The 72,089-nt window shown below is 44.9% G+C and overlaps 1 protein-coding gene across 1 annotated transcript; it reads right to left on the minus strand.

Annotated features, from left to right (window-relative positions):
• Window positions 1-36,622: 36,622 nt before the first annotated feature.
• On the minus strand, window positions 36,623-54,258 carry DMRT2 (doublesex and mab-3 related transcription factor 2). Its single transcript, XM_033173675.1, has 4 exons — window positions 53,976-54,258; window positions 44,389-44,914; window positions 42,768-42,870; window positions 36,623-38,188 (listed from the first exon to the last, which is right to left on the minus strand). Exons 2-4 carry the CDS (start codon window positions 44,869-44,871, stop codon window positions 37,140-37,142), a joined length of 1,635 nt encoding a protein of 544 aa, XP_033029566.1. The 5' UTR covers window positions 44,872-44,914; window positions 53,976-54,258; the 3' UTR covers window positions 36,623-37,139.
• Window positions 54,259-72,089: the final 17,831 nt, after the last annotated feature.

The raw sequence follows: 72,089 nt of genomic DNA on the forward strand, positions 1-72,089 counted from the left end.
GTTTTCATTTAAAGCCAAATTCAGCAAATTTTCACAATCCGTGAAACGAAACAGAGCTATCCTTTGAAATTTGCAATTATACAAATTTTGCAAAGCAATTCTTTAGCCAAACAAGGTTTACAAACATCCTTGTATTTGGGGGAAATGTGTGTAAAAGTGAATATAGAAGTAAGAATAGCATATATACATGCACTGTATAGTGGAAAATGGAAAATTGTGTAGGTCAATCAAAACTGCATACAAAAATGTGTTCAGGAGGAGAAATATGCAGTAAAATACTGTTGCATTTTTAGAGGATTTTTTTTTAAAATCACAAATTGCTGCAAAAATGTGGAGGTCATTCGCATGAGGTCATGCTGATCTTCTCAGTATTGGTCCAAATTTCATATACATGTCATGAAACCAAATTTCATTTCAGGCATGTAAAATTAAATTAAATTGATAAAGAATAAAATCTGATAATAAGATCCAATTTTTAAAAGCCAACAATTTTTGTGCTATATGGAAGAATTTATTTCTGCCACTAGTGTTAATTTAACTGGCATATTAAGTGAACTTTCTTCAAGAGAGAAATTGCTCCAAGACCCCCCATTACTGGAGGTTAAATCATGGGGGGCTGAGACCCAACTCTGAGGCCTGCCTGGAAACATTCTTTACCAAAGTCTGATTTGGTATTCTATTCTGAAATTTGACAATGCAGCTTAGAAATTTCTAACACCAATAAATAAATGTTGCTTCTAGGTGTTGGAAGTACTTTATATATTTTTTAAAAAAAATGTAAAAAGGAGGTCCATTTTTCATTTAATGCTGTGTTAACATCACAATTGAATAGATAGCGTTGAGACACATTTCCAATATCCATCACTAAATATGGTCCAATTTTTTACATTTATGTATACTGCTAAATCTAAGTATCCAGGATAAATATCTCAGCTTGTGAGGAATGATTGGCCTCAGGCAAAAATCTCTTTCAACAAAACCAAACCTGAGAAAAGTGACTCAAGTCCAGTTTCTCTTTTCCATTCCAAAATCCAGTTTTTACGAGCGAGTTTTCATTTTGCTGAAACAAAAAGAGCCCATCTGAGCACACGCCGACATCTCTCCCATTGGCATCAGTGAAATGGCAAAGTCCTGGACTTTGGCTGTGAAGAGCCCCGCGATTTCTGCTCTGCAAAACACCAAGCTTTTTTGGCCACTTTACAACTACATTGCTAGAGGAAATGCAAAACAGACTTCATTAGCAACCAAGGAGTAATATGCACATAAGGGTGAACTGTCCCTTAACAATGCTTTTAATATACACATCAGACGTGAACATGTTCTCCATTAGCAGTAAATACAGCCAAGTGCGTAAATTTTCTTATCCCGTTTATCTTGGAAAGGAGGCTGGTGTTGTTCTTTTTAGCCGAGCAACAGCTGATAGTTATGGTAACCTCAATTCTTAAGCAGTCTCTGAGCAATTTCAGGAAAGGAAGGGAAACTGGGTCAACATTGCTTCCTAGCCATTTTTCATTGCTTTGCCAACACAATCCAGGGTTGCCATATGTCCGGAATTCCCTGGACACAGCAGCGTCTGGGTGAAAATCACTCAAATGTCCAGGAAAATCCAGACGTATGGCAGCCCATGTCAGTAAGTGTAGATTTTGGGAAAGTTCATTAGAAATAGCTCAAAAGACCTCGTTTATTTATTTAGATTCCACCAAAAAAGTTCAACAACTTTAGTGTGTCTGGATGTTCACTTTATGAAATACGGCAACCTATATGGCAATATATATGCACAAATATAGGACGGGGGGGGGGGGACACCTGATTTACCAGCAGCACATGTGAAAAGGATCTAGGAATCTTTGCAGATCACAAGCTTAAAATGAGTCAGCAGTGTGATGCTGCAGAAAAAACAAGCAAACATACATGCATTGGGCTGGGTTGGTGGTGTCCGGTATAAATATGTCCTCACAGGTATGATAGTGGCACAAACTAATCATGCGCATGTTTATTCAGGAATATCCCACTGAATTCCATGGAATTTCCACCCCTGTAATGGTGACTTATGGGACGCAGGTGGCGCTGTGGTCTAAACCACTGAGGCTTGGGCTTGCCGATCAGAAGGTTGGTGGTTCGAATCCCACGACGGGGTGAGCTCCCATTGCTCAGTCCCTCCCCCTGCCAACCTAGCAGTTCGAAAGCACGACCCGGATGCTGTATGCCGGCTCCCTCGAGCAATAAAGCGAGATGAGCACCACAGCCCCAGAGTCCTCTGCAACTGGACCTAACGGTCAGGGGTCCCTTTACCTTTACCTTAACGGTGCACATAGAATTGTAGCCATGCCTTATATATATATATAACTCCCAATATTTTGTAGTGTGAATAATACAACCCTCTTGTGTTTCAGTGACAGAATTTCTTTTACCTGAAATTTGAAAGGGGGAAATTAAAAAATCTTGCAAATATTTTATGTAGACTATATAGAACAATAATACAATATGAATGAACACAGTGCATAGAAGAGAATTTAAAAAAGCATGGAGAAGAGAGAGCCTTTGCTTAAAAGGTTACAAGCATTTTCCCAAAAAGGTCCTTGCAGACTTCTTATCACAAGTGAAATGTGTCCATTACAGTAGTGACCAGGAAGCGTTTGTATGAAAACATGAACTGTGTACTGTAAATTGGAGTTTTTAAAAGACCATCAATATGTACACTTCCTTGTGTGGCATTTAAAACAAACTGTTGTAAAAAAAAAAATCCATGCATCCCCAAAGCATTTCCTTCAGCGCCTCTAAGCGCATGAGGCGTGCTGTGGTGTTTGAGAATCGGGTGGATGACTGTTGTGGATTGAAATATAATCCAATGACTTCAAACCAGACAAAAGTAACACATTTTATAGAGTTGTGCAACATAAATGCTGTGCATTATGTTCAGTCCCACATCGGTCATTATATTAGGCTCTTTGTTCCCATTTTCCAGCATTTACCATGTATCTCTGTGAAATTGCAGTAAACATGATTAACAGCTCAATCCTAGCCATGTTTATGCAGAAGTCCTATTTTCCATGAGCTATACTCCCCAATAAGTATGCTTGGAATTGCATCCTCAGAGTGCAACCCTATGATACTTGCCTACTCAGAAGTAAGTTCTATAATCTTCAATGGGACTTACTCCCAGTTAAGCGTGCATAGAATTGCGAGTAGCTCCCCACTGGATCCCTGCAGTTGCTTGAAGGAAACAAACAAAACTGATCATAAACTGAAATTGAAACAAAACTGCAAGCCTAAAAATGCATACTGTACTTGGAAGTTAAGTCCATCAAAATCATGTGGGACTTCCATCTGAGAAAATACGTTCAGGGTGGTTAATCTAAAATATATGGTTGTATCTCTGTCAGAAATCTAACATGTTGGACATTAAGTGGTATACAAATTCTGTAATAAATTAACAAGGAAGACAGCTGGTAGTTATTACACATTATTGCCTCCAGGGTGGGTTTTTTAAGGAGTGGGGGACCCCATCGCAACTTTAGGTAAAAAAAAAAAGTAAAGGTCCCCTGGACAGTTAAGTCTTGTCAAAGGCGACTATGGGGTTGCGGCACTATCTCACTTCAGACTGAGGGAGCCGGCGTTTGTCCACAGACAGCTTTCCAGGTCATGTGGCCAGCAGGACTAAACTGCTTCTGGTGCAACAGGACACCATGATGGAAACCAGAGTGCATGGAAACTCCGTTTAGCTTCCCGCCACAGCAGTACCTATTTATCTACTTGCACTGGAGAAGAGTTTGGATTTGGTATCCCGCTTTATCACTACCCAAAGGAGTCTCCAAGCGGCTAACATTCTCCTTTCCCTCCTCCCCCACAACAAACACTCTGTGAGGTGAGTGGGGCTGAGAGACTTCAAAAAAGTGTGACTAGCCCAAGGTCACCCAGCAGCTGCATGTGGAGGAGCGGAGACACGAACCCGGTTCACCAGATTATTAGTCTACCACTCTTAACCACTACACCACACTGGCTCTCTGGAGTGTTTTCGAACTGCTAGGTTGGCAGGAGCTGGGACAGAGCAACGGGAGCTCACTCCGTTGGGTGGATTTGAACTGTTGACTTTCTGATCGGCAAGCCCAAGAGGCTCAGTGGTTTAGACCCCAGCGCCATCTGCATCCCTTTAACAGAGGGCGGCATCACGCTACCCCACAATGATGCATTCACAACAACCTGGACCCACTCAGCCACCCCATTCCAGCTAGATTTTCTCATATATTTTGACCCTTCAGCTACTGGCATTTGCCCTGGTTCTCCCCACGAAGTTTCTATTTCCTTGTATACGAAAGAGGGCCCGGTCACAACATTTTAGCATAAACTGTTCTGTTCTGAAAATGTGACTACGGCAGTAGAGTAACAATCCAAACAAATCGCCAGCCATGCAAATAAAAGTGCATAAACAGAGTGATTCAGAGGCTCCGAGTGTTGTCCCTCTGAGTCTCCACCAATTAAACCTTGGAACAGGAGGGCAGGTTGAGGAAAGTTCAAGTGAGATGTCTTGATTTATTTTGCGCAAGGAGAAAGCAGCGCTGCAGGCTTGCAACAGTGGTGGCCGTTGCGTTCTGCAAACTGCTACTGGAAACGAATGCCCTTCCTTTCCGTGACAGCAAAGCGAAGCAACGTGTGCTTTAAATCACCGGTATTATTTATCATGCAAAAGATTAATGGAGATCACATCCATCTACTGCAGCATGTAGAATGGCCAATATTTTCCAAGGTTCACTGAAAGTTTGTGGGAAAGGATTGCTCTGGGATACGCTCCCTGGATAGGAGTCTCAATGGCTTCATTGCACGGAGATGCATTTGACACATAGATATAATTTCACAGCTCACCTCTTTAGTGGAGGGTTGTTGAGGTTCTAGCTTCTACCAAAGGGCTAGATTTTGCAGTATTCAAGCACAGAATTATGATGTTCCAAGACAACTACCTTATGAATCCTCTCACTACTCGCTGCAAAGGTAACTCGAATGGTGTCCTGGAGCCACGCCTGATGAAATGGAAAGAGGTCTTGATTATATAATGGAGTGATTTAGGGAGAGGAACCATAGTTCAGTGGCACAGCATCTGCTTGGCATGCACCAGGTATCAGGTAAGACCCCTGCCCTGTGGGGAATCCAGAAGAGCTGCTGCCAGTCACTGTAGACTGGGGCAGGGAGACATTTTGGTGGGACCACCCACCCACCCAAGTTGGCCAAGAGATGGAGGAGTGAGTGAGCGAGCGAGCAGTATTGAACTCTGCGCACATCAGCTGATATGTGGGGAGTTCACTCCTGCTTCCCCGCAGGGTTTGGTGCACAAGAGAGTTCCCTGCAGGAAACTCTCTCACATATCCACACCAAGCTGGATTGAACTCTCCATCCATCAGCTGATGAGCAAGGAGTTTGCTCCTGCTTTCTGCAGAGTTCAGGTGCACAAGCAGCCAATCGAGTTACATCTCTATGTAAAAGGTAAAGGTCAAGGACCCCTGGACAGTTAAGTCCAGTCAAAGGTGAAGATGGGGTTGCGGCGCTCATCTCATTTACACGCAGATATCTGGCAATTGACCACAGAAGCTTTCCAGGTCATGTGGCCAGCAGGACTAAGGCGCTTCTGGCACAACGGGACACCGTGATGGAAGCCAGAGTGCACGGAAATGCAGTTTACCTTCCCGCCGCAGCAGTACCTATTTATCTACTTGCACTGGCATGCTTTCAAGAGAGCCAGTGTGGTGTAGTGGTTAAGAGTGGTAGACTGGTAATTCGGGGAACTGGGTTCACGTCCCCGCTCCTCCACATGCAGCTGCTGGGTGACCTTGGGCTAGTCACACTTCTCTGAAGTCTCTCAGCTCCACTCACCTCACAGAGTGTTTGTTGTGGGGGAGGAAGGGAAAAGATAATGTTAGCCGCTTGGAGACTCCTTCCGGTAGTGATAAAGCAGGATATCAAATCCAAACTCTTCTTCTTCGAACTGCTAGGTTGGCAGGAGCTGGGACAGAGCAATGGGAGCTCACTCTGTCGCAGGGATTCGAACCGCCAACCTTCTGATTGGCGAGCCCAAGAGGCTTAGTGGTTTAGACCCCAGCGCCACCTGTGTCCTTATCTCTATGTGCCCCACATCTGCCATCACATTTGGGGGCAGGTGGGCACGGTTTTGGGGAAATGACCTTGTGGGCCTAATTTGGAGATTCCCCATCCTTAATGTAGACCAGTACTCAGTTACATGAAAAAGTTTGCTTATGATGTATGTCCTTAAATGTGGTTAGGGTTTTGGAGTTAGAGCAGAGAGACTTTGGCTAAAATTCCTCGGCCATGAACTTACAGTATGACCCAATGCCAGTTGCCATTTCATCCTAAGCTACTTCACAGGGACTGTCAGGGCAGGGGGTAGATATTAAAATAGTAAATAAAATTAACATTTCCATTTTGTCCCATGTCTATACATGAATAGCTGTAAGATCTGTAGGAAGCAAGTAGCTGATGCCCATAGATCATCCAGCAGAATCCCATGTAATTATGATGGAAGCCTTTTCTCCGAGATCACAGTGAAAGGGTGAGCTCTTTCAAGGAAGCTTTGGGGCACAAGGACTGGCAAGCCACCAGCCACTTCTGTTAGAGAAACCTCTCCATTAATTACAAGTAACAAGCAAGCACGTTTTGGGGATTTATACGATTTTGATGGTTACCTGTCTGATTCAATTATTTGCTGAGGCTCCTACTGGTCTAATGTGGGAGGGTGGGCCTCTGAACATACTGTACCTCTTAAATTAGGGACAGGGTGACAGGAAAGGACTCTGTGCCAAACGCTCCTCTTGTTTAAACTGTTTAAAACTGTACCTTAAATGGTTTTAACCTGCCCTGGTAATTGATGATGGTGGTGATAACGACAATGACAACAACCAAGGTCACAGTGAATTCTTCAGAGATAGCTGTTCCTTCTTCCATTTTTGTTTTACTTTATCACAAAACAATTTACATATAACAACACAGACAAACAAAGACAATATCTCAGTGACAACTATACATTAACTAACAATGCTTTGTCTAACATCACACACACTTTTGACTTCCGATTCACCTCATTGTGCTTTCTACATATTCTTTACCTTTACACAATTCCTGTTATATCTTCAGCTCTCTATATTGGACAAACAGGCCAAACCCTACGCCAAAGGATAAATGGACATAAATCTGATATCAGGAATCACAAGACAGAGAAACCAGTAGGAGAACACTTCAATCTCCCAGGACATTCTATACAAGATCTCAAAGTAGCTGTCTTAATACAAAGGAATTTCAGAAATGGACTAGAAAGAGAAGTTGCTGAATTGCAACTCATTACCAAACTCAAAACCATGGAGAGACCTGGTCTGAACAAAGACATTGGATTCTTATTTCATTATAAATGACAAAACTATCTTTAGCCATCTCACCCCTTGCTTTTCCCTTAAGACTAATTGCAGTTGTTAACAGTCGTCAACAGGTTTTCCACACCTATCAGCCAATCTCCCATTCCCACCACCCTTCTGAGTAATACCCCTCCCCACTCTCTCGCTATATATAAGGGTCTGGTGACTTCTGTTTCCGTGTATCTGAAGAAGTGTGCATGCACACGAAAGCTCATACCAAGAACAAACTTAGTTGGTCTCTAAGGTGCTACTGGAAGGATTTTTTGATTTTTTGATTTTATATTTTGTTTTGACTATGGCAGACCAACACGGCTACCTACAGGTACCTGTACCTGTTATATCTGTTACATATCCAGAAAATATTTTACATTTATAGTTTTCCTTAATATTCAAGATTCAATCTAGACCTGTCAGGAAATTTGCATTTTCACAATATTGTTTTAGATATTCTTTAAATGTTATCCATTCTTTACACACTTTCTGGTTTGAGTTTCCTCTTATTCTCCCAGTCATTTTCACAGGTTCCACGTCTTCCATCATCTTCACCTGCCAGTCAAGCTTTGTAGGAATTGAGTCACATTTCCAGGTTTTTGCTACTAAAATTCTAGCTGCTGTAGTTGCATACATAAAGATGGTTCTAAAGTGTTGTGTGGTTGTTGTTGTTGTTGTTGTTGTTGTTGTTGTTTTGGATTTCAGTGGAAAGCTGTTGCTTCTTCCTATTGGGCACTCCTGGAAATCAAAACGTTTAGAACCAGCTCTTATTGGTACCTGTTCCAGGGCTGATCAGCAAACAGCACTCCAACCTCACTCTTACAATCCTAGAATTGTTGTTGTGGATCATGATGATGATTCCCTACCCTTTAGCAACAGCTTGATTACAGAAATCAGCAGCGAAGCTTAACAACCATAACTAATCATCAGATGGACCCACCAAAGACCAGCACCAGGGATGGACGAGAACTTTTATTCTAAGGTGAATTTACCTAATGTGCACTTTGCAAAACCATATTTGAGAACCGAAAGAGAGAAATCCTTTGCAATCAGACTTCTCTGAATTTTGCACTGCAGTTCTCCCACTGTGTTTTGTGTGCAAAGTCACTGGGTTAGTGTGAATAAAAATGTACTGAAAATGACACACAAACATGTATTATTGGTGGGGGGGCTGCTTTGCAAAAAAAATGTATAGTAAGCACAAAAAGGAAACGTGTATATTAGGAGAAATTTGCACTAAAATGATGGTGAATTTTCATTACTTTTAAAATGAGAAATGATGCAAAAATGTGGAGACCTGAACTGAAGAGTGGAAACATTAGAAATGGAAAGAAACCAAAATGGACAGACTTGCCCATCTCTAATCAGTTGTGAAGAAATAGCAAACCAGGGGCAATAGGATGTGCCAATAGTTATTCTGCCCCTGCATTACAAGTTGTGAAGGTCAGTTGCACACCAGCCAACTTTTTTTCTGCCAGGGCTCTTGTGTTCATATTCAGTGCTTGGGAAAGGTTTGCTTGTTTATAGTGTGTGTGTGTGTGTGTGTGTGTGTTAAAGGCACAGGAGCCCTCTCATGATAAAGGATGGCAACCCAACTATCATATATCTGATGTAAAACCAATACACAAATCTCTCCTGAAAAAGACATAGCCATGATCGTAATTTGCCCTATCGGGAACTACTGGTTTTGCTTAACGCTGATGGTACCTGCAGGACTCCATTCTCCCTGAGTTTATGGGGATCGTTATTTGTTTGTTCCTCATTTGCTTAAACCATTTCTAATCCCCTCATCCACAGAGGCAGCATTTGCATAAACCAATATGCAAAGAGCAATAAAGGAAACAAACAAGAAGGCCAAATATAAAACCGCTCACGCCTATGGAGAAGAAATCAAACTGCATACAGAAATAAAAGGCAATATATGAGACATTTAAAAGGTCTTCATTTTAAGAGCTGTTGTTGTTGTTGTTCAGTCATTCAGTCGTGTCTGACTCTTCGTGACCCCATGGACCAGATCATGCCAGGCACGCCTATCCTTCACTGCTTCTCGCAGTTTGGCCAAACTCATGTTAGTAGCTTCGAGAACACTGTCCAACCATCTCATCCTCTGTCGTCCCCTTCTCCTTGTGCCCTCCATCTTTCCCAACATCAGGGTCTTTTCCAGGGAGTCTTCTCTTCTCATGAGGTGGCCAAAGTACTGGAACCTCAACTTCAGGATCTGTCCTCCCAGTGAGCACTCAGGGCCGATTTTCTTGAGAATGGATAGGTTTGATCTTCTTGCAGTCCATGGGACTCTCAAAAGTCTCCTCCAGGAAAAAGTCAAAATAGTCAGGGATGATGGGAAGTGTAGTCCAAGAACAGCTGGAGATGCAGGTTTGGGAGACCCTGGCCTAGTGTTCGGACCTGGGTTCTTCCTGAAATCTGCTAAGAACTAACTGAAACCTCACTGATTTCCATGGGACTTGCACAGCTACCATTAGCTTCAATGGAAAGGAGGAATGTCTAGTGTCTCTGGTTTGCAAGCTGGTATCTGGGACAGAAGACAAGCGAAATCTAAAACCACAACCTGAAAAATCTTTACTGACTTCAGTGGGGCCACTCAGGAGAAACCAGCTTTAAGGCTTGCAGCTTAAACAGCCTGAGCAAAATCCCCTGCTTCTCTAAATGATGGGGAACGAGTGTATGAAAAATGCTGATTCCCCCCTGAAACAATAAAAATTCCTTCCATGAAGCCAGCTTGTGATTTATTCTTTTCAGCTCCAAACGGAGAGAAGGATTATGCTGAGTGGAGATTTTTGGGAGCCTTGCTTCGAAAAGTACAGGTGCAGTTACTCACATTTATCCTCATAAGGTGCTCTGTGTGGTTTCGTAGCCGCAGCTGTAAATCAATTACTGTGGAGCAACTCTAAGCCAACACCCCAAATGCTAGTTACAGGATCTGTAACTCTTACACTTTCAGCAAAACAGCAACTTCATCATGGCCCCAAAATAGGTAGCGACAGAGGAATATGCTGCAGGACAGACACACACACACAATGCAATGCATCTTGAATAAACTTCAGAACATTCCTCTGCCTAACTCTTTAGACCGGCAACCCTAACAAACCCTTTTTCATCCTGAAGCATTTTTCAGATGAGCAAGATTGGGGTAGGGCTATTGCTTGGGGCTGAAAGAGTGCTATAAACCAAATGAGGAGGTCAAGTGAGCCGAATCAAGCCCACACACCAAATGTTACCTAACACTGTGTTAAAACTACAGACCCGTAAAATCTTCCATATAAAAGATGCAGGTTATTAGCTCTTCTTTAAATATTTTTTTAATGAAATTTTCAATTTTACAAACAATTTTGTTTGTAAAATACAGATTCTTTGCTTAATCCATGGGACTAACTGCAGATTAGATGGCAATGTCGGACCCCGATTTAAGTGTCAAGTGTCCCAATTTAACCGGGACATTCCAAATGGACAGAAGCCACAATCCCGGCTTCTGATCCCAATCTCGAATGCCCCAAATTCTTCATATGTTTCACATGAAGAAACATTTTCCATTATTTCTTCTTCCGTTTTATAGTGTGCAATACATTGGAAGTGAGAGCTGGATCATAAAGAAGGCTGATCGCCAAATAATTGATGCTTTTGAATTATGGTGCTGGAAGAGACTCTTGAAAGTCCCATGGACTGCAAGAAGATCAAACCTATCCATTCTGAAGGAAATCAGCCCTGAGTGCTCACTGGAATGACAGATCCTGAAGCTGAGGCTCACTGGAAGGACAGATCCTGAAGCTGAGGCTCCAATACTTTGGCCACCTCATGAGAAGAGAAGACCCCCTGGAAAAGACCCTGATGTTGGGAAAGATGGAGGGCACAAGGAGAAGGGGACGACTGAGGATGAGATGGTTGGACAGTGTTCTTGAAGCTACCAACATGAGTCTGACCAAACTGCGGGAGGCAGTGGAAGACAGGAGTGCCTGGCGTGCTCTGGTCCATGGGGTCACAAAGAGGCGGACATGACTAAACGACTAAACAACAACAACATTGCTTATTGAACAATACACATGCACAGTCTTTTTCCAAAGTGGAGCCTACCAATGGCTTCCTTTCCCTTCCTTTTATTACCATTGTTTAGGATCCACTGTTCGTCGTCGTCGTCCCGCAATCTCTCCCAGCCCTCCTCTCTTTCCCAAGAATGACTGGGGACAGATGGAGCAACAGGCACTGAGCACCAGAATCGCTGTGGTTTCCATAATCTGCATCAGCATCCATCAAGCACTGAACAGCCTTCCAAATCCACAAGGATCCCTGTGAAAATCATCATTCTGCAATTTGCAGAGAGGGGGAGGGAGGGAGGGAGGGGGAGAGGGAGGGAGGGAGGGAGGGAGGGAGGGAGAGAGAGAGAGAGAGAGAGAGAGAGAGAGAGAGAGAGAGAGAGAGAGAGAATCAGCCCTGTGGCTCCCTCTCTCTCTCTAGCTGTGGCACCGTGGGTAAAAGGTAGCTATCTCCTTTACCCTGAGGAAAAAGCAGACTGTTTCTGCCTTCTTAATGTGCAAAGAAAATCCAGAAGAAAAATGTATCCTGGTGTTTACACAGGTGAGTTGAGATGGGGAGGGGGGAGCGGAGTTGAAAAGAATGCCAGCAGCTGTGCAGAAAAATAAGAGGCTTGAATTATGACAACAACCTGCTTTCAGTGCCGTGCTATTTAATATACACATTCGAAAAAGCCGAATCCCGTGCTGGTGAAAGGTGAATAGCATGCTAGGGTGACAGCCACAAAGTCTGACATTCTCTGTGCGTAGAATGGAAAGCACATCGGCTGTTATGGCTCTCTGTGCCAGCTTTCTCCAGCAAACCACAATTCTGATCTAGGAGGGTCATCCCAAGGTCAAAATTAGTGGTTTGTCTTCTCTAGCCTAGTGGAACTCAAACCCTCTAATAAGTGCACAAAAGTGCAATTCTCTTCCAGCTTTACAACTCTATGGTTCCAGTCTTCCTTTAAGGCCAGGTGTGCCAATTCCAGGGGACCAACATGTCCCCGCCCCCTCAATCAATGTTCAAAAGGGGCAGGACCCTCGTCATGCACGTTGTGCGTTGCAGCTGAACACTCAGCCTTCTCCAGATGGTGCAACATCGTTCATGCGATGTCACACGCATGCAATGTGCATCATGCGTGTGACATCGCCCTCAACACGTGCTGGGCTCCCCCAATCTCGGGGCAACCTCTGTTTAAGGCCATGTGTTTTATTTCACAACAACATGTATATACCACTTGGTTGAAATCAAACCTCTCAGCGGTCTTTCTGAACAAGAAGCCCAGTTGAGTGTTGTCTCAATATGGGCTTTGAGCCGAAGGACCCGTTCCACAAGCAGAAGGCCAATGTCTGTCTATCCTGATCTATCTGGAAGATGATGATGAAGAAGAGGAGGAGGAGTTTGGATTTGATATCCCGCTTTATCACTACCCTAAGGAGTCTCCAAGCGGCTAACAATCTCCTTTCCCTTCCTCCCGCACAACAAACACTCTGTGAGGTGAGTGGGGCTGAGAGACTTAAGAGAAGTGTGACTAGCCCAAGGTCACCCAGCAGCTGCATGTGGAGGAGCGGAGACACGAACCCGGTTCACCAGATTACGAGTCCGCCACTCTTAACCACTACACCACACTGGCTCTCAGTCTGGAAGCTGCCTTATGCCATGCCAGACTATTTGCCCACCTAGCCGACAACAATCTTTTTTAGAAAAACAACAACAATATTCTTATACATTTAAATCATTTTCCATTTTTACACATCTGAAATTACTTGAATCCCCTCACCTTTCCCTAGTTTCCAATTTTTGTATTCTTTTTATTACATCTAATTACATGTTTCTAGTTCATTTTATATCCTTTTTTAATCTTATTACATTATAAGTGTTGTAAGAATCCTGCTAACATTTTTAAATATCTACAGTGGTCTTTGAGGTATTCTATATATTTAAAAAATTCCACTCTTTATTGAATTTTTCATCATATTGGTGTCTGATCTAGCCGACAATTATCTATTCGTTTTCATCTTTATCCCTGGCCTGCTTCTATATTACCATATCTACATGAATCTAATGCACCATGAAATCCAATGCACACCTCAATTCCCAAAACTTTGAAACCAAAAAAGTATTTGCTGACACCATCAAATCTAATGTGCACCCTAATTTTCACTACAAAATAAAAAAATTAAAAAAAATCCTTCCAGTAGCACCTTAGAGACCAACTAAGTTTGTTCTTGGTATGAGCTTTCGTGTGCGTGCACACTTCTTCAGATACACTGAAACAGAAGTCACCAGACCCTTAAATATAGTGAGAGAGTGGGGAGGGGTATTACTCAGAAGGGTGGTGGGAATGGGAGATCGGCTGTTGGGTGTGGAAAACCTGTTGACGACTGTTAACGACTGCAATTGGTCTTAAAGGAAAAAGCAAGGGGTGAGATGGCTAAAGATAGCTTTGTCACGTATAATGAGATAAGAATCCAATGTCTTTGTTCAGACCAGGTCTCTCCATGGTTTTATGTCAATCCATACAACTGAAAAGTATGCTCAGACTGAGTTGCAATCTAGCCCTGTTCTGATTGAGCATCAGGCATGGTGCACTAGCCTAGCTGAAAGAAAACTCTCTTATATCCCAAGCTTCCAAAACACAGTTGAATTTGAATAAGTCCAACGAGGTGCACCTTGGGAATGTAATGTGTTTGGTGAGACGTTCCTTTTGAAACTGACATACCATACTGACTTTATGGAACTTGCCGAGCTGACAGCAAGACTGCGAGACCAGAGGGACGAAGTGGTACAGGAAGATTGGAAGAAATTTTAAAACTACCGGTATTTGAAAAAATATTGTAATGTTTAAATTTTTGAAATTCTAGGGAAGTACCTATAGGTTTCTGGTTTAAAAAATGAGATTATATTATTTAAACAATTTAGGGTTTTATTAAGGAATAATGAAATAATAAGTGATTGCATATGATAACAGATAATTGATTGATCTACGAAACCATTAAAGAATAGTGGAAATGAAATCCAGAAAGGAGAGATCGGGGGAAGTCGCCCTAAAATGTTATAGAAAAATGAGAAGACTGATAAGAAATGTATGTTTTGTGCTTGTTTGTATTTGTTTTGTATGTTTCTCTACCTTACAAAATGAATAAATTAATTTTTTAAAAAAACATGAAACTGACATAATACTAATGTATTGCAATGTCTGCGCATCAGAGTCAGGCCATGTTGTATATCCAAGAACTATGAAGACACTGGATTTTGAGCACAAAGCAGCTCAATTACGAGTCTTGCTGGGACCACGAGAGATTGCTGCAAAGTTTGTTCATGCTACTCCTGCCTATTCTGCGGCTAATACAGGGAAGTTCCCGTGTGAATATGCTCACGTGCGCCTACAGCCGCGCATAGGGGCACAGCACGGAGGGCCAATCCAGCCCAAGCTGCTTGTGTGCGACAATTCACGGGGGGTTGTGCAAAGTCAATCTTGGGGGAATGCCCACTCATTTCCAGAATGCACAGGCTAGACTTACGATGAAGCCAGCTTCAGTCATGAACTTCGTGAGCTGCCAAAGTCTAATACCTTTAGGGGTCTAACCACTTAACTGACAAAACATTTGTGAAGGAATTGGTATGAAACACATGAGTAAAAGTATCGAATATCCCTAAAACATATGTGGATTAAGCTGGTGAAAAGGTGAAATTTCTCTTCCTACTGAGTGAATGTCATATTTATCTTGGAGACCATGCTGCTGCAGTATACACATACATATATATATATATATATATAATTTTACTCAGGTTGACAAAAGACAAGTTGATTTAGCTGGACGCATTGACATCTTAAAAGCCTCCCTTTTTGTATCTCAGCTTGCACACCAACAATTAGGCTGTTTATATGGGGGTTCTCTCTCTGTTTGCTTGCCTTTATGGCGTGGTGTGTTGATATGAAATTAGACAGCACACTCTCTGCTTCTAAATGCTTTCCTTGGATGAGAATCTTTACAATGCCGGGCTAATCTTTCTTGACTGATGGTTTATTAGCACGGATGACAATTTAAATCCCTCATGGACTATGTTAATCCATCACCTGGCTTTATGATACATATTTGGGGCTTATTTGGGGCTCTCTTTCAAAGTGGGTTCCCCCCCCTTTTTTTGGAAAAGCTGGACATCGGAGCTTGTCCCTGTATGTCGCAAGTGGGCACAGAAGCAATTTATGGCTGTGCATTAGGCAAACTCAGCAACTGAGGGATGTGATCTCCTTCTGCTAATCACTTACTCGGGGTGAATCAGGCCTTTTGAAACCAGCTGGGTAAAGCGCTTGTCCCTTATTCTGTTACTTGGGTGACATTTCAGGGAAGGGTGACGAATCTCATCAGGAGGTCCAGCCATAGGATGTCAGAATCGGGTTTTCAGGAGGCTGCACCTGCCCTCTGGAATGCCCTCAGTGCCACATCAGACAGGCGTCACCTCCATTGTCTTGTTGGCGCCTATGGAAGACTTTCCTTTTTCAACAAGTGGAGATTTTTATCCCGGTGTGAATTGTCTTGGATTTAGAATGGCTTTTCCCCTCTACTCAATGGGGTTTTCGACTGTGTTTTTATTCATGATGTTTTTATTGCTAAATTGCTTTGAGATGTTTCATACGAAGCTTTGAGATGATGTTTCATAGGATTGCTTTGAGATGATTCATAAATGGAATCAAGTAATGAATAGGGACATGGAAAGAAGTCACCGTGTGTCTCTCACATTGGCCAGAGTTTATTGTGTTACCTGAGGACCATGAGAAAGAGAAAGAGCAGGAGACATGATGGGGTGGGGTGAGGGAGAATGAGGACTCCATTATCTCTTCCAGAGATTGCACACGTACTCTGAGCAACTTTCATGTTAGACTTAAGGGCAGGAATGCGGTTAAATGTTTGAATCCCTCGACAGCTTGGGATCAGTTTAACTGAATGATCACTTCAGCTTGTATGTGCCCACTCAGCCACTGAGATCTGCAGAACTCGCTCAGTTACAGGTCCATTCTGCACTTGCAAGAAATGGATATTTTAGTGTGGCAGCGCGTCTACTTTGGAACTCCCTGCCTATTGATATTAGCAGGTGCCTTCACGGTATTGTTTTTGGTGCCAATAAAAACTTTTTTCCATTCCAGCGACCGACATGCCCAGCCTGGTGATAACAAAATGAATGGTGTAAGGAGGGAGTTGCAGCCCAAGACAGGAAAAGAGGTAGTAAGGGAACCCCTAGCCACTTTAAATGGATTAAAATCTCCAAGGCCTGATGAGCTGCATCCAAAGGTACTAAAGGAGCTTGTGGGTGTAATTTCAGAGACTTTGTCTATGATCTTTGAGAATTCTTGGAGAACAGGCGAGGTCCATGACGGTGGGCAAATGTTGTCCCCATCTTCAAAGGGGGGGAAAGAAGACCCAGGTAACTACTGACAGGTGAAACAAAATAAAAAATAAAAAAATTCCTTCCAGTAGCACCTTAGAGACCAACTAAGTTTGTTCTTGGTATGAGCTTTGGTGTGTATCTGAAGAAGTGTGCATGCACACAAAAGCTCATACCAAGAACAAACTTAGTTGGTCTCTAAGGTGCTACTGGAAGGAATTTTTTATTCTTTATTTTGTATCGACAAAAGATAATAGGCACCCAGAACTTGCCTACATGCCATAGGCCATGTCTCAGCCACCCACTTCATGCTGCTCCCAGTAATAATCTGCCTGGTGGGGGGGGGGGTCCTCTGCAAATGCAAATTCCCTCTCGCTTCTTTGGATCAAAGTGAATCTGCGAACAAGTTTTAGTACACTTCAGTTGTCATAAAGCAAGCGGAGCTGTCTTCTGCAAATGCTCTCTGGGGAAGCGAGAACAGTTTGCAGACAGCAAGGGAGCAATGTAATAAGAATTAGCATAGCTTAATGCTTTTCACAAGTGAGATATGGATGCCAGTAAAAGACTTTATGTGCTCCAGTTTTATCTCCTTTAAGGGGTGAACAAGTCCTGGGTTTTGAAAAAGATGTTTAAAAGGTATTTCCTGTTTTGTTACTATTTTTCATCAGCTGAAATGTACCGTGAAATGCTTGAGCTATCAGCTAGTCGGTAAAATATACTGAGACCTTCACACACATTTTTCAGCATGATGAATCATATGAAAACAATTCTGTTTCAAGACTTTGTGAAACAAAAATACTGTTTATGCTTTGGAGCCCATATATTCTTCCATAAAAGGTCCGACCACTTGGACGCTCGTGACTATCTCTGCCATTGGACAAATGGAACAAGTGTTCTCCGGGTCTCCGCAGGGGAACAATAGGGCCAGCTGCAGGGTGGAGACCCAGTTCAGGGCCAGTGATGAGGCACTATCTTTTATGATGGAAGTGTTTGGGATAAGATTCTGCAACCATGTAGAACGGGTTTCACTCTGCTGTATCGCTCAGCACCTGCAAGTGGTCCGCATGGTCTTCTCTCAATTTCGCTTGTTCAGCTTCTAGACAAAATGGGCTCTTCCGCCTTTGACAGAAGTGCTCGTAAAGCATTTGAGCCTTGCAGTCCTGTGGGCCCAGGGAGGCTATCTCAGAGGCCATCGGATGCATGGAGGAGAGAAAGTCCCAACCTGGGGGGAGGGAGATCTGATGCAGGAATCCCCTTCCCCACTGCCACAGCAATTCCACATCCCTGGCCCTCCCAGTATCAGCTGGGGAAAGTGTGTGCTGGGCAGAGATGGGCATGATGCAAATGATTCCCCAACACCCACCTTAATTTCTATCCCATCATTAACTGGAAGACAGAAGAATTGCCATTGATAGAAGAATGGCAATTGAAAATGATGGACTATATGGAACTCGCAGAAATGACCGGGAAACTCCGTGACCAGTGGAAAAAGAATGGAAGAATTTTAAATTATACTTAAAAAATCATTGCATGATTGAAAGTTAGATATAACTGGAGAATAAGTTAGGTTGTAGAATAGAAGATAGGTGAATAAGTTATAGGATGATAAGAATTAAGATAAAATGATAAGATTAATTAATTAGGCAATGTTAATAGGTTAATAGGTATAGGAAAATTAATGATTTTTAGTAATTATAATGTGTAGAGTAAGATTGTTATGAATGTATGAAGTTACGAAAAGATAATTTGACAAGGGACGCAGGAGGAGGAGGCAGGAGGAAGTCCCACTATGATGTGAGGAAAGAATAATAGTTATAAGAAATATGTATGTTGTTGTGTTTACTTTTTATGTAGTTATGTTGTGTTGATGTGTATTTTGTCTTTTTTTGTTAATTTTTTTAAAATAAATATTATTTAAAAAATAATAATTTCTATCCCATCATTGTTCCCTATGGGGCAAGAAAGCTCTTTTTCTAAGTTTGACCTTCCTTGTCAGACACAGCATGACTCTGAATACCAGTGGCTGGGAATTGCAAGTGGACAGAGCTTAGGTCCTGTCTGCCGGCTTCTCACAGGCATCTGGTTGGCCCCTGCGAGAACAGGATTCCAGATGAGGTGGGCCACTGGCCTGATCCAGCAAACTCTTCTTTCATTCCTAACAAAAAGGATGCAGGAGTCCAAGGCGACCTTCTGCCCTTACCTCCCACCCTGCAGAACGGAGGAGAAGGCAGGCAGGCAAAGCACGTCCCCAGCCCACTTTAGGATCGCAGCCTACGTAATGGGTTGGTTTGATGATCTCGGTTTCTCTGAGAGCGGCTGCGAGAGAACTGTTGACACCATCTCCATCACTAGGGCCAGCAAGAAAAGCAAGCTCTAGATAAACTAGCTAAATAAGAGAACACTTGTGAAACCTCAGCCATGTGAGCTTTGATCTTCTCTACTAACTTCAGTTTCAGGGCAATCCATTTGTCTCTTGCTCCTAGTCCACAGACGCAGGTGGCGCTGTGGGTTAAACCACTGAGCCTAGGGCTTGCCAATCAGAAAGTCAGTGGTTCGAATCCCCGCAACGGGGTGAGCTCCCGTTGCATTGCTTGGTCCCTGCACCTGCCAACCTAGTAGATAAATAGGTACCACTCCTACGGGAAGGTAAATGGCACACATGGGTGTGAGTATGTTGGAAACACTCAAAGAAAAGCAGCTGCTCTTTCCCCTATAATTACCAATTCACTGAATGTCCTTTCTCGCTACACCAGGGCTGCCACATCCCTGCAACTCAATTAGCATTGCCATCATTCTCCTCGTTGGGGCTACAGTTTCAGAACTGACATTTCCTGGTTGAGAGGATCCCATATGGGCAAACTTTTGGCCTACTGTGATCTTTCATTGTGTTTTTTTATATATATATAAAATATTGGGAGGACTTTCTGGTGTGCATCAGTCCAGTCTATAAGTGAACAATATCTCTTTCCATCTCATCTGCCCTGGTTCCAGGACATCCCTTGGAATTATCTCTACAATATGACAATGCTTTCAATGGAAATACGATGCCCAGACTTCACAGAATGTTAATTGGTTATGTATAAATTTGAACTGCACAAGAAATCTCAAAAGGATCGAGGGAGGAACCCACAAATATGGCCACCCAATGGCCTGTAGCAAACAGAAATAGATTCTGGGGATCTACCACCAATTTACTTACAATAGGAATACAGCTAGGATTTTACTAGCCCAAAGATGGGAAAGCGATGAAATACCATCTAAAGAACAAGGGTAAGAAAAACTGATGGAATGTGCTGAAATGGCGAAGCTGACTGAAAGACTCAGAGACAAAGACAACAGAGACTTTAAAGGAGGTTGGGAACCATTTGTGCTGTATCTATGGAATCTATGTAAAGAAATGGACTCACTAGCAGGGTTTGAGTAAACACTTACAATTAAAAATATAAACATAGAAGCTATAAAGATGAGGTTAAAATGATAAGAATATAACATTCAATTTAAGGATAGCTATGATTTTCCCAGTAGTGATGTACGGAAGTGAGAGCTGGACCATAAAGAAGGCTGATCGCCGAAGAATTGATGCTTTTGAATTATGGTGCTGGAGGAGACTCTTGAGAGTCCCATGGACTGCAAGAAGATCAAACCTATCCATTCTCAAGGAAATCGGCCCTGAGTGCTCACTAGAAGGACAGATCCTGAAGCTGAGGCTCCAAGACTTTGGCCACCTCATGAGAAGAGAAGACTCCTGGAAAAGACCCTGATGCTGGGAAAGATGGAGGGCACAAGGAGAAGGGGACAACAGAGGACAAGATGGTTGGACAGTGTTCTCGAAGTGACTAGCATGAGTCTGACCAAACTGTGGGAGGCAGTGGAAGACAGGAGTGCCTGGTGTGCTCTGGTCCATGGGGTCACGAAGAGTCGGACGCGACTAAATGACTAAACAACAAAATTGTAAACAGGACAAGTTCATATGTAAAAAAAAAAAAAAAAACAGAAGGGGAAATTGAGGGAAGTCATGGGGGTGTGGGGGAAAGCGGGGGATTCAATTTGTTATTATTTGTTATGATTTAATTGTGATAAAAAATAATAATGCAATATTCAATAAAAATTATTTTAGGGAGGAGGAGGAGGAATGGCTGTAGCTCATTGGTGAGCCTTATGCATTGCAGGCAAACAGTCCCAGGCTGGTAAAGACTCTTGGCAGAAACCCTAGAGATTTCTGCACTGCTGCTTGGTGCAGACAAGACTGTGCTACATAGACCAATGGTCTGACTTGCTGCAAAGCAGTGAGAGCCAAATTTGGCCCTCCAGCTGTTTTGGGACTACAATTCCCATCATCTCTGACCACTGGTCCTGTTAGCTAGGGGTGCTGGGGGTTGTAGTCCCAAAAGAGCTGGAGGGCCAAGTTTGGCCACCACTGCTATAAAGCAATGTCCTGGGTTAAGATCACGCCACAGTCATTTTCTCAAGTAGCCCAGCATTCTCTGATTAGTATGCCCAGAGTTTTAAAGTTTAGAATTACATGAAGTTTTTGTTTTGTTTTGTTTCCTTTATTTTGCATTAGGGGGACAGAAAAGGGCAGAGGACCTGGCTAATTTCATAAACTGATTTAAATTATAATTTACCTGGTCATGCCTTGCGCAGATTATTCTTGGTTCTAGTTATGTCCCTTCTTCTATACAGTCCATGTTTCAGCTGCCTGTCGCTATTGTTTCTGTTGTGCAAAGCGTGTTTCATGCAAACCAAAATATTCAGCTGTTTGCCTGTTGGAAGGCAAGTTTGACTGAATATGCTGTAAGTCAGTCTTATGCAGACAATCTTCAGAGTCCCAGAATGTGAGATCTGGCTTTAAAATCACAGATGCCTCCTAGTGGGTACTGAGCGTAGCTCAGAACAATCTGCATGAGGGTCCCCTTAACCATTGAGAGCTGGTGCACAGATGTAAATAATTCCACTTTGCAACAAACTGAAGAGGGCAGAGCTATCCAAGCCAGGCCCGCAGCTGCGTGGCAGCCCAGCCGCATTCCTCAAAGATCTGCTGGAAACGTCAGCTGCGCTTTCCAAAACTGGGTGGGTCAGAATAAAGCCTCTCCATCCAATTCCTCTACAAAATGCAGAGATCCAACATGAGAAAAGCGATATCTTTTTTTTTATTGGTCCAACATCTGTATGCAAGCTTTTGATTAACTAGCTTGTTAACCAAGCAAACATTGGTTTTGATTTAGCTTCCTGGTGAAAAGTACTGTGTTAACTCCCACAAGACCGCAAATTTCTGCAGCAACAAAAGTCACGTGCATAAAAGGAATAAAGGCCAAAAAAAAGAAGAAGAAGGATAGAGCTCTAAGTATCATTTCTGTCATTTTCCGTTGGCTTTATTTTTTTTCATAATACTATACAGTGGGAATCACTGTACAGCTGGCAAGTATTTTTTTATAGACACCCACCGCATCTGCTACTGCCAATTTCAAGTACTTAATAAATTATAAATAGCCAGTCTAACTTCTACTTTTTCATACAGGGCTCTAGGTCTGACCTGAAGGCAGGTGGGGGGCTTTACTCTCCAGGTGAGTAAAAATAAAAATTGAGAAGACTGTGCAGCTTGCAAGCTTCAGCCCAGCAGGAGCTGACTGCAAACTACAGCATAGACATTCTGGGGCAGGGGACCTGACGTCTTCTGCTCCCCTCTCCCAATTAACCTCCATCACCAGACCCTCCAAGTGTCCCTATTTTCCAGGGACAGTCCCAGTTTCTGATTTGATCCCAGAATGTCCCACTTTTCATTAGGACAGGGGTCAGCAAACTTTTTCAGCACTGTCCCTCAGACCTTGTGGGGGGGCAGACTATATTTGGGGGGGGGGGTGAACGAATTCCTATGTCCCACAAATAACCCAGAGATGCATTTTAAATAAAAGCACACATTCTACTCATGTAAAAACACGCTGATTCCCAGACTGATTCCCGACTGCGGGCCGGATTTAGAAGGCGATTGGGCCGGATCCGACCCCCGGGCCTTAGTTTGCCTACCCATGCATTAGGACACCCCTATTTTCATCAGAGAAATGTTGGAGGGCATGGAACAGGGTGTCCCTAGTTTCATCAGAGGGTGTGCAGGGCTGCTGCTGTCATGATGTCACCACAAGCCCCCCCAGGACTCCAGTCTAAGCCCTGAATCTTAAGTGTCTGGGATGCTGCTGGCCAGGCAACCCTCTCCCTGTGCCTGCCCCCCACTCCCCACATGCTTACTTGAGAGGAAAATGCTTGAAGAGAGCTGCTAAGTTTGAATTTCCAGTGTAATGCCAAACGTAAAGGTAGTGAGTGGTTTGTTCATTATTGCTCTCCCGATCTTCAAACTGATTGCTCCATTTTAGAATTTTTGTTCCGTTAGAACCAGTAAACGCACCATATGCGGATGGGAAGGCCTCGATGTGGCCCTCACCCAATGTCATGTGGCCCTCAGCTTCACCTGGCTCTCTGGGTGCTGCAGGCCCACTCTTGCGCCTCTGAGAATCACATCCTCTTCCTCTTCGTATGTGCTCCTGCGCTCGCACACCGCTACAGAAGAGAGGTCAGTTGCCTTTCCATTTATATTTTTGTTTTGTCAATGGTGAGAAGTTTGTGAGGTGCTTCTGATATACAGTGGGGCCTTGGTTGTCGAACGGCTTGGCTCCCGAACAAATCGGCTCCCGAACACCGCAAACCTGGAAGCAAGTGTTCTGGTTTGCGAACGTTTTTGGGAAGCCAAACATCCGACACGGTTTCCGCTTGAGTGCAGGAAGCTCCTGCAGCCAATAGGAAGCTGTGCCTTGGTTTTTGAATGGTTTTGGGACTCAAACAGACTCCCAGAACAGATTAAGTTCGAGAACCAAGGTACTACTGTATATCTTTAACACAAAGTTACATTGTGTTATTACACTATACAGTAGTACCTCTGGTTGCAAACGGGATCCGTTCCGGAGTACCGCATCTGCACATGTGCGCGGCACAATTCGGCGCTTCTGTGCATGCGCAAAGCATGGTTTTTGTGCTTCTGCGCATGCGCGAAGTGCCGAACCTGGAAGTAGCCCATTCCGGTACTTCCGAGTTCAGCGCATTCATATCCCATGACGAACACAACCCACAGTGACCGCAACCTGAGGTATGACTGTATTGTCATTTGTAAGGGGAGGGCACTTTTGAATGATGGAGTGACTTCACTGGGATGTTCGGGGGAAGGGGTCCCTGCTGCTGTGAGTGTCTGGGAAGACCGCTCCCTCCTCCGGCCAACTCCATCGGGCCTAAGAGGCGGGCCTACACTCACCAACACAGCTGAAGAGGCGCCAAGAAGGGCAGCCTCGGCTCTTGCTCTGTAAATTACTATTGTTTGTATAATGCATTTAACATTGTAATGTAGCCAAAGCAAATTGCAAGTATATTGAAAAATGTACTTGGCCAATAAATTATTATTCTATTCTATTCTATTCTATTCTATTCTATTCTATTCTATTCCATTCTATATGCATTTCCCCCTATAGATGGTTGAACTTCTGCAGGCCTCAGGGTTCTGCCAAGTAGCCCAATTCTCTTTTTCTCTCAGCAGCCGCATTTTGGCTACAATAGTCCTGTTGGCAGTCACAGGTGGCCCAGTCCAAGTGCAATTTTACCCAGGAAGTCTTTCATATAACCCAAACAACTTTTAAACCTTTTTTTCTTCTGCCTGTTGCTTCTCACACTTTTGGTTAGGGGTGAATTGCACAACCAGAAATGCAGAAAACTGACGTCTAGGCACACCCTGTGTCATTTTCATCCTATTCCATAGGAGGATGTGCATTCCAACTGAAGCCAAAGCAATCTTGCTTTTAGATAAATAAACCATCCTTCACATAAATAGTGGTGATATATCCCCTGTGACTTCCTGATCACACTGTTTCCAACTTCCCCTTGCTCCATTTTATCCTTGCCCAACAACTGAATGAAGACTCAGCCCTTTGATTGTTCCAGAAAAGGATTCAGCTATTCACTGTGAATGATGTTTGACACTTCACCCAGTCCCTCTGGTTTTTCAGGATTGAGAGAAAGGTTGTAGAAGGCGGAAAGGGCGGGCAAACAGCACTTCGTAGGGAATTCAGCTGATCATCAAAGAAGGGTGGCAAACGGCAGCAGAGATGGGATCCTTGGCTGGACTGCCAAGAAGGCTGGCAAACCAGGACATCACCAGATCTGATGGGAAATGAGAGAGCAGGGCCTGGGGGGGGGGCGCTGTAGCCAAATGCTCAGATATATATATATATGTCTTCCATTGTATACTTCTAGGTCAGGAGGGAGCACAAGTTCGACTGATACCTATTAACAGATGACTGGATAAATTGCTGTAGCTCATCGAGGGTTTCCAATTTCCACGCTCTTGGGGGCCCCAAAAAGATTTAAAGGGAAAAACAACTGGATGTACATTTCCAAAATATAAGTGTTATGTACTGAGTTGAATAGGATCCAAACTGCAGCAGTCTGATTGGTCCTAGAACAATAGGATTGAGATTGCAGCAGTCTGACTGGTCCCAGAACAATAGGATTGAGATTGCAGCAGTCTGATTGGTCCCAGAACAATAGGATTGAGATTGCAGCAGTCTGATTGGTCCGCAGGAGCCACCCAATCCAGCTCCAGGTGGAAGTGAATCCGCACTCTGATTGGCATACAGGAGTATCCCGGAATTAGCCAATCACGTGGGGCCCATTGTGTAAATAGTGTATATAAAGCAAACGTTTTGGGGGAACTGCATTCCTCACTACTATGAGCTGAATAAAGAGCATGAAATTCACACTCGACTCCGAGTATCTTTCAATAAGATAAAAAACAAATAAAATAAAACTACATACAGCAACAGTGTTTTGTGTTGTGTGGGCTCCTGTGATGTAAGTAATGAGCCCTGCCTGCTCGCCTGCTCCCTAAAATATCCCTGGTTTGCTCCTTTCTATATATAGGGTGCCGACATTCTGCATGGACTGGTTGCATGGCAACATGGGCAAATGGCTTGAGATACCTATGAGGTCCATAAATTACCATATAGCATAAATTCAACACAAAAAACAGTGACAATTTGTTGTTGACAAAGGACAGCTGGACATATCAAGGGCCCCATTACCTTCAGGAGTTGAGGGCCTCATCAAACCTAAATACGGCCCTGGTGCTGGCTTTGGTCCAGAGACCTGGGAGAGGAACAGAAAGAAGGCTGCTCATTCACACACTCAAACCCCTAGATGCCCCCTTCCCCACCTCTCCACACATTCAATCCAGGGGTTAGGGCTCATGTTTTCCTTTGAGAGCTCGCTGTTTGTAATGGGACACTATACAAGCTACTTTTTGGATTCTGGACTTTCAGGAATCAGCGCCACCTGCTCATATTAAACTAATAATTAAACTCCTGACGATATTTGCCTTTGTGACAAGGGAATCATGCCGAAATGGTTAAGTGGCTCTGTGCCCGAGATGCTTCTTGCCGGGGAGAGAGAGAGAGAGAGAGAGAGAGAGAGAGAGAGAGAGAGAGAGAGAGAGAGAGAGAGAGAGAGAGAGAGAAGAGAGAACCGCTTAAAATTGCAAACCAAAACAAAAGACTTGAAACCACCTGACAGGGACATCTCCAAAGCAATCACGGTATAGGTCATATTTCACATTGCATTAAACATTGGTATGGTATTCAGAAAGAAGATACCAAAAATCTTTCCGAGGAATGTTTCTTTAATCATTATGTGTGCTCTTTGACCTTTTCTGTGCTATTGCCTCCATTCTTCACAATATATACAGTATATATATATATGTATGTATTCTGACCAGAAAAAGAAGCAGCCTGAATCACATCAGGAAGGTGAAATAAGCTTGAAACAAAGCTTGGCTTAGGATTTGGAGGCAAACATCTGAATGTACTTAGAAGGAAGGAAACTCCCCCCTCCAAAAAAACTTTCATTTCTCGCTTCTTTTATCCTTAAGCTCAGCAATAAACTAGCACTCCGTGGTTAAAAAGTCAGGAGAACAGATGTACGATACAACTACCTCAGGATCCGCGTTTCAAACCCAAGCCATGTGCGTTTGTAGAAGGAGCCCATCCTGAGAGGTTTTTACATCCTACAGCAGGCTTTCCTCGTAGCAGTAATCCCATCACAGATATTTTTATCCCAACCATTCTGTTATATCAAAATAAACAAGTGTAAATGTTCGTTCAGGGGCAATATTTTTTTTAACAGAGCTAGACGTTTAAAGGTATTGGACACAATCCAATCAGTCTTGGATTTGGCTGGAAGGGATTTGACCCAGGAGACCCTACGGCTAAAACGGGTAGATGTCTAAGCTGGGATAGCTCAGGCGGTAGAGCATAAGACTCTTCCTCTCAGGGTCGTGGGTTTGAGCCCCACGTTGGGTATAAGATTTCTGCATCATAGGGGGCTGGACTAGATGGCCCTTGGGGTCCCTCGCAGCTCTACAATTCTATGATTCAATGATTGATTGATTGATTGATATAGAGCAGTGTTTTTCAACCTTTTTTGGGCAAAGGCACACTTGTTTCATGAAAAAAATCACGAGGCACACCACCATTAGAAAATGTTAAAAAAATTAACTCTGTGCCTATATTGACTATATATAAAGTAATTCTCTTAAATTAAGATAAATTCAACCGTGTAAATAAGTTTTTACTGATGTAATAATGGAAAGCTGAATGGTTTAGTAAGTTTATATAAAATATGCAGGGATTTATGTTGTGCAAAATGAACCACAGAAAGAGAGGAACTGAAGTCACTGACATTTTAAGGTGAATATTCTAAAATGTAAAACAGAAATTTAATTTTAAAAAATTCATTCTTGCATCGTGATCACAACTTGCGTCGCACTTCTCCGTGCTTCGGGTTGCAATACCGCAGCAGGTTAACTCAACCAGAGGCTGACTTCTAAGTATGCCATGCTTGGGAGCGCACTGTTAAAGCGAGAGCTTTGGGCATTTCCCTCCTGGGTAGGCAAGACAGAAGCCGTTCCAACTCCAACTAAACCGTTCCAGCTCCCAACTAAATCACTGCATCTCCGAGCAGGCAGAGGGCAACAGCACAGCAGAAGCCATCCGATTTCGCGGGCTCACACCTTCCACCTCTTACAGCAGGCAGAAATCCAACAGGTGCATGCCATCCCTTCTCCCGCTGTGCTGGCAGAGGGGGAAGCTGTCCCGGCTGAATCTCTGCCCGTCCCAAGGAAATCGGCATATACAAACAGACAGACAGACAGACAAACAAACAAACAAACAAAGGGACAAGGAGCAACCAGGTCGTGTCTGGCGGCTCTCCAAGGAGTTCGGATCCTTGGAGTGGCCACCCTCCCGCTAGAAGCAGGGCTTGGAGGAGGCCGGAGAGCCCGCGGCCCCCTCTGGGGAAGGCAGGCCTGCAACCCCTCGCAGGCGGGGCTGGGCAGGAGGCGGTGGCAAACGCCGCCAAAGGACCACGATGCGCCCTCGGCACCTTCTTCATCCCCTCGGCCGGCGGCGGGGACGGCGGCCCGCGATGGAGCCCCGGAGCCAGGCTTGTTGTGTCGGCTGAGAGGCCGGCTGGCGCGAGGTGCGCCCTGGCCGTGCCACGGCTTCTCCTACCCAGAGGTGCCGGGGCTGAAGCGGCGTCTGCTGGCGGTCGGGCTGTCCTGCTGCACCGTGCTGGCCTTCTACGCTGCCAGCAGCCTACAGGAGCTGCCGCCCGCGTGGGGCCGCGGCAACGATGAGGGTGACGAGCCGGTGACCGTCCTCATGCAGTGGGAGCCCTTTGGGCGTAGCCGGCCTTTGGGCGGCTGCGAGCGCCGCTTCGGCATCCGCGCCTGCAACCTTTTCAATTTTCCCCACGGCACACCAGGCAACATCTCGCGGCACACTAGTGTGCCGCGGAACAGTGGTTGAAAAACACTGATATAGAGAGATGTTGTTAACAACACTACTAACTTTTTTTAAATAAATTAAAAAGTCTTAAGTACATTTAAGTACTGCTGCATTTAGTAGAATAATTTAGCACAGGGGTGGCCAACACCCAAGAGACTGCGATCTACTCACAGAGTTAAAAACTGGCACTGATCTACCCCCTTTTGGGGGGGTTCAGGTCAAAGTTTTTGAGTTTTTTTAGGAAGGAGGAAGGTGCATTTTTTGAGGGTTCGGCTCAAAGTTGTTGAGTTTTTTCAGGGAGGAGGTGAAATGTTGAGCTTTTTTTAGGAGGGCCACAGTTATTCAGCTTCTCTGGGGGGAGCCAATCATCTACCAGTGATCTACTGCAAACGTCCAGTGATCTACCGGTAGATCACGATCTACCTGTTGGACATGCCTGATTTAGCACATTCTTATATCTCTGTCATTTCAATTCACAAAGGTTGCTTCCACAGTTCAGGGTTGTGGTGCGAGGAAAGAGAAGTGGGGGCCAATGACCACAGTGGTAAATTAATTGCAAAGGTGCCTTAAGACTCGTGATAACAAATTTTGGTGAAACCATGATTCTAGAGATGCAGCGCAACTTAATCCCAGTGAACGGTGGGCATCCAACATTGCATTTCTGCTCACACAATGAGGCATCCCCTTCCTCTCCTTTGCCCTGAAGCCCCTCACCTACCCCAATCTACTTTGGAAAGTAGCCTAACCCTCCGGAGCAGATTTTGGAAGACCCCTGGATGGAGGGAGTTCAAGGGGGAACAGAGGAAGGGGCGATACTATTGTGCAAGTGGAACTCCACAACTGGATGTCACCCAGAACTTCTACATACATTTTTTTTCACTCTTAATCAAAGTGAGCAGCAAAGAAAGAGGTCCTGGAACTCCCTGCCACTGGGTTCCATCACACGCAAAAAGCATTTATATATTCTTACTAGTTATAAATTAATATAACTTCAGCAAATAAAAGCTGTGTTTTTAGATTGTTTAATCACTTAACCATGCCTCTACAGAGGGACTCTGTTCTAAATTCTGAGCGCTGTTTTTGGCCCTATACTTTTCTAGTTCAGACAGAGATGCTTTTCAGATGTAGAAGAATCCACTTCTCATATAAGCAGCAATAACCGTACGCATGTAGCATAAGGGAGAATTAAAAACATGCTGGTTCTGTGGAGCTCACAGGAAGTGATATGGATCGCTGGCTATAGAGCACTTTAAAATGAAATAAACTTGTTGATCAGAAGGAAGGACAGAGTTGAAAGTAAAAGAGTGAAATCTTGGAACACAACCAGGAGAAAAAAAAATCTGGGAAAAAATTCCCCCACCCCAGGTCTTTCCCTGCGGCCCGTTATTGAAAAATTAGAAATAGTGGAAGAAATGGAGATTGATGTTGGAAAAGTGCTTCCAAATGTTGCAGAATGTAGAATATCTTCAGGTATCTGGACCAGGATTGGAATTGGGAAATGTCCAAGGTATTGCTACTGCAGAAAGGATGTAAGACCTTTGCATCACCCTGCCTCCAATTCCTCCCGCTTCATGCCGGCTTCTGACTCCTTTGTCTTTTGCACCTTGTGAAATAAACTGGTCGCTATTTGGAAATGTGGAAAGAAATCTAACACAAGAAGGAGTTGAGAAGCTGGTTTCTCTTTCTGCCAAGCATGGCTTTTCTGAAGTCCAAGATCAAAACGGCATTTTAGAGTTTGATCCGAGTAAGGCTGCTAGGATCTGCCTGGTTCCCTGTAACCACACTTCTCGCAGCGAGGGAACCGCCAGAAGGCCCTCAGCACTGGACCTCAGTGTCTGGGATGGACGATGGGGGTGGAGACGTTCCTTCAGGTATACTGGACCAAGGCCGTTTAGGGCTTTCAAGGTCAGTACCAACCCTTTGAATTGTGCTCGGAAACGTCCTGGGAGCCAATGTAGGTCTTTCAGGACTGGTGTTATATGGTCTCGGCGGCCGCTCCCAGTCACCAGTCTAGCTGCCACATTCAGGATTCCTTGTAGTTTCTGAGTCACCTTCAAAGGTAGCCCCACTTAGAGTGCATTTCAGTAGTCCAAGTGGGAGATAACCAGAGCATGCGCCACTCTGGCAAGACAGTCTGCCCTAACACATCATACCTTTCCTTCCAGTAGCACCTTAAAGGTAAAGGTAAAGAGACCCCTCACCATTAGGTCCAGTCGTGTCCGACTTTGGGGTTGTGGCGCTCATCTCGTGTTACTGGCCAAGGGAGCCGGCATACAGCTTCCGGGTCATGTGGCCAGCATGACTAAGCCGCTTCTGGTGAACCAGAGCAGCACACGGAAATGCTGTTTACCTTCCCGCCGGAGCGGTACCTATTTATCTACTTGCACATTTGACATGCTTTCGAACTGCTAGGTGGGCAGGAGCTGGGACCAAGCAACGGGAGCTCACCCCATCGCGGGGATTCGAACCGCCGACCTTCTGATCAGCAAGCACTTCGAAAGCTCATACCAAAAACAAACTTAGTTGGTCTCTAAGGTGCTACTGGAAGGAATTTTTTTATTTTGTTTTGACTACGGCAGACCAACACTACCTGTAACACCATGCCTTTGAACCACATGATGTCCTTTAGAGAATCCTGGGAACTGTAGTTTGTTATGGGTGCTCTGTGAGGGGTGAGCTACAGTTTCCAGGATACATTGGGGGACATCATATCATATGCTCTGAATGGGCTTCAAATGTATGATGTGTTTGCAGCCTTACGGTAGACACACAGTAAAGAAGAAGAAGAAGAAGAAGAAGAAGAAGAAGAAGAAGAAGAAGAAGAAGAAGAAGAAGAAGAAGAAGAAGAAGAAGAAGAAGGAGGAGTTTGGATTTGATATCCCGCTTTTCACTACCCGAAGGAGTCTCCAAGCGGCTGACATTCTCCTCTCCCTTCCTCCCCCACAACAAACACTCTGTGAGGTGAGTGAGGCTGAGAGACTTCAGAGAAGTGTGACTAGCCCAAGGTCACCCAGCAGCTGCATGTGGAGGAGCGGAGACGCGAACCCGGTTCCCCAGATTACAAGTCTACCACTAAAGTCGTACCACTAAAGCAAATCGTTTGGTTGGGACAATGCATTTTCCGATCAGCAAAAGCTTGATAGCCCTTGACTCGGAGGCTGCCAAAAGAGCAAAGCAGAAGAAAGGCGTTGTGGAGAGGGCTGGGCTTGTTTGAAACCCCAGGATCATTTCGTGGAGGTAGGGGGTTGGTCTGAGTCACAGCTTTTCAATGCGCGAGGTTGGCAGGCCTTCATCTTCCTTCTCCAGGACTCCACATGTCCAAACCATCACACAGTTGGATGCCCTTGGCGGCAGGAGCAGCCCCTCCAGGCAAGAGGCCCAAGGCTGAAGCCAGAGGGGGCGGCCGGCAGCTGCTCCGGCAGAGCCGCCCGAGGAAACCTATCTGGTGCTTTCCTGCATTATGCCTGACTCAAGCTATTAATCTTCCTTTTTCACGAGCAATAAATGGACTCGCAAAATGCTTTAAGGAAAGAACGGAATTAGGAGCTGGAAATTTTTTAAGCCACATGAAAGATCTGAACGGTTTCCGGAGAACCTGGAGGGTCACCAAGGTGGGAGAGGGGAGAAGCAGCACCCGTTGGCAGGCGGCAATTGTTTTGTTGCTGCTGCTGCTGCCTCAGCAAGGTATGTGCTGGGAGGGAATTTTGATAAAATCAAATGCTGTTTTTGTTCAAGCTTTGATTGCGGCCATTGGACTATACTGCTTTGTTGGGACGGACCTTCTGGGGTCTCAGAACAGCACCTTGTCTGCACAGTTACCTGCACAGCGACACACAATGCTCACACCACCCCACCACCCCCCAATATTTTCTCATTTGAACAAAAGCAGTCACAGCAGGGCAAGGCACGCCGCTGGTTTTTCAACAAAAATAATATTTCTTTCCCCTTTATCTCTTTATCTGTCTCACACACATAGTTGTTCTCCTCTCTCCCTGTGGGCTTCAGAAAGAGCATGCTCCCCCCCCCCCCGCACCCCGCAAAATCTAATTGGAAATCTCAGCTGAATATATTGTGATGTGATGCTGAGAAAAAGGGTGGGACTGCTGTTATAGGGACCTGGAAGAAAAAGTTGCCCAGATCCATTGGACAAGCCCAGGGACAGAGGAAGGGGTGGGGGGTGGGCCACCCCGGGTGTCACCACTGAGGGGGGTGACAAAATGGTGGGAGGCACTCACCGTGGGGCCTGCAGCATGCCCAAGACACACGTCTCTCCTGGGAGTGATGTGGTGGCTTGGGCACCCACAGGCTCCGCGCTGCCCCAAACGGTCTGCCCGCCACCTCCCCCCAGCTGTAGGGCGGCTGAGTGGGAGGAGGCAGACAGACTCCTCGGAGGCCCCGCGGAGAGCACCCTGTCCCAGCTCGCCCCGCCCCATGGGTGGCTGGCCCCGTCCTTGGGTGCAGGGCACACGTGCCACCCCAGGTGCCCGATCGGCTTCCTCCATAGCTGGACAAGCTATGCATTATGGCCTGTAAATGCTAACATTGTTCTGTCCTCAGATTAAGAGACATTATTTAAGCTCATTCTTAATGTTGGAAAGGCTGTGGAGAAGGAGGTTCTGTTTTTGTGTTTGGTGGGAGTGTGCCATGGTCCACACCTTTCCGGGCAAAGCTTTTGTATCTGACTCCAAAATCACTTTTTTAAAAAAAAACAAATCCCTCCTAATTTGGCATTTGCCTTATCATCACTAGATTGGACCCCAAATTCTACCCTTAAAACTAAAGAATGAATTTCCTTCCTGTTCACAGCAGCTAGACTAGTTATTGCTCAATGATGGAAGAAAACCTCCAATATACCAACAGAGGCTTGGGTTAATAACATCTGGAGCATTGCTCTATCAGAATGGTTCACATACCATTGACAAATAATCAAAGACACCTCCAAAAATGATACATTTGACATGAGTTGGTCTCATTTTTCTCCTTTACTGAAGAGGAACAGGGTATTTTTATGTCATCAGCATCACAGAGGTATCCGTGCAGGGGATATATTGACTGAAAATGTCTCATAAACCAGCTCAGTTGTTGGGTTCCTATTGAGAGGATTTGGTGAGCCAACCTGACAGTGACGAGGGATGGGGGATTGGAGTGATCATTCTGTAATATGATGGCACTGGACAAAGCTGTATTGTAACTTTTGCATAAATGTGTTAAAAGAAAAGAGGAGAGAATGGCAGGAGGCATGTCATTTCATGGCGGTCAAAAGTGGCTTTGAGGCCCAGAACTTCTTCAGGAATTCTGCACATTCTGACAGGATGTTTCACATCCACAAAGCAACTCAGAGGTTTTGAGGGCTCCAGATATTCCTCAAGGCACCTTGCTAACAACGCACTTCAACTCGACATGGGCTTGCTTGCCTTGTCATTGAGAACACACCAAGAAACAATGAACACCCCATTTGAAAAAACAAAATAAAAAATAAAAAAATTCTTTCTAGTAGCACCTTAGAGACCAACTAAGTTTGTTCTTGGTATGAGCTTTCGTGTGCATGCACACTTCTTCAGCCCTAAGCCGGTCATCAAAGTGGTTTCCACCTGAACAAGTCTTCCATCAGAATGCTACTGTGTTTCTACCAACTCAGTTAATTGTGGAACAATCACTTGCTTGGTTCCCACCCCCTTTTCCAAACCAAACTGCTCTGTTTTTCCTAGATCTTCTTTTCTTTAATCCAGGACGAGACAGCAACTGCAGGGGTTTGCTCCGCAATTCTGAGTGAGACGCATCAACAGGACCCCTAGAAAATGTTTGTCACACCTCTCCATTCTGCTGTGATTCAAACTGGAAAACGAAGGTTTCAGGAGAGAGTTTTTTCCACGTCCAAGAAGTAAAATCAGCGCTAGCCCATCTACATCATGTTGCCAGACAACCAGGGTGATATGCTTATGCAAACCCTTCATTTGGAAAATTGATATGTCAATTTCGCAGAAAACATCTTGTGCAGGTACAACAGAAAATGATTATTTGAATGACTGCACCCTGGACAAGGTTTGGAACATATGTTTTGCATAGATGGTATGTATCTTTCAAGAGAGTATATGCACAAAACCCAGAGCAATAAATCAACAAGACAATAGCTAGTCAAGGAGCCAAGTCCTGACTCATTTGGGACCCTTCATGTTTAAATATGAATACCTTGGTCCATTTCTTTCTCTAGGGTCATAATGCTGGTTAGGAGCTAGAAGTATAATTCAGCTTTCAATCGTTTTCTTGCAGGGGAGGCGATAATCTGAAAAGAGGTTCAGGGAATTGTCCCAGAATTTGCATTTGCTTTTGTACAAAAATATTTTTGGAGACAATCAAGAGTGTCCACTGTGGAAGATTAGCATGCCCAATGGTTTGAGTTTAACTTTTTTTACAAGCACACATCTTAAGACATATGTCGTTGTGCATGCAAATTATAAACCTACAAATATACAATATACATAAACTACAAAATATAGAGATTCTTTTCCTACTGTACTCTGCATAATTTAGTCTTACTGAAATATGAGTCCATGTAATCTTCACATCAGTAGTACCCACTTCCCAGAGTGCCATCCTATGCATATCTACTCAGAAGTCCTGCTAAAAAAATTTTTTTTGGGGGGGGGGGTTCCACAAAGAATCCTGGGAACTGCAGTTCACCCCTCACACAGCTATAATCCCTAGCACCCTTAACTACAGATCCCATAATTCTTTGGGGGAAAGTCATATGTTTTCAATGTTTGGTGTGTGTGCAGCTTTTACTCCCAGGTAATTGCATATAGGATTGTAGAATATGTGGGATGTCCCACTTTAATTTCAAATCCTCTGTTCTACACACATTGTTTTAACGGCGGCTGTTCTTTGGAGAGATAAACTGTTCAAATGTAAGTAATTATCATACCACTCACATGATTTAGTATTAAATTATGTGCCAAAAGAATCCAAAGTGTGCTGAAAAATATCCTTCCACAGATAAAGTTATTTTGCGCACTAGAATATCTGTCAAGCACACACAGTGTAACAAAGCAATTTGAGTGCAATCTCATGATGTTCTCATTTGAAAGTACAGAATGCAGATTCTGAACCAGGGAAGTTTCTAGGAATGGAGCAAAGTTCTCTCTTGAATAGAGTCTCCTACAGAGCTGCATAAATCACAGAGGCAGATATTCGGGGGGGGGGGAATCTAAACTGCACTCTGGTGAGCGACCAAAAGGATGCCCATCATTCGAACCCAGTGCTGAAGCAGCCCATGTCCAGGAGGCAGGAAGGCTTATATAATTCCCAGGCTTTGGTCTACAGAAACAGGAAATGTTTCTTCACTGGGTGTGCAAAAATAAGCACATTGTCTAACTACTGATCTTGCATGGGCAGAGTTGGAGGGATGGAGTGTGAACTGTCTTGACATACATAGGGTCAAACGATGGCAAGTTTTTCCCCAATTTATTGTATTACCCCTGGGGAAGTGACTGGGAAAAGCCAGCCATATGGGAGGGGTATTAATAAATATTATTATTATTATTATTATTATTATTATTATTATTATTATTAATTACCCCTCTATTGCGTAAACACGTATTTACAGGGGGGAAGCACTGGAATTAGTGTTGAGGGAAAGATCATGTGGACTAAGCAGATTAAATGGGGATAAAAAAAAACTAGAAACCACACAGTAAACTCTGGTGTAAACAAATCCTGATTCTCTTTTAGAGGGATGCAAATATCAGGTCACACCTAGGATTCTGGAATGAAGCAGAAATAGCTGATCCCCATTTTTGAAAAAGCCCAACTCCTGTTTTCATGCCTTTGGGTTGTGGCCCAAGCCTTTGCTGTTCCCCACAGGGAGACAGTGGCCATAAATACTTGTGATTTTGGGGAGAGAAAAGGGAACTAGGAAACACACAACACGCACAGTTTTCGCTGCAAAACAATTAAATATATTTATTTCCATATGAAAAACATGCATATTTATGTACACTTTAAAATCAACTTTTACATCTAAAATTCTTTTTTATACAAAATTTTGGTGAGATACAGCAACGGCTCAACATTGCAAACGGGCATGGCAGTAATCTTCACATTAAAAACTGTGGGAGCAGCCAACCCAAAAATTGTTTAAGAAAGGGCACCTGCACTTAGAATATATTAACCGTACTGAAGTCAGCTGAGATCCATAGAACAAAAGTTATAATCCTGAGCTCCTTTACTTGGAAATAAAGGCTGACAAAAATCAGTGGAACATCTTGCAAATTTGTTCCTGTACTTGAGTATCAAGTATCTTGCAACCAAATCCCAAACATGTTTATACAGGGATAAGTTCAACTCATTTGAAAAGGGACTTCCATGTACATATGATTAGGATTGTAACCTTAAGTGCAAATACACTAGCTTCAGTCGGTTGGCTATCACAGTAGTCTCTCTCTCTCTCTCTCTATTGAGACACATTGGTGACCATCGAAGATGGCCGTTTAAGAATCGATTCGACCGAAAACGACAGCGGTTCGTTGGTTGACAATTTGGTCATGGCTTGTTTAGTCCCCAAAAAGCCTTTTGCATATTTGTCAATGGCGAGTTTGTATTTTTGGTTTTCTTTGATGGTAGACTCTCTGTATTTCTTGGAGGCCCCGTCCAATGTTGCTTTTAACTCCGGCCCCGACTTGCTGTGGAGCGTCTGCTGGAAGAGCGAATGGAAAGGGCTGTACTTGCCGGGGGGCGGCGGGTGCTCCTTGGGGCTTTCTTTGCTGACCTTACAGAGCGAGTGTTCCTGGGGGGCCAGAGCGTCCTTGTCAGAGATCTGAGAGAAAGTCCTCTTAGGGGGCGAGAAGGCCGACCTGTCACAAGTCACTTGAGGGATATTTGGGAGTTCATTTTGAGGCGGCTGGATTTCTCTAGCATGAGGAAGCAGGAATGAGGGCTCACTCTTGGACGACATCAAATCATGCTCCGAGCTCGGACAGTCCTGACCTTGCGAAGCCTTGGGATCCCAAATCACCCCAGGTTTGAGGGACTGGACGGCGGTAGCATTGAGCAGGCACTGCTGGTAGAGGAGAGCGTCGTTCAGGGGGCCACATTTCGGCCACACCAGGAACCTGGAGGGCAAAGGATACTGCCGGTACGTAGTGGCGACACTGACGTTGGACGAAATCAGTTCCATGTTCCCTGAACCCGAATATTGCATCGTTAGGTCCAGGCAAGTGGGCAGGAAGCCACAAAACTCTTTACTGGGACCTTCAACGTGGTTAGGGCTAAAGGCAGTTTTGTAAGTGTTGTATTCGGCCCCATGCACCATGCGGTTAGGCAGGAAAAAGGCCGCCGCCTGGGTAGCTTCCATCATTTCTCTTTCTTTGAACTCCCTCTCAAGCATGATGTTCTCCAGTTCTTTATCAGCAAAAGCCCTCCTTTTTCTCATCCTGTCACTCACCGGAGGTGGCAAGGATGAATTCCCTCCAAGGTAGGGATCTGCTGGAAGAGGACGGTAACCTGGAGAGAGAGGAAAACAGAAACAAAGATGGACTCGGCTGTTTATCAAAAAAAAAAGTGTTCTTTTTATCAAAGGCTCGAGTAGGATGTTAAAAGAGTTACAAAAAAAACATGAAGGAGACAATTATTTGTTGCTCAGCCATTGGTGCCCTCAGTTCTCGCTAAAGTTTTGTTGTGGTGTGTACGGCACTTTGAAACATTCATGACAATTTACTGCTATCCTTATCAATAGGTGGCTTCATAATTACGAGTCGGTTTCAGTGACTCGCACTTCTTGACATGCTTCCTGAATAGCATCCCAAGCAAAACTTGTTAACCTTCCTCCACAATAAGCTGCAGATGCAGGATATACCTTTAAAGCATAATCAAAGGACATTCATTCCATCAAATAATTCAGAGTTACAATTCCAAGCAACTCTTAACAATCTACAGTGCCCAGAATTCTTTGAGGGGGTGACATGTTCTTTGAATTACAGGTATGTAGCCATGTTGGTCTGCCATAGTCGAAACAAAATTTTAAAAAATCCTTCCAGTAGCATCTTAGAGACCAACTAAGTTTGTTATTGGTATGAGCTTTCGTGTGCATGCACACAACAAACTTAGTTGGTCTCTAAGGTGCTACTGGAAGGAATTTTTTATTGTGTTCTTTGAATGTGCAACATGCATGAGCCGTCTTCAAGCCACAAGTTCATGCATCTCACGACGGAGGAAGAGATGCATGTTGTTCTTCTGACATTATACAGGAGGTGCAGAAATTGAAAGTGCAAGCAGCACATGGTTTTGTCATCACCCACACCAATTTTCGCCATGCCCAGAGCCAGGCTGCTAACCACACACACACACACACACATTAAGAGAGGCTCTTTACATTCCCGTGTTAGTTTATTGCTTCTGTTTCTTTGTTGAGGGACTTAAAATATCATCACCAAAGATATCTATACCTAATAGCTGGTGCATTTCTATTTTCTAAAGGTGAATCACTATCTGCACAGAGATGGTAGAAAAAAAGTCCAAGGAGTACTAGGAGAGAAGAGAAAGAAAGTTAAGACAAATAAGGGAAAGGGATGCAAGAAAGATTTTTCTCTTGGGGAGACAGTATGTTAGAGAGTGAGTGAAAGCTGAGCCAAAAGGAAAAAACATTGGAGGCAGATAAAAAAGAATCTATACAGATCTATACAGACCTAGGATTGTATTCTGATCTGGAAGCGCAAACTAAGTCTAATAACCTTTACTTCCCCAATCATCCAACATTAGATTAATATTCCTCCACTCATACAGCAGGACTTCCTCTGCTGCTCCTCTGGAATCCCCAAAATCAGCTCCACAAAGTCCTCCAACCTCTGTAGCAGTTTGGGGGGGGGGAATTCGGGGCTACAGAGGGGAGGGGAGGAAGGTAAAGCCCCATTCCATGAGCAGAAGTCAATTCCGCTCACCCACAGACACTACTGAAGTTCACCAACTGTCTTCATGATCTCCCTTCTCCAAGTGGCTTGGTAATTAACGTTATTCAAAAAAAATGGGATTCCAATACAATAAAAGTTATGGTAATAATAATTAATTAATAATAATAATAAATTTTATTTATACCCCGCCCTCCCCGGCCGAGACCGGACTCAGGGCGGCTAACACCAGGTATAAAAACAATTGATTAAAATACAACTTAAAAACAAGATTAAAATACAACTTAAAATGCAGCCTCATTTCAGCAGAAACTCAAATAAAAAACTGTTTGGGGAAGAAAGTGTCAAATCTTCACCAAGGCCAACTATCCAGGCTGCTCCTATGTGGGCCAGAAAAAAGACAGGGAAGTCCCCAAACAGGGGTTCCATCACAGAAGGAAAAAAGGAAAGAGGGGGAGGGAATCAAGTTGATTCCAAGCCGAAGGCCAGGCGGAACAACTCTGTCTTACAGGCCCTGCGGAAAGAAATCAGATCCTGCAGGGCCCTGGTCTCATGAGACAGAGAGTTCCACCAGGTCGGAGCCAGTGTTGAAAAGGCCCTGGCCCTGGTTGAGGCTAATCTGACTTCCTTAGGGCCCGGGACCTCTAGGATATTGCTATTTATGGACCTGGCTGGGCATACCAGGAGAGGCGGTCCCATAGGTACAAGGGTCCTAGGCTGCAAAGGACTTTAAAGGTCAAAACCAGCACCTTAAACCTGACCCTGTACTCCACCGGGAGCCAGTGCAGCTGGAAAAGCACTGGAGGAATGAGTCCTGCAGCAAGGACCCCATAAGGAGCCTCGCTACAGCATTCTGCACCCGGTGGAGTTTCTGGGACAACTTCAAGGGCAGCCCCACATAGAGCGAGTTACAGTAATCAGGCCTGGAGGTGACTGTTGCATGGATCACAGTGACCAAATCAGAGCGGGAAAGGTAAGGGACCAACTGTTTGGTACGGCGGAGATGGGAAAATGCCGCCTTTGCAGTAGCTGCAACCTGCGCCTCCACAGAGAGGGAGGCGTCAAAGGTTACCCCCAAGCTCTTGACAGAGGGCACTGGCACTAATTGAGCCCCCGCAAGAGATGGGAGTTGCCCCCCCCAACCCCATGCCACCCTGACTCAGCCAGAGGACCTCTGTCTTCGAAGGGTTTAACTTCAACCCTTGAGGTATTCAAGCCATTTTCAGTAATTGGCATTGGCCTACAAAAAAACAGCCCCTTCAGTTAAGAATTTGCGCTGTTCTTTTTTTTCTGATGGCACATAAACTCAGAGCTGCATTTAAAAACTATGAAAGCTAGACTCATTTGCTGCCGGCTTTTAAAGATTTGGCAGCATCTTAACATTTCATATTAAACTGGTCTGGGACCAGGAAGTGGTCGTATTTATTGTGCTTCCATATGGCAGTTTGTTGTGGAATGAATGCTCCTCACGCATGGGCATTTTCTTCATTGTCCACACAACACCATTGGCATCAGAGTGACAGCCTGTTGTTTTTCTCCATTTAAATCCAGTTTCACCCATTCCGGGGGGAAACCCAGTATTATTATTATTATTATTATTATTATTATTATTATTATTATTAACATTATTATTAACCCCTGTTGTTTGCAATATCTGAATGAGCTGTTTAAGGTATTAAGCCACTATCTGGGAGTGCTCTTAGTGCAACCCATATATATTTCACTGTGTATCCTAAAATTATTGACTGCTCACAAAATATCCACTGTTTTGAACAGGAGATGAGCAGCCCAGTTCTATGCCTATTCACTCCAAAATGAATTCCAGTGAGTTCGGTGGCCTTTATTCCCAAGTATTTCGGCCGGGACATGGAAGCTGTGGCCCTGCAGATGCTGCCAGGCTCCCCTCATCCCCAGCCAGCATGCTCAGTGGTCAGGGATGGTGGCAGCTGCAGTCCCACAACTTATGGAGAGCTAACGGTTCTCCATCCCTGACTTAAGGCAACTACATACATACATAGCCCAGTCCTTTGTTTATATATCCACAGGTAAGTCCTATGAAGTCCAGCAGAACTTGCTCCCAAATAAATGTGCACAGGAATGTTACTGTAAGTTGTAAGTTTGCAATGGAGATGCAGCAAAATCAAAAGCAGTTTTGTCATTGACTAGGACAGGAATTGGTTTGCATCACCAATGTCTGCCATACAAGAAAAGAAGTTCAGTCTAAATCCACAGATTAGTAAAATGTGCATCTCTCTCTCTCTCTCTCTCTCTCTCTCTGTATATATATATATATATATATATACAGCTAGTTTCCCAATAGCTGAGCTTGTCTTGAAATCATTAAATATAACTAACCATTTTTCTATTAGAGGAAAAACAAAACTTCAAATATTGTCATAGTGTATTAATCTTGATATTATACTAGCTTTTGTTTATATTTGAAAATTTGGAACATTTGTTGAAGATACAGTTTCCCCAGATAATAAATTATTGGTTTGTTTGTTTTTTGTTGTTGTTTTTTCAAAAGCAAAGGATCTCTTACATTCAAATTCTCAAAATATTTTCTCTATTCAGACAATCAACAGATTAAAACCCAAGCAGAAAGTGGCAGACAATTAAAATGCATGACATATTTGACAGAGATGGCTTGGTGAGGGTTGGAGATTGGTTTACTGAGTCATCATTGGTGTTAATTGGAAGTTGCTTGTGCCAAGTTTTTGTTTGCTTTTAAATTTTCCCCATTGTTTTTCCTCAATATTTTCTGCATTTCCATTAGTGTTACCATTTCCTTAGATCCTCAACCAACCACTACATGACCTCTACATGATTCTTTCCAGCAGAATATAATGCATTTATGAATATTGTCCTCGGCTGATTCCAATTCCTTCTGTGCTCCTGGTGCAGTCATCAACAAATTGCCATACAAGCAGCATCTATTGGGTGTTTTGGTTTATTTACATGACCCCACACAGAATCTCTTCTGCTTGAGCACACTAAAATCAATGGACTTCAGCACATCGGACTCTGCGTTGTTAGCTGTTACAATTGGGTTGCTTTGTCTAGCTTCCTGAAATCTTCTATATTCAAGTTAATACAGGGAAATGCAAAGGATGAATATTTCAGTAACAATAACCAAGATATTTAAAAACAGAAAAATTCAAAGTGCTGGAGTGTCTTACCTTCCAAGATGCTTTTTGCCAGCAAACTGGGTGTCCGGACTTGCCTCTGATAGACTGCCTTGCGCTCAAAGTTGCCCTGTTTCCCTGTAAGGCCCTTCTTATCCTAGTAGAAAGAGGGGAAATGAAGTTTTAAAATCACCAGCTCCCCAGATTATTTCTCACCCCCCATGAATCCATGTCGTACTCTTTTTAAAATTGTGATATGAAAGAATAAGAAAAGAACTTTTCCAAATTCATAAAGTAGGCTTCATTTAATAATAATAGTCATGAGAATAATTGGCCCTGATTTGCATGAGTATTCATCAACACTTATGCAGGCTCTAACCGCATTATTCAGAAAGAAGGGACTTTCAAGTCAAAGTGTTTAGGGCCCAGGTGTCGAGCTATGGCTCTAAGCATAGCGTAGCACTCAGCTTCTGAAGACAAGCGAGAGGACAAATTATCTAGCAGGGTCATGCATACAGCATATTCTCCTTTCCCTGCATACTCAGAAGTGTCCAAGTGCAGCTACTGCTAAATAAATATGCATGGGATTGCAACCTTAAACATCAGCTGCTGATAGGAAAAAAATTAAGTGTGTTTAGCTCTGCAACTGAAATAACATTAAGGACAGCAACTGAATTTGGCAGGGAAATGTTGAAAGTGTTCAAATTCAGGATTTTGGAGAACAGATCAGAGGGGCAAGGAAAAATGAATAGGCCTACTGCATTCTTGAAAATTTAAACGGGGGGGGGGGCTAATTGTGCATGATTCATGACTTCCAAAAAAAAAATCTCATGGCAGACTTCATTTTGTAAAACACTGAATGACAAAGATCTGACAGAGATTAAGGCCGCTAGATCGAAAATAAAAGGGACTCTACATTTGATTGAGATACTCTGCCTATAGCAGGAGAGTGTTTTAAGAAAAGTGCTCAAGTTCCTGTGGAACAAGCTAAAAACAATGTTAATCGGGAAAATGTCGACTGTAAAATGGATTTTACAGTCTGGATTCGTTTGGCAACAAACCCAGATTCTACCGTCTGGATTCGCTTGGCAAAGGAAATGTGCCTATCGCGCCTTTAATCATCTCTGAAGGCTGGGAAATCCCAGCAGGGAAGGCAGAGATGCAGGACAGCAAGGAGGGCTCGTCGCTCAAGTCCTAGTCCCCGGAGTGAAGTCGAATCAGCCAGGCCCGACAGACCAGGTCGATGTGGGACCCAGAGCCGCATTAAGTAGACCCCGGTCCTGCCACCTCAAGGCCACAGTGAGCCACCACCGGTTCACTGCCGTCGATCAAATGCCAAAACCACAACCCCCGCCTGCCCGCCCTATAGACCGGTTGGCTTGGAAGCGAAATTTCCTTGCTTTCGAGAAGGGCGAAGATCCACGGCAGGAAATGGAATTAATTCTGAGCAAAGGCCGTTTAGATCGCAGCTCGCAAGAGCGCTTAGGGCGCCCAGCAGTTTGCATCACCCTGAAAGCGAGGCATCCCCTTCCTTCCACCTGGTTGCTTGCCTTTATAGGAGAGAGAAAGAAACGGGGGGAGATGGCAGGGTATTCGCGGAGCAAAACAGGAAAAAAGCAGCGGGACGGAGGGCTGGAGGAAGAGCTCTCCGCCGGGTCCCCGTCCGGGCGCTCACCTCGGTGGCCTGCTGCCGGCGCAGCGCCACTTGCGCGGCCATCACGCGCTGCCTCTCCACCACCAGCAAGCAGTTGGCGCACTGACAGTCCCGCCAGCGGCAGAAGCGCTTGTGGCCCTTGAGGCAAGACACCACGCCGTGGTTGCGGCAGCGCGCGCACTTGGGCGTCCGGCTCAGCTTGCGCGCAGGCGGCTCCCCGGAAACCGCCGCCTCGATGGGCGGCTGCGCGCGAGGCGGCGGAGGTGGAGGCAGAAGAACGCGCCCGCCCGCTCCTTCGTCTTCCTCGCGGTCGTCGTCGTCGTCCTCTTCGTCGCCATCCTCCTCTTCCTCCTCCTCTTCTTCGTCAGCGTCGTCGTCTTCGACAGCCTCCAGTCGAGGGCCAGGCGGCGGCGGCGGCAGCTCCAACCCGTCCGCGTCTTCCAGGCTCTCCACGTCGATCTCCCAGACGTCTCCGCTGCGGGGAACTGGCGTCCCCTCAGCCATGGCTCGCGCCGCGCGGCTCCCGCCTGCTCCTCCAGCTCGCTCACTGCAAGGCAGAGAAAGACAGATCGATAGATCGAGCGAGCGATCTTTGGGTTAGGCGCGCAAGAAGGAGAGTCGCATTTGCGCCGCGCGCGGCCCTCCGTCGCCCCCTAGCCCGCTAGCCCAAGAGACACTGACTGACTGTCAAGTCTCGCCGAAATTCGGAGGGGTTTGCTTTCGAGTAAGTGTGTAGTTCGGAAAAGGACCCGACCGAGAGGGTTTTTCTGGCCTCCTAACCTGCGCTCTCTTTCTTTCACGCGCCCAAATGCGCGATGCAGCTCCCGCTCCACTCGGTCTCGCCATCGCCCAGCGCTCAACACATTTCCTCACTGGAAGAGTTATTTTCCCACCACGCAAAATTCCGACTCGGAGGCCGAGCGGGATTTCTGGCCCGACGTGCGTGCTTGGGGGGGGGTCCCATGGCAGGGGTAGCACGTAAAGGGGACTCGCTCTTCCTGCCCCAGCGGAAGAGGGGGGGACCGCCCCACCTCGGTGATCTCAGGTGTCGGGAAAGAAAGAGACGGGGTGGCGCCTGCTCCTTGCGAGCCTTTGGGGCAAGAGGGGAAAACGGCGCGCTTGGGGGCCCAACTCGAAGCCCACCAGAAGTCTCCTTGGTGGCTGCCCCCCTTGCTCTGTCCCCAGGGGCCCGAGCGGGCTCTTCCTCTCGCCACAAGCCCACCTGGATGACGCAGCGCCTCAAAAGAGAAACTGACGGGATGCCTCTCACCTGTGGCAGAGGGCACTTCTGTCCAAAGGCCTTACATAAGCTTAGCGCACGCGCGCGCGCACACAGAGCAAAAAGGGTAACAAGCTGTCGTCGTCCCCCACCCCAACAAAAGGCCCGTGAACACAGGCGATGAGTTCACTTCTCCAGGGATCGGTTTACTGTACTTCTCCGGGGATTCTTCCTGCCCGGTCTCTGCTCAAGGCGCAAGAGCCCTGCGAGGAGGGACACGTCTGTGTCTAGCCAGGCTAGCTTCTCGGCAGGCCGGAGAGGTGGGCGGCCCTGCCGGCCCCTTCCACGTCCTTGGGAAACAGGCCGGCAGCCTGGCGGCGCGGGTCCTTCGTAGGCACTTGTCCCAAAGCAGTTTGGGCCAGTGTGTGTGGGCGCGTGGTCTCTGAGCATGTGAAGGCTGCCTGGGTATTAAACTACATGCCAACAGCCTTTTTTCTCCACTGCACGCGCCTCCTAGGATTAAAAGCAGGGCTCGATTGTGTGATTTTACTTGGCACGCACCGTTTTTGTTAACACTGCTTTGTCGAAAGACCCTGCAAAATAGGACGTTGGAAGCTTTTAATGTGTGTGCGTGTTACACTGTATATATTATATATCACTCCTGTTGAAGTAAAGATGATCATCCTGCCACTCTTTTTAAAACACTGAAAAGAATTTAATTTCATGTATTGTTAAAGGCCAGTCTACTCGGAATAAAAACCATCTTCCGCTGCCTTTTCAAGGATGAAACTTTGGGAAAGTAGCAGCCGTCCCACGTGCAGCTCCTCCAAAGGCACACACTGGTGTCCTGATTTGAGCTTGGAGACTGCTGGGGACACCAGCTGCCACGCTAAGCACAATTTGTTAATTCTGAAAATCCCGTTGATTTACTGGATTTCCTAGTGCGCCACGTTGCCACGTTAGCTGGATATAAATGCAATTAAAATAAATGAATGCAAATCGGTGATTTGTAGATTGGTGGGTACCGGTACCTTTCCCCTCTAGTCCCATTCCATTCAGTAACTAATTGTTGGCATCCGTCTGTCTCGAGAGACAATGGAAGTGCAAGTGCGCCACCGAAGATAAACTCACACACTGTCGCAGGGTATGGTACGGCGTGAAGGAATGCTAGCTGGAAAGGAACGCGCCGATTTACAAATCACTGAAACGTTTACTTTGCCCAGCGTGCACGAGCATAAACCTGTCATTGTCAGAGTATATTTTCACGGTACAGAACTGCGTTGGCCAGGAATTTGTCATGTGTTTTGGCGGACTATCAACATCCTCCCTTCTGACCTCCGTATTTTACTGGTCTGTTTTTATGATTTATACTGTTTTTATCTGCTGCTTAGGTTTTATCTTTGTTTTACTTTTATTTTTATTTGTTTAAGTAAGTGTAGATTGAGTTTTAAATTTCAGTCATAGGTTTTTAAGGGGGTTGTTTTAAGTTTTAGTTTTGAGTTTTTCTTGTCCTCCACTTGGGAGAGCGTCGGGGCCGAACGGCAATTAAGAAAACTTCCAAAGCTGCGACCGCTTTTCATCTTTATCTTCCCTGCATGTACTCCCTGCTTTACTGTTTTATTATCTCAGCTAACGAACTGAAGTGAGATTCTTACCAACCTGATTGTAAACAATCAAATAATGGTGACAACCCGGAGTGGCTGTAAAACCTCAGGCTTCCCTAGGAGTAACCAAAGACCTCTCTCCAAAAGAGTTGCCTCAAGGGAAGTGCAATTAAAATCCTCTCGGCTCCACAAGAAGAGGGATAAGGTGGAGTTGTTTGAGAACCAGCAGAAAACCGAAACTCCCCCCTCTCGTATGGAGTTTCCCTTCAGCCACAATGAAGGGCTGGCAGTGGCAGTGCAGAGAGAGGACAATGTTGAGGAATGTCAAAACCCTGGGTCGATAAAGTTGAAAGTAACCTCTAGTACACCTGGTGCAGACTCTGAATTGCTCCCGGAACAGAGACTTAATCCTCAACCTCCTCCTGAACTATCCCGAGTCCAAAAATTGGAGGAATTAATGTTAAAACAAATTTCAGAACTGTCTTCGGGAAACTCTAAAACACCAAAAGATTTATGGTTCCAATCTACAGAGACAAATGATGAGGATTTACCTGTAATTAAATGGCTTATGCTCCTAACTGAGGACATTGAGCATATTAAATCCTATCTAACTACCTGCACAAAAATCCTTACTATAGTGACAGATATCTGTAAAACCTCCTGTGAGGAACCAGGCAGAGTGATTGTTGGACTGAGTAACAACAATTTTGTCCCTACCACCTGCAAAAACAAATCATTGAGGAAGTCCAAGAGTTCCTGCAGGACTACTGCCTTGAAAAGGAGACCTCCTAATGTTAAAAAGAGCAAAAATGTTAAAAATTTTAAGGCAGGGCGCTACAAAAAAATGGATTTTAAAAAACTTTTTAATCTCCTCAAGAGTACCACAACCCCCAGGTCCAGAGGGGAGACTGAGAAACACCTTTCTAGCAAGCTATCCAAACAAGAACCTCCTACAAATTCCCGCACTGATGCTGCATTGAAATGCCTGGAACCTTTAGCACTTGGACCAACACTTAACTCTAAGCAAGACCTTATGATCCAAGACCCATGGTCCCATGTTCTATCTGTAGAAAAAACCAAGCCCCCTGAGAGGAGGACTTTGACAGATAACAACTGGAAATTGGTGTTGTACCAAAACAAGCTTGTTCTATCAAACTATCCTAAGCCCCCAGGTCTTCTGTCACAAGAAGAGCGTAAAGCTCACCTACTGAACTTTCTAAAGATCTACATACCTGGTATCCTCAATAACCCTACTGATTTGGCCCAAGTGGAATATCTATATTTCAATGGACTCCTTGCTAGAGCGGTGGTCACATTTTGCGACGGGGGACTGGCAAAATTGGTGTATAAATGCAGAGAACATCTGATCACAAGTGGTGTAAGAATATCAAGATATTTTAAAAATGAAGCACCTCCAACTCCACTTTTTCTTCAAACTGCAATTTTGCCAAACTCTCTCCGACACAAGGTTGACCAACACGCTCTAATTGACATAATCTCGGCTGATGAAACCGTTAACCATCCCACTGACTTGGCCGCTAAGGTCCCTCAAAAGCTGGATTCTTCTGAACCTATGTATGCGGTGAATCAGGGAATCATCCTTGACAGCTTTGATAATAATTTACTTCATTCTTATAGTGCTCTTACACAAGAAGCTCAAAACGAAATACTCTACAAAATTGATACCCTTCGTTTCTGTCTGGCAAAACTGACGAAGGAACAGCTGGAACTACCCAAACAAAACATCCCTGACTGTGCTCCATACCATCATGAGCTGGATCTGTGGGTTGGGAAGGTGTCTACTCCACCCTGCCATCAGGTGGTTGCTGAGGTGAACCCACTTTCTCATAACCAGGAGGCGATAATCTCTCCACCAGACCCAAGCTCCAAACATCCCTCTGAGGCCAATAGGGCCACAACATCTGCTTGGGACAAAATGAGAGAGCTTAATGATCTCGAATTGGGCTCTCCATATAAAGTGCCCCGTATGGATGTGTCTCCTTGCAATCATATTCATCCACTCTCTTCAAATGTGAGCAGGCTCCATACATCCATAGACATCATCGAATCGGCAACAGAACCAGCTGAACCAGCCCAACCACTGAAAGAATCTTCGTCCGCATCAGGAAAAGTGCTGAATAATACACCAGTGCCTATGCAGAGAGCTCCTTCTAGGCAACCAGTACAGCCAACAGACCTCAGGGCAAATCATCAAATGAGGGATGATTCTGAGACATCAGTAGGCCTGAAGATGGGCTCAACAGAAGACCCCTTGGGCCTTATAAATAAAATTACCTGCCCAAGGAAGCGTCAAAGGAAAATTACTGAGTTTGTTAGAACTGGAAATCCCATGAATCCTGACCCCCTCCCCCTCCCTTCTTGACCATCATACTTCCAGACAGATCAATCTACACTTTCATTTCTGTGCTGGAACATTGCTGGGTGGAGGGGAAAAAAATCAGACCCAGAATTCTTAAAGTTTTTAAATCTATTCCAGATTATATTGTTACAAGAAACATGGGAAGATGAACTAATGGAAATGAATGGGTATGAACTTCTTTTACTTCCTGCATGCCCATCACTCAAAGGGGGTCGTGCCAGAGGTGGCTTGGCCATAGCAATTTCACTTAAACTGCACGCTAAACTTACTCTTATAAAATCCTCCCCCCCTTACGCGATCTCAGGTCTGATTTTAAGTAATAAGGTAGAGTTAATAGTTACAAACGTATATTTTCCGCCAGGCGGCCAAACAGCAGATTTATACTCTAGATGGGGAATTTTGGATGACCACCTTACCTTCTGTTATACTAAATACCCTAACGCCCTCTCCGTAATGGGAGGAGATTTTAATGCGCGTATTGCAGCAAACTGGGACTCACTTAGTAACTCTAAATGGTGGATCACACCTGACCACCTAATTTTTGATCTCCCCACCCATGTTTTTAGGGAATCTAAAGATTCTAGGGTGAATGTGGCAGGCACTCTCCTTTATCACTTAATTTTACGATTGAATTTAACAGTTCTAAACGGGAACTGTCCTCCCGATATCCCAGGAGAATTTACTCATTTAAGTTCATCAATGAGCAGCGTCCTTGATTATTTTATTGTATCTAAAGAGGCTTTCCCAAAGTTTTCTTATTTTAAAGTTGAAAATGTTCAACTAAGCGACCATCTTCCCTTAGTTGCAAAAATGTCGATTGATTGGGCACTGGTAGGAAAAAGGCACCCTACTTACATAGGAATAAATGCGGCGATAAGAGTCAAAGGATCTAAATGGTCTGCAACGCAGGCACAAAAATATTCAGAATTTTTTCATCAGACGGTAATACAATCTTATCCTGAGTTTGGTTCAAACCTGCATCAACATCATCAAATTATTAATCTATTTTCCAACTTATTGAATGACCTTACGTCCTTTTTTACTGTCCCCGCTCATCGGATTAATCGGGTTCATTACAAGATAGGTGCCCCGTGGTTCTCTATCCAATGTAAACAAGCCAGGCAACTTCTTGGTGCCATTTATAACGAATACAAGGCCACTGGAGCGGAAGTGCTTCCTAAGGAATATTACCAGGCAAAAATAGCGTATAAACAAACGCAAAAAAGGGCTAAACAGGAGTGGCAATCGAACCGATGGCAGGAACTAGTGGCTGTCTCTAAGTCTCGGAATTCCCGCCAATTCTGGGCTTTAGTTAATAGTAAATCTAGACGATACCCATTAACAGTTATCTCTGCTCCAGTATGGGAAGATTATCTGAGGAGTTACTTTACTTTACCAAATACCAACATTAATTTAAAGGACGATTTTTATGACCACCTCCCCCTCTGGCCAGCCATTGACCCAGCTGAAATTTTAGATATCATCTCCGAATTTAAAACCGGTAGAGCTCCTGGCCCCGACTTGATTCCAGTGGAGCCTATAAAAGTTCATGCAGAATGGTGGGCAAAAGTTCTAGCTATCACGTTTGATGCCGTGAACAACAGTGGTAAGATTCCAAAAATATGGAAGGAGGCAATTATTATTCCGATCTTTAAAAAGGGTGCACCAGAAAACCCAGAGAATTACAGGAACATCAGTTTACTGTCCATAATTGGGAAAATTTACGCACGTTACTTGCTAAAAAAGCTTACAAAATGGGTGGAAGATAATAAATTGATTGGCTTTGAACAGGCGGGATTTAGACCCAATCAATCCACCACTGACCACGTGCTAATTTTACATCACTTAGCTCAAAAATACTCTTCCCCAAAAAGAGGACAACTTTGTGCGGCCTTTATTGATTTAAAGGCCGCTTTTGATAGCATCCCCAGAGAACTATTGTGGGAAAAATTAGCCCGATGGGGAATAGACAGAAGGCTTTTATGGCTGATAATCCAATTACATAGCGGATCGGCTGCCAGGGTGAGACTTACCCCTGCTGGCGACCTTTCAAATTCAGTTCCTATCAATAAAGGAGTGCGCCAAGGATGTATACTTGCCCCATCTCTTTTTAATCTTTTTATCAGTGACATGAGGACGCCATTGATAGAATCACAGGAAACTATTCATGCCCCACGTCTAGCCCAATATCGTTGTCCCCTTTTACTTTATGCGGACGATGCGGTGGTCCTATCCTTTTCTAGAGTTGGCCTAAGGAGAGCATTAAATATTTTTGATTCATATTGCAAATCCAATCTTCTTACGATAAATCACGCCAAATCTAAAGTTTTAATTTTCTCCAAAAGCCGGAGATCTTATAACTGGAAAATAAATGGAACACCTATTGAGCAAGTTTTTAAATTCCAGTATTTGGGAGTATATTTGCAATATAACATGGTCTGGAAGGCACACCTCACCTATACAGTAAACAGAGCGAAAGCTTTTTCATTTGCGCTTTTGCGCTTCTTCTTTTCAGATGGAGCCTTTCACATCCCATCCGCACTAAAAGTCTTTAACGCTAAGGTGATCGCCACATTGGCTTATGCGATCCCATTATGGGGGCCTTTTGTAAATCTTAACCCTTTGGAGATAATCCAAAACCAGTTCCTGAGACGGTTATTAAAACTACCCCGATGTGTAAGCAACTCGGCGATACGTCTGGAATTGAATATAACATCACTTGAAAGCACCCTATGGAAACGCATGTTTAGTTATTGGTTGTCATTATGGTATAGACTCCCTAACCATTATCTACTGCAGTGTCTCTGGAGAGATAATTTTCCCAGCCCCTGGGCAAAAATTCTACACTCTAAACTGGTGTCCCTTGGATTATCACCATCTGAACTACTGGGAATGGGTTTAGGCCCTGCCAAGAGAGCTGTTAATATAAGGCTAAAGGAGGTTGATCTCCAGCTTAACATTCTGACAGGAGGTGGCACCTGTTCACCAACAAGCCTGGGGTTAGCACCAATAACGAAATTACCATCTTACTTATCTTCTATTTCTGTGGCGGCGCATAGGTATGCCTTTATCAAGGCCAGATTTAATGCCTTTCCTTCTAATGTCATGGACAACAGACTCTCAAATGGCCAGATCTCATTGCTATGCAACTGTAATAGTGGTTCCGTAGAAACATTACAGCATATACTTTTTTCCTGCCCAGCTTATTCGGCAGCCCGGTCTAGATTTCTGTCCCCACTTCTGATAGGACAGGCTGATAGAACCCAGGAGGCTAAATTAATTCATTTATTGAATGATGAGGAACCGAGTAGATCTCTTACAGTCGCTAGATTTTTGATAAATGTCCTATCCCAGAAAAAGAGAAATGGGTCACTGCATAGTTTCGATACTTTAACTAATACTAAGTATCATTAAGAAGAAATTAAGTTATTAATCAACTCTTAAATTAAGTTTTAACTGAATCCCTATGCTGTATATGTATTAACTAAATTGAAGTAAAATGTTGTTCTTGATGGGTTGCTAGATTTGATATTGTTTAAATTGCAGTCTTGCTGCCTCGTGTTTTTTTTTTTTTTTTTAATTGTCTTACGTCAAGTTGTTTTAAATTCTATGTTTTGTTCGCTTGTCTGATTTGTTCTTGATATGGGCCAATGGCCGTAATAAATTTTACTTACTTACTTACTGTCATGTGTTTGCTGTCCAAACACGGAGAACCTTGCAGGTTTTGGGAGACATTTTTTTCCAGATTTAGGCAGGATAGATCCCCCCAAACACCAGCAATCGCTGAACGAATCTACACCTTTCTATTTTCCAGCATGAAAGGACAGTGGCTTCTTCCACTCAGCTCTGCGCAGGTGGAAAATGGCCATCTCAGGATGCTACAAAATATCCTCACCTCCTGTGGCCTTTGACACGCTCGAAACTCATGTATACAAAAGTGACACTTCCTTGTGTGTTTTGGGCTGCAGCCTTGCATGCGTACAGATCCCAAAACCAAAAGAAAACAGGCTTGGGTTTTTGTTAAATCCGAATCAACTCACAGGGCCTTATTTCTAAAAATCTAATTAGGGGGTGGGCTGTCGCTGCGTCTAGCAAGGAAAACTTATTCCCGGTTAAGGAGGACGCGCGCGCTCTCTTTATTCCTTTTTGCCACCTCCCCAATACACCGCGCCACGACAAGCGATTCCAGAAGAGCAAATTTCCACAGGTGCTCCAGGAAAAGGCAGAGTGAGCTAGAGAGGAGAAGAGGCCGCTGCTGAGCGTTGTTACCATCAAAATATTAAGAACCAGTTATGGTAGCGAGTAGCCACTCGCCTGGGGAAACTCTGGCTGTCTGGCTCCCTGCGCGCCAGCGAGCAAGGGCGCACCCAGCCGCGCAGCTCCCCATTGCCAAGCGCCCACTCACCCAAGCGACGCGTCCCGGCCACGGCACCCAGTTCCGCCGGTGCTGAGCTGTCTTGGGCGCGCGCGGAGAGGAAAGCCTCGTCAAAACGCCGCCAGCTTCATCCCTCCGGGCAGCCTGCGCGCCGGACAAGTCTCTGCAGCTGCGATCTCAGGAACCGGCTGAGAAGGGGCGCCCGATCTCCCCGCGGAGGAAGAGGGAGGATGAGGCCCGGGGACGGGTCCGCCAGGCTCTCCTGGCCACGAACCGCGATGCGCGCAGCTGCTCCCCAGACCTCTGCGCTGGCTGTGCGCGCGCCTCTCCCGCTGCCCGGTATTATCCGTCCCAGGGCCCAGGACGCCCGGACACCCCATTGGTGGGTTGTCAGGCCGTGTGCTCCCTGATTGGCTGTCCGGGAATTCAAATGGCTCCTCCTCCTCAGCTGCCCGCCCCTCCTGTTTTTTTCCAGGCTCGCCTGCAGCGGTTTTCTTTTCTCCTCTTTGCAGGGTCACCTTTTATTTACCAGCAGCAGCCAAGGAGTTGTGCGTGAAAGACTCTGTTTGCGACCAAGGTCTGGAATATCATAACATATCATATCATATCTCATATCACACACACGCATGGAGGCTTGAGATGCAGGATTGGGGAGGTGAGCGTTCTTTTTAGAGGCCAAAAAGGAGGGAGGACAGGACACGCACGAATATCTTCCAGAAGTTGAACTGTAAAAGCCGCAGGGAGAATCCCTTACTGCAGCTCCGAGGTCGCAGGAATAAAAAGAAATCTCAGGAATCCGAAACCAGTTTACAATCTCTGCAGCTAATGGGGATTTTCCTTCTCAGGTGCTAACGATTAATTTATATATATATATATATTTAAAAATCCAGGCGCCTGAACAAATAATATTATATTCCCGACGTTCCTATTTAATTTTCGCTTCGAAGAAAACAAAACCCCAACGACAACAGTGGGTTTGAATTGATCGGGATTGCTTCCAGTTAAATCCGGCGAACAAGTTCGTCCCGATCCAACTTCCATTGGTCTCAGTGGGAACTAAGAGCGATTAAGGGACAGTGAAATTCTGTGCAGGGGTGACAATTTGAATGAAATATTGGGGTGGGGCAAGCCCTCCCCGCACAATCGATCACAAGACAAGTCGCGCGCGCTATTTGAATGACAATGCCCATCGTCGGGGGGGGGGGGGCTCGCCCCCTCAAATATCTTAGGGGGGCTGAAGAGACCTCGGTCCCTAGGAGTTGGTTCCTACGATCCCATGTAAGCTTACTCAGAAGTAAATCTTTTAAGCTGGATTTACTCCCAGGTAAGTGTGCATATGATGGCGCTATTAGTCTGGATCCAACCCAAGATTTTCTACGGTGAAAATAAAAATGAAATGTTTATTCTGCTTTCATTTTATTCTTAGTTTGGTTTTGGTTTTTATTCTCCTATAGAAAATGAAGGCTGTAACTCTTCCTGGTGCGTTAATTTTTCTTTTCGAAACTAATTTATTTCCCACAAGTGGAAGAAACACCTGAAAGAAAAAGGCCTTGTTTATTCTGAAATTATGAAAACAAAGAAAGAGTTTGCGTCAAATGGAGTATTTAGATTAAATCAACATCGCCACTAGTTGTCGGTACAAATTATATATACAACGGTTTTATAACAAAATAGAAAAATGTTTTCTATCAGCAAAATCATGACCTATGTTCAGAGACAGCTTTATACACAAAACACATAACTTACGTTTATACTATTTATATATCTATATCTTTTGCAGGGTCATATATACATACAAACAAACGCCAGGAAAACTGCCTAATCTTCCTCGCTTGACTAAACTTTCTAGTTTAGGGAACAAATGCTCTCGGGTTAGCATTTTAATAGCACAAGTTGTCCCTGTGTGTGAATATTTATATGCCTGTAGAGTTTTACATATACTTCCCCCCCCCCTTTCTGTTAACAGTATCAACAGAAAGACAAGGTGTGTTTAAACCCACCCACCCCTTATAAAACGCGCATATATTCTTTGTCACAATCTGTTCTAGGTATGACCAGTGAAAGTCGGTCTTTAAAAACCTACTGGAAAGCGGGAAATCCATCACCCCGGATGCTCATTGCCTTCATCCTTTGGCCGAGAGAGACAACGGTTTATTTAATAAATCAATATTAGCTGTGTGTTTGTTTGTGTTCACAGCTCACACTCACAGAACTGGCCCAAATTAAGACTAACGGTAGTTCTCAACTAAGGACAGTTCTCAAGGCAAGAAATGAGTGTAAAAAAAATTAAATTCATCGCAAACACTCCTGGTCCCTGAAAGACATGGACATTCTCCAGTTGTTGCTGTTTTTCTGGTGGAAATGAATTGCAAATGATTTTTCTCTCTCTAAGTGATTGCAATGGAAAGAGTTTTTAACAGACCGTGCTACAGATATTTTATTACAGTGGTATCTGCTGCTACACCAAAGCAGGATTACCAAGAATATTTTGTCCCCAGTGATGGAACTAGGAATGCCAATCTGACCGGTCACCGCGCCATCCTTTCGATTGTTAAACGGCTCTCTTCCGCTTTCAAGCAGCGCCGGTCACATTCGCCACGCACCAATGAGGGGGGGGGGGGAGCATCACGTGTGAAAAGAGTCACCTGCAGCCCAACCCAATATTCAGATATTCAGAGGCAAATCCCACGTAGATTATTCCACCAGTAAAGATGCATAGGATTGAAACCAGACAGTGGCTGCTGAAAGCGCGCCCGATTTTAGAGAGATATTCGCAAGTGTGTCTCGTGTGCATAAAACTTCAGCCCGGGAAGCAAGGAGGCAATCGGGCTGCCGCAATAAGTCCCTGAATTTACTGGCTAAAAGAAATGACTCCTCTTGGGATCATCTCTTTGCCTAGTGGCCATCTCAGAAAAAATAGTTCGGATAGCAATGGCAAAATGTCATGGAAAGCAATGACAAACGTAACATGAGAAAGAAGGACCAGGTAGAAATTTCACTAGAGGAACGGAGGGGGTGAATTATTACAGGGAAAGTCTCCCTGTGGGTCGCAGAGCGCACAGCGGCCGTTCTCACCTCTGCAGGTGTGACGTCGGCTGGGGGAAATGACGTCACAGACCCCTACCCCCTCTTGCAGAAGGAGGATGCGTTGCCCCCGATCCTGTCTGCTAGAAGGGGCATCCACCCATCCACCTTTCAGAACATGGGGGTTTTCCACACTTGGAAGGAAGCGCGCTTGGTTCCTAGTGGGTCTCTCTCCTCCCTAGTAAATACCCTCAGGCTTTGCCTGTAGAAACTGCGCGCCTTTGAGCCAGGCTGTCAAGATGCGCCCATGGTCAGGATGCATTGCCGCTCCTTTGGATTTCGCTTCTTTCAGCGCAAGAAAGGTCGAGGCAGCGGCGGAGAGAGGGGCGTCATCTTTTCCCCAAAGCTCTTTCTTCTTCTTCTTCTTCTTCTTCTTCTTCTTCTTCTTCTTCTTCTTCTTCTTCTTCTTCTTCTTCTTCTTCTTCTTCTTCTTTCCTTTTCCCAAAGCGCCTCTCGCCCCCCACTAGTTCCGTAAACGATTTAAGGAACAACAAGAAACGGGTGGAGGGATCTGTATAACCCAAAACGAGTTTGCGAGACAGAAGTGAGCAGGGACTGGGGGGAGGGGGACTCCCAACGTTGTTCCATAAATACAAAACAAACACAATAAAAAGGTGAGCGATCCTCGACTGCGATTGACTTTAAATACTTGTTATCTAGAGTGAAAACAATTCCCGTCCGTGGGCGTTTGTGTACTATAAACGCCTCGCCCGGAGGGAGGCAGGATCCGAGGAAGCAGCAACAGCCACGGATGAGGAGATCTGGGCAGTTTGCTTTCCGGATAAAGCATGGAGTCCGCTCGGGCTACCGATCTGATCCGCCGATTCGTCTTTAAAATGCCTGAAAGCAGCTAGCTTTCGAGTTGCGCAGAAGTCCTCGTCAGGCCGAAGGAGGGCTTGGCCTGGGACTTAAGCTCAGTAGAAAATCCCTCACACTTCTCTAGTAAGTCCTGGAAGGCTTTAAGCGCTTTCACGCCACCCCCACAATATCCACCCTATTTCCTCCTGATTCTGTAGAGAGAGCCAAGTTATTTCCAATCCATCAACCAGTCAGAAACTGGAATTCAGGGAGATTCCGACAGATCAACTGCAATACTTTCTGGGGAAATCAGCGGGACGCGTCCGGGGTAGCCAAAATGTCTGTGAGCGCGCGCGTGTGTGAACGGCTGTTTTAGACTCACGGGGTCAAATGCTCCAGGAGCAAAAAGTGAAAGAAAGGGGAGGGATGCTTTTGATCCTGAATAAGAGAGGAAACCGTTCCCAACCGCAGCTCTGAAACCAACTCAGCGTCCTCTGGAAACTATCTTTCAAAATCGTTTCCGCACGCCTAATTTCTACTAGCAGGGAATAAATTTAAGAGGGGTTACTTTTGCCACTCGGCTACCAACTCCTGATTTGCCCCTCGCCCCTCTGGGACAGTCCTCCGGAGAAAGAGGGAAGGACCCCTTGCGATCCTGAAGGAGGCCTGCTATGAGCGCAGCGCTGTCGGTTCCACGGAGTCCCAACGCGGTTAGCAAACCTGACAAGCAAAGCCCTGTTCAGACGTGGGACGGAATCAAGGGGTAAAAACTGAGCTGCTCCATTTCAGAGTGCTGGATCCCGCTTATACGAACCAGCTTGCAGGACAGATGGCTACCCAAACTCCTTTCCCGTGAAACACCTGAGGGTTTTCGGTGAAAAAGCATGCCAAAAGACATCAGTTTATATTTGCACCTTCAGCCTGAAGCGAAATGGAAAAAAAACCGGCACCACTTGATTCTGCATATAAACGGGGTCTAAGAGCCTCGAGATGAGCGAATCATTGCTCAACATTGGCGTGGGGGGGCAGGGGGCAGCTTCCTTCCTAAATTAAGTAAGTAAATAAAAATACTTAACTAACTGACCAATTGTGTCGCAGATTACCCAATTCTGCATCCCCAACATCAAGCCTGCCTGCCCCCCCCCAAAAAAAATCCTGGATACGCCCATGTAGTGCTTAACCTTGTGCTTGAAGATTCCTACAGATTACAGATATTAACGTTTTGTATCAGTTTACTTGGATGTAAATATTGATATGCAAGCGATAAATGAAAATGTACGCGGTCAGTTTCCTGTACGGATGGGGTCTGAAGAGGCGCATGCCGCCTATGAAAGGCAGGCAAATTCCACCTTGAACTCATCCACTTAGCAAAATGTGCCTCTTTCCGCCTGGCTCTTTAAACTCCACGGCTGCAGCAAGCCCCGCCCACAAACTTACCAGGAGAGAGGAAATGACTGTTAAGCCAGGTTCAGGGTGTGCCTGTCGGATAGAAAGCCCACAGGTGCCTTCATGGCTGGAGTCAGCATTCTGCATCTGGCAGCCTTGGGGAGCTGGTAGCCCCTCCCCCCACAGACAGGGGCGGAGCCAGGATTTTTGTTGGGGGGCAGGCCTTTTGTTGGGGGGGGCAGAACCTCAGCTACCGGTATTTATTTTTATTGATGGGGGGCAGCTGCCCCTCCCTGCCCACTCACCCTCCCTGACTATACCCATGCCCAGTGATCCTTGCCCTGGGACAGTTGCATTAAATTTGTTGCTGCCCTCAGCTCAGAGCTCCACACCCGGCAGCTGGGTAGAAGCACCCACAATAGAAGTTTCCCACAAGAAGGGAATAATAATAATAATACTGTCCTGGTATTTCCCCCTTCTAATTCCCTCCTAAAATAAGGCAGGACACAGTTTTCTATAAAAGTATAAAGAGTTTACTTACAAGTATCATCTGTTTACAATCGGATCCCAGAAGGCAGACTTTTAGCTTAGAAAATATAATATACATTAGGAGACTATTCCTTAAGGGCAATAACTCTTGTCTGGAGGCCAAGAGAGCATCTTGCCTAAGCACATGTTGCTCCGTTGAAAGTGAGTCGAAAAGAGAGAAAGATGGAGTCTGGCCCCTGTGCTTTTGTCTTTACCTGCACAGGTGAGGCCACACCCACCTCTAGTTTCACATCCCACAGCTAGTTGTTGAGTCTTGTGGAATGTGAAACACAAGAGCATAAAATATGTTGTATTTTATGCTGTTTTTAAGCTGTTTTTAAAAGTGGTTTTTAATCAATGTTTTATATTTGCTGTTAGCCGCCCTGACACTGGTTTTAAATCGGGAAGGGAGAGGTATAAATACAAATTTATTATTAATATTTATTATCGATAACGTTGGCCCTGTGGAATCCCAGGGATCTGCTTGAACCTCTGACCTTACCAGGAGAAACGAAGGCCAGCTTAAGTTGGCTCAAAGGAGGAGCATGAGAGGCCATCATTTCTAAGCAAAGCAGCAGCAAATGGTTATATAGTGTGTTTGGGAAAGAGAGGGGTTCCTCAAAGATAAAAGAGCTGCATCCCTTTTAAAAAGGCCCAGTGGGAAAACACCACTTTAAAAACGTTGACCCTGGCGTGTTATTGTCCCGGCCTGTAAAGAGTGGTGCAGAGATGACCTGCTGCACATTGATTTAACATGTGGCAAGATTGGCAGGGCTGCAGGTGCAGGAACCGCTACCGCTGCTGCTGCTGCTGTCCCCATCTTCAGCTGGCCTCCCCACCCTGCCCCACCCCCTTCCCTGGAAAATTTATTAGCGAGGTTAACTAAACGGCAACCCCGGGTGCAATTTCCAGAGCAAGAATGCTTTGATCCTGTCCTCTCTTCTCGCTGTGGGAAGGAGATTACATTGCCAAACGCCGACGTTCCCCCCGCCGCTTGTTTTGGCAGAGATGTTGCCAGTTAATCTGAAACAAACCTTTCCCAGTTCCCCGAGCCCAAGGCGTCCCTTCGATGGCTGCCTCTTGCTTCTCTCTCATGATGGGGTTCCTTTCCTACCTGTGCCAGGTGGGAGCATCACACAGGTCTGGATGAATAGGGAGCTTCATTGGCCCTCCTCACATTACTGCTGGCCATCCAAACTAAAAAGCAGCGGTCTCTTTCTTTCTTTCTTTCTTTCTTTCTTTCTTTCTTTCTTTCCCTCCGTCCCTCTCTCATATGCATTCGTATTTATTCATTGTTTCACCCACTCATTTCTTCGTTCAGTTTGGAAGCTTCAGCTGGTGCAGAATCCAGCAGCCAGGTTGCTCACTTGGACAAGACAATGTGCTCCAACTGCACTGCCTACCAATTAGTTTCCGGGCCCAATTCAAAGTGCTGTTTTTGACCTATAGAGCCTTAAACGGCTCAGGAGTGCAATACCTCAAGGACTGCCTCTTCCCATCTGAACCTACCCCGACCCTGAGATCTTCTGAGGCCCTCCTTCATGTGTCTCCTCCTCGAGAGGTCCGGAGGGTGGCAACACGAGAACAGGGCCTTTTCAGTAGTGGCTCCCCATCTGTGGGATGCTCTCCCCAGGGAGGTTCGCCTGTCACCTTCATTATATATATTTTAGATGCCAAGTGAAAATGTTCCTCTTCAACCAGGCCTTTGGCTGATTAATATTCTACAACCTTTAAATGTGTTTCTGGGAGGGGGAGGTTATTGATTTGCTCTTTTGTTTTAATTGTTTACTTGTTATTATCCTGTATTTAAGTCTGTGAAGTGTCCTGAGATCTTATGTTGAAGGGCAGTATATAAATCTAATAAATTATTATTATTATTATTATTATTATTATTATTAAACATTTATATCTCACCTTTCCACCCAGGAGCTTGAGGTGACGTACCTTGTTCTCTTCCTCCCCATTTTATCTTCACAACAACCCTGTTATTTGCTATGGCTGGCGCAAATAAATATTTATTCAATTCAATTCAACCCTGTGAGGAAGAAGGAGGAGGAGGAGGAGGAGGAGTTTGGATTTGATGTCCCACTTTTTCGCTACCAGAAGGAGTCTCAAAGTGGCTAACATTCTCCTTTCCCTTCCTCCCCCACAACAAACACTCTGTGAGGTGAGTGGGGCTGAGAGACTTCAGAGAAGTGTGACTAGTCCAAGGTCACCCAGCAGCTGCATGTGGAGGAGTGGGGAAGCGAACCCGGTTTACCAGATTACGAGTCTACCACTCTTAACCACTACACCACACTGGGTCCACAGGTAGGTTAGACTGAGAGTGAGTGACTACCCCAAGTACAAAAGGCAGCCATTAGAATGCCATATCATTCGCTCAGTGCCTTCAGGATCCACCTGAAACTTGCATTGCAGAATCAGAACGCCCAGCATTCCTTTTCTAACACAGCAGCCAACCTGATGTCTCTGGGAGCTTCTCCCGTGCTTCATCTGAAATTTGGAGGGGGGCGGTGTCTCTCCATATATCAAGCATGCTGATCCTTTGGATCATGCCTGATCATGCTGGTTGAGTTCTTAGAGTCTTTCCCCTTCTGGAGGACCACAGACTCCCCATCCCTGCTGTACATTGGAAGGCCCACCAAAAGGTACAATCAGTAGATCTTTCCCTCCATGGATTTCTTATCCTTTTAAAGAATGAAGTATGGAAAAGCTGAATGGACATTAATTTTCTGTGTAATACCAAGAAATAGTAAGTAGTTTATCAAATGACGGTGGTGTTGAATGACTACACCTGTTCCACCAAAAGTAGGCTTAGTGGGACCCAAGAAGGGTGCGAGCTGGACTGTCTGTGAATCTTCCTGAATGCAGAAGAGAGCATGGACACGTGGAGCCTCAGAATGCAAGATTTCAATGTCCAGCGTTATCAGAAACACTGAACTATGCAAGGAGGTTTGCAGGGAAGTTTATCTGTATTCAAAGATAATCACAGGAAAATGAATATCGAAAATGGGCATGTCAGAGATAAGAGTTCTGGCCTAGCCTCTGGCATGCTGTGGGATGTAACATAAGCAGTCAAGTACAACACTTCCTGTTTGCCCAGAGTGGACACGCAGGGGGATGTTACTCTAGCCAAGAGGACTTCCTGTCACACCTGGTCTGGAGCTTCCACCCCCTGTGTGGAACACCCCAGGTAGGTGGGTGTGACCCCGGGAGACCCCATAAGAGGGGCTGGTCACGCAGCCATCTCCCCCTTCTTCCTCCTGATGCCATGCTCCCCTGATACTGATGTATTTTGCTTTCTGCTGGCTCTCATTCCCATATGCGATGACCTCAAACCCTCTTCTGTAACTCTAAGCTAAAGCCTGCCTTCAGAGATCCAACTGTGAACTGAATGTAAGTAAACTTCTTATTACTTTTTAAAGAAGACTGTTGTAACTTTGTTCTTTTTAAGAGGGATAAAAGGGGTCTTACCAGGAATATACGCCAATCTGAACAATGCCAGATTGGATTGCTTAAGTAAAGAGATTCAAACGAATCTACCAACTAGCTTCCTGATATATATTGGGGAATGCACTCTGCTGCTGACTCACAAGTGTGAGTTAGGAAGGATACTGTTAAATCTATATAGCCTCTCCTAGTATCTACAGCCTTCCCACATGTGCTACTTTATTTATTTATTCATAGATGTTTGTTCATAGATTATTGTTATTATTAAGAGCTGTGATTTCCCCCATGCACAATCTGAAATGGAATACCCACACAAGAGCTGCAATGCATGATGCCTCTGGTCATGCAGCTCTGCTCCGATAGCTGACAGCATCCCATGGTCTCATCAACAATGCGGATCTTTTATTTGATCACATTTAACGTCTTCCGCTGATTCCCTGCCAGCCTCTTGCTTAGAGCCAGTCTGCTCTCCGTGTGAGTATTAGAACTCCAGTATTCGAGCGCTGAACCAGGCAATATGTCAAGTCAGCAATAAATGTAGTTCCCTATAATCTCCACAAATGTCTTAAGTAGTTTGGCAAGTCTCTGGTGCAATAAATTTCCAGCCCAGCCATTTTTAGCATATGGCTTTTAAAAGTAACTCTGCTGTGAGTGCTCTGCTGAGTTTGCTGAATGTGCTTCCTCAGGAACGCAGGATGAATGAGATAAAGGTTGCAAAGCCTTTGTGCAGACTGTGGAAGGCACACTAGCCTCAGTGAAGTGAAACAGAACATTCATTCATTCAAAACTTTTCTGTCCTCTCTTTCCCAGTGCTTGGAGTTGCTTATAGCAGCTCAATTCATAAAACAATTCAATTAATAAGTGTATGGTTCTGACTTTCCTTCCAGTATGTTTTGCATTATAAAGGTAATAGGAGCTTGGGGGGTTGGTTGATGGAAGAAATTGTTTTTTAAAAGCCCTGCCTCTGCTCAGTGCTAATGGTCCAATCTAATTTGGAGCTCCCACTAAAGTCTTGGCTAGTCCTGTCATGGCCTGATGGTCATTGGCTTATGATGATGTGGCGGGGCCTTTTCCCTGGTGGCCCCAATGCTACAGCATGCTGAAATAGGAGTCGCTGCCTCTGTAATGGCATTGTGCTGACTTTTGAAGATGCACCTTTTACACACACACACACACACACACACACACACACATTCCCTCGATCTCTCTACCTGAGTTCTAACTACTGTGCTGGAATTGTTTCATTGCATATTTTAATTATGGGTGTTGACATTTTAATGCTTGTATAGTTGGTTTTTATTCTATTAAACTGCACAGAAGCCTATTCTGGCATTAAATGGCACAGTAGTAGTAGTAGTAGTAGTAGTAGTAGTAATAATAATAATAATAATATGATGATGATGATGATGATGATGAAGAGGAATTTGGGAGATCCATCATAGATTTCCCTTACCTTGAGTGCTTTGGAAAGACTGAATTAACATTTTAAATTCCCTGGAGAATGCTTTTGCCATGAGTTTTTCATATATAGCTGTGCTATACAAATCTAATATGTGAAGGATGAATTGGAGCAGTTTACTCCAAAGGCACCGCTTGACAGTGTCTGTTTGCAGCGCTCAGTGATCTGGATTCTGTACGTTGGTCTGGGGAGAAGGCGACAGTTGGGTTTCTGATCTTGCCTTGGCAGCATGGGTTCAGGTGGGACGACCTTCTGATTCTTTCCCTTTCCATGCCAGTTTGCAGGGCTGAGTTTTCTGGACATCTATTAGGGACAGAGGCTGAGTGCACGCCCAGCAAGCAAGTAACCGAAGGGTTTGTTCCTGACAGCTCCCCAAAGGTGGCTGCTTTCCTTGCCAATTCCCCATGATGGAAAACCAGTCCCTTAAGGAATAGCAGCGAGGAGATGCCAGTGCCTTTTGCTGCATCTTCCCTTTCGGGAGTGTGAACAAAGGTGGAGAAGGTGGAGAGAGTGGCTTCCCGGCCCATGACTGCAGTCCCTGCTATGTTAATTAGTAGCTGGAGCTTGATGGATGGCCAACACGTGAAGTTTGGAAGACTTGAAACAGCCCTGGGTGTTTAGCACTCCATTCGCTACACCCAGAGACCTGAAGGGTGTGTTTGCTTGCAAATGTATCACTTTCCAAGAAGGAAATATTCCCTGTTCCCTCCTGAGATGTCCTGCGGAGAAGGCCGCTCCTGCAACCACTGAACGCTTTGGCACGAAAGTTTAAGGGATGTGCAGCAGATGAGGAAAACAGATGCCTTTGAAAGAAAGGTACAAAAGTCCGCTGGCCAGTTCCCATCATAACATTTCGGGGGGGGGGGGGAGTGTTGGACTAAGTTCTTTGTAAGCACAAACTATTTATTACTTCTCGCTACTTCTCTGTTGTTGACATATTTGCGGAGGGCAATGATTAAAAGAACAGGAGCCCCACCGCCTCCAAAAAACATGCAACTTTTACTAGGATTTCCAGCTTCTCTCATTGACCTTGCTCCTGTGACTTTACCAAGGGGCGGAAAGGGAGAGATTATTCAGGTTAAGTTTTTTCCCCTATCACTTTATTTATTTACTTACTTTATAAACTGCTTATATGTTTTTAAGCAGTTTACAACTATGAAATCAATACATGATTAAAATGAGCAGGAATATATCCATTGGGGCATTAAAAGACCCTTCATTGAAAAATGCAATAAAACAGTTAGAAAATAGTTAAAGCAGTCACATCGGAAGTTCAGTTCGGGGGAAGGCTTCCCAGCGATATCTGATCCTTGCTATTTTAGCTACTGTTTTCAATTCCATAACCTTGCTGGAAACTTGGTGCACAAGGAAGTGTGAAAATGATTGGTGTTTGTGCTTTTGGAATAAAAATTCCCAAATCCATATTACAGGTGAAACTCAAAAAATTAGAATATCGTGGAAAGGTTCATTTCTTTCAGTAATTCAACTTAAAAGGTGAAACTAATGTATGAGATAAACTCATGACATGCAAAGCGAGATATATCTTTGTTATAATTGTGATGATTATGGCGTACAGCTGATGAGAACCCCAAATAAACAATTTCAACTTTGGGGTTTTCATCAGCTGTACGCCATAATCATCATGATTATAACAAGCAAAGGCTTGACATATCTCGCTTTGCATGTCATGAGTCTATCTCATATATTAAACTCCAGTAGCTAATGAAAACAATTGCTTACATAAACGGACTTTTCCACGATATTCTAATTTTACGGTAAAAGATGGAAAAGTATGGTATCTCCCACAAGGTATAGGTTCTTGAAAGCCTAGAGAGAACTATTGATGCCAGGGCTGTCTTAAGCAGGGTGCAAAGATCTGCCCGGTGCTGCCATCCCCCCGCCCCGGTTGCCCATTCCCAGGCATGCAGGAGGGTGGAGCCGGCCGGCCACCTCAGCATCTCACTGGCTCAGTCACCCCTGAACTCGTGGCACAGAGCCACCCGCAGCAGAAGAGCCCGCTGAGGCTCTCCGGCCGACAGGCAGGCTCTTGCCTGGACTCAGCTCTTAGCCCCTCGGCCTGTTGCCCCTGAGAATCTGGCACCCAGGTGCCCCGCACCCCTAGCACCTATGGGTAAAATGGCCCTGATTGATGCCATCACTGTGGCAGCGCTGCATGGCAAAAATGGACGCTGACTCTCATGGCCATGATTCAAAGAGACAGGCTACCTGTGATCATTCAAAGGAGACGGCTTTTAAAGGCGTATCCACTGACAGAACCTGCAGTAGATTACCCTCCATGTGGCCCATCCAGCTCCCTTGGCTGTTGCACCAAGTCAACATCTGAGCTGTCAATAAATAACGCCTAGGCAAAACCAGATGTGATCCCGTGAGCGTTTCTTGGGGGACGCATTTGTTATTGCTACAGAAATGATGGATCAGCAAGTGATCGTGATAAACGGCAGCCTGGTGTATCTCCTCAAGCTAGGATGGGGTCTCAGCAGAAAAAGAATTCAAGATGAAGACGAGGTACAGTGGAAGGCTCAGCTTCTCCACTCCGGACCGCATTCCTCCTGCCCCCAGGGTCAGAGCAATGCTCCAGGGCTATTTCCACAGAGCAACAGTGACCTCAAGTGTCCAGGTTTCCATTACCCTTCAGAGCTCTCCTCTGTTTACATTTGCATGTTCTGAAGGCACAAGCTGAAGGCCTATTGCTGACATCGGGTGTCTGTGGGACCTGTTTGCTGACTGGACTGGAGGAAACCGAGGTCTTATGTACATGGGCAGCAAAACAAACAAGTGGAATGTGGAGGTGGTAAAGATGGACTGCACCACATCAAAAAGAAGCTGGTATATTTCAATATAAAGACCTTCAAGCTACTTAAAGTGATGATGGCTTGCTTTCTTGCTACATTCCAGAGCAACATTGATTCACCTAGCATGGGTAGGCAAACTAAGGCCCGGGGGCCGCATCCGGCCCAATCTCCTTCTAAATCCGGCCCGCGGGCGGTCTGGGAATCAGCGTGTTTTTACACAAGTAGAATGTGTCCTTTTATTTAAAATGCATCTCTGGGTTATTTGTGGGGCATAGGAATTTGTTCAATTTTTTCCCCCAAAATATAGTCCGCCCGCTCCCCACAAGGTCGGAGGGACAGTGGACCGGCCCCCTGCTGAAAAAGTTTGCTGACACCTGACCTAGAGCAGTGTTTTCAATCCCTGCACTTCCTTGATGGTGCCATGCCCAGCCTTGGCCTGCCACCAGACACGGAGTCCTCAGAGGTCAAGGATCTTGGGGAGCAGGTGGGGCCCCCTGAATCCCATGCTGTGAATCCCCCTTGAAGGGCCCTCTGGGTTGACTCCTGATGGGAAAAACCCTGGGACATTCAGAGAAGAAGGTGGAGCGGGCGCACGCCAGTCCTTGAGAACACCATGCCCAAAGGTTCAAGCTGAAGGGCAATGGCACAGTATGCCCCCGTTGAGGGCAGGGGAGATTCAAAAGTGGCACACACCCCCATCTGTAGTCAGAAGCAGTAGAGTCCATGCCACTACTTCTGACCCCATTCTGCAGCATGTTAAAAACAGAGTCTTCTGGAATAATAATAATAATAATAATAATAATAATAATAATAATAAATTATTTGTATCCCACCCTCCCGGGCCAAAGAAGGGGTCAGAGCAGCTAAAATCATGTAAATAAGACAATATGCAAAATACACTATACAATATGCAAATAAAATAACATTCAACATTCATTAAAATAATATAGAATAATATTAAATATCAGCATTTCAGGATTAAACTGAAATCCACTCTTAGCAGTTACAATAAGTAATTTCTAAACTCCAATCAATAAAACAACAGCAAGCCACAGTGCACAACATAATATAATACAAAATGAGAAGCAAGCAGAGAGTGGGGGGGGGGCAAGGCAGGTGGAAAGAGGCCTTGCCTGGTGAAGTCTCTCCCCTCACCAGTTAGCCAGCAGGGATGGGTAGCGCTGAGTGCCCAACTTCCACCAGTGGTATTACTGCCACTTACTGGGGGTGGGGTGGGGGTTGTTGATGTGTCGGCACACTGGGGGAGCCAATCTGGATGGTCTCTCAGCTACCTTGTCCCTTCCTGTCTCCCTCCTGATAGGCTGCAATGACGTCACAAATAGGAGACCACCACCCTCTAATGTTGAAATTGAATCTCAGACCTTTTGCACGTGAAATTCTACGCTGTTCTTCCCCTAGATGCTTACTCCTATGCCGTGAAAACTTTCAGCAGCGCTCCTTGCATTTTGCAGTTCTGTTAAAGGCACAAGAGAAGGCCAAAGTGTTTGGGGTTTCCAAACTGGCCAACTGGCAGCCCTCGGAGCGAGAGGGAACAAATACGCTTTTGGCTGATTTTTTTTGCTCCTCCTTGATTATTCCCCAATTCACTAGGCAAAAAGCTGAGGGAGGACTCAATAAAAATCTGATATTAACAATCCAGACATTTGAAAGGGGAAATGCTCAAAATAGGAACTCCTTTGCTTCCTGACTATGCAAACATTTTCATTATTTTTTTAAAAAAAGCTAATCTTGAATAGCTTAGCTCAAGTAATATAAGAGCAAAACAAAAAGGATGATGAATTCTCTGGGCATCCTTCCAGGGATGTACAAATAAAATATCCTTAAACCTCAGCTTGAGGTCTTGACATTTAAGGCAATTCTGGAAACCATACGGTTACAAGTCTATATATAAAAGCTTGGGGAGCGGGTGGCGTGGGGGTCTAAACCCCTGAGCCTCTTGGGCTTGCTGATCAGAAGGTCGGCGGTTCGAATCCCCACAACAAAATGAGCTCCCATTGCTCTGTCCCAGCTCCTGCCAACCTAGCAGCTTGAAAGCACACCAGCGCAAGTTGATAAATAAGTACCTCTGTGGCGGGAAGGTAAACAGCGTTTCCGTGCACTGCTCTGGTTTCCATCATGGTGTTCCGTTGCACCAGAAGCGGTTTAGTCCTGCTGGCCACATGACCCAGAAAACTGTTAGTGGACAAATGGTGGCTCCCTCAACCTGAAAGCGAGATGAGAGCCGCAACCCCATAGTTGCCTTTGACTGGACTTAACCGTCCAGGGGTCCTTTACCTTTTTTTTTTTAAACCTTATATATAAAAGCAAAGCAAGGAGATGATCTCAGCTTGCATTCTACATGTTTCTTCCACTAGATGGAGTTAGAAATTCTTCCATCCTCATTTATTATTCCAAACCAAAAGATACTGGAATACAGAGAGTAGCAGCGTGTAGTGGTTATGGGCTAGTCACACTTCTCTGAAGTCTCTCAGCCCCACTCACCTCACAGAGTGTTTGTTGTGGGGGAGGAAGGGAAAGGAGAATGTGAGCCGCTTGGAGACTCCTTCGGGTAGTGAAAAGCGGGATATCAAATACAAACGCCGCCGCCGCCGCCGCCTCCTCCTCTTCTTCTTCTTCTTCTTCTTCTTCTTCCTGCATTGCACCGGGTGTCCCTTGGGGTCCCTTCCAACTCTACAATTCTGTTATTCTGAACCTTGCTGAAACTAAACTGATCTGAGTGTGGTCAATGCCAGGATAGGAGGCTCCAAAGAATCCTATGTATATCCCCTTCATTTCCAACAGGGACTAAAGGGAGAATCTTTTTTATTTTATTTTTAAAAACCACCCTGTGTATTAGCCACAGATTAACCTTTTGGTTGGGCCTCACCGAGAATTGCAATCTGATGTGCCACACCACATCCAAATCACTGCCTTATCCGCTTTCACAGTGTATAAGCCCCACATTATTTTGTTCTGCGGGGGAGAAGAATCTCAGGAATACGTAGACTGCTTGCGGATGAGTCGGGGGAGTTTCTGAATTCTTTCCACTGGCTATTTATTCCAGGATGTTTCTAGCAATCCATTTGTGACCCACACTCTAGGGGATATTGGTGGGGTAGGCAGGGGGAAAACATCTGCACATAAAAAATAAAGCTCTCATGCCGTATCTAAAGTATTTTCGAAGCTATATCTTCCCCAGTAACATACAGTACCCTTATTCCTCTGTGACTTCAGCTGCTCTCATTAAATAGTTGCAGAAACTGCTGCCGTTATTGTGAGATCACTAGGTGGAGCCATTGTCTCAAGATTATTCATAGAAAGTGCTGCAGCTCTGGTAGTTTCCTTCTGTCTGTCCTAAAAGAACAAAGTGTTTTTCACTTCCAGATGATTGTAACTTTTTTCCCCAAAGGTTTTTCAGCTTGCCCAAATCCAGTCAATTTAATGTACCCAAGCTGGGATTTATTTTAGGTCTATGATGCATTCATTTGGGTTCAGTACTCTTTTTAAACTTCACCAGGGACGTCGCAAGGTATTCTTTCTGTTCCAGATTTTGGGTGGGGATTCTGTAGCCAGCATTTTTACCCAGCATTCTCAAGCACACATTATTTCTTACCAGGACTGTAATTTTCAATGTCCCAAAACCTGGAAGTAAGTGTTCCACTTTTCAAACATTTTTTTTCAGAAGCCAAACATCTGGTGCAGCTGTTGGCCATTGTTTCCGGGGCACCTGCACCAATCAGAAGCTGCGCCTTGGTTTTTAAACATTTCAGCAGTCAAATGGACTTCCGGAACTGATTAAGTTTGGTGCTTTTGTTTTTGCTATTTATTTTGTGTTTTTGTTTCTGAGGCTTTTACGATAAGTTTGTTTTTGTGACTGTGTGGAACCCAGTTCAGCTACCGATTGATTGATTGATTGATTGATTGATTGATTGACTGATTGTATGACTGTGGAAATGGATAAAAGCCCCCCATCCAAACAATGACTATCATCAGTACAGGTAAGGGGGGGGAATTAATTTAAAACTTTATCATCTACAATACTGTCTCATTTATTTTATAGTACAGTACATTGATTATTGCTTTCATTTTATGGATCAATGGTCTCATTAGATAGTAAAATTCATGTTAAATTGCTGTTTTGGGGGTTGTTTTTAAAAATGTGGAACGGATTAATCCATTTTTCATTACTTTCTATGGGAAACGGTGCCTTGATTTTGGAACGCTTTGGTTTTGGAACGGACTTCCGGAATGGATGGAGTTTGAGAACCAAGGTACCACTGTAGGTATACCTGGGTAGTTTCCTATCCCTGAATGGTGGGAGGCTCAGGTAGTACCTCTGGATCTTCTCTGGTCTATCAGTGTAAGGATCCGTGCCTTGCTGGTGTGACTGTCCCACCTGGCAGCATCTTCCTTGGAGCAGAGCTCAGTCCGTGTCACTGCCTTACCATTGGCCAGGGTTAGGCTGCTGCCTCAGGTGGCAGATGGGGGGAGAAGGGGTAATGGCTTCCTTGGCTATAGCTCCTGAGCCTCCCTACTGAGTGCCGTGTGTGCTGTGCATCTTGCCGTGCATCCACCACGCTCACCTGCTGCTCTGAGGTGCAGAAGAGGAGGCTGTGCCATCACCAG

The sequence above is a fragment of the Lacerta agilis genome, chromosome 16 (assembly GCF_009819535.1).
Source record: "Lacerta agilis isolate rLacAgi1 chromosome 16, rLacAgi1.pri, whole genome shotgun sequence".
Taxonomy (NCBI): domain Eukaryota; kingdom Metazoa; phylum Chordata; class Lepidosauria; order Squamata; family Lacertidae; genus Lacerta; species Lacerta agilis.

Excerpts from the sequence above, each read along its gene's own strand:
- DMRT2 (XM_033173675.1), bottom strand. The coding sequence starts at position 44,871 with ATGGCTGAGGGGACGCCAGTTCCCCGCAGCGGAGACGTCTGGGAGATC. Across the intron at positions 42,871-44,388 it reads GCCGGCAGCAGGCCACCGAG|GATAAGAAGGGCCTTACAGG; the intron begins GTGAGCGCCCGG and ends TCTTTCTACTAG. Across the intron at positions 38,189-42,767 it reads GGCAAAAAGCATCTTGGAAG|GTTACCGTCCTCTTCCAGCA; the intron begins GTAAGACACTCC and ends CTCTCTCTCCAG.